Source organism: Petromyzon marinus, chromosome 8 (genome assembly GCF_048934315.1).
Source record: "Petromyzon marinus isolate PM22_M1 ecotype Great Lakes invasive population chromosome 8, UKy_Petmar_22M1.pri1.0, whole genome shotgun sequence".
NCBI classification, from domain to species: domain Eukaryota; kingdom Metazoa; phylum Chordata; class Hyperoartia; order Petromyzontiformes; family Petromyzontidae; genus Petromyzon; species Petromyzon marinus.
This window is the reverse complement of record NC_133674.1, coordinates 18,586,657-18,658,467: the sequence shown is the minus strand read 5'-3', so window position 1 is coordinate 18,658,467 and position 71,811 is coordinate 18,586,657. Positions and strand designations below refer to the sequence as shown.

Here is a 71,811-nt window from a genome sequence, read left to right as displayed (position 1 = left end):
GCAGAACCCACAGAGGGCCCATCTAAAAATCCACGAAATCTATTTTATTTTATTTCGGTCTGAAGTGGAGGCTCTCGAAACTGGCAGCAGGCTCGACCCTGTGGGAGTGAACCCTGACGAGCAGAATGAACGTAAACAAGGCATCTGCAACAGATACATCGTCTCGGACCCCCCCCCCCCCCCACACAGAAACCCCCCCGCCGCCACCCCGCCACCCCCGGCTTCCATCTGTCCGTAAAACTCTGGACCACACTCAACCGTGCAAGGACATCACACGGGTGCTGTGCCTATCTCATGCACAATGGGGGAATTAAAGAGAATCCCCCCACCGATTGCAATTACAGCTCCACGCCACAAGCGATGGGCCTTATCGTAAACCACGGCCGCACAACATTGCTCAACGGAGGAATGGAGGAGCTCCACGCAGCATCCACAAATGTCAGCAATTGGCTCCATACGCTGGATCCAAGCGTCTAAATTGCCTTTTGAGTTTTTTTTCATTCAGCCACAAGTGAGAAAGAAACGTTTATCGTTGTGTGTGTGTGTGGTTACCAACGTGACCAGGGTTTACTCCTTTATGGAATATTTTCTGGGGCCCCCAACACTCAAATCCACGCCTCCGATTAGCGTGGTTGACTACGTATGGTGCGAAAGAAGTTGAACATTCATACAAGTCCACGCAAGTGGGGGGAGAAATATTTTCTGGAGCTCAGCACTGGACAGCTCCAGTTGAAATTAAGCAATGCGTATAATCAAATTTTTAAATCACACACGGTGCAACAATCCAAACGCATGTCTCTGTGCCTTGTTAAATATATTACTGACCACAATGGACCCTCGACTCATTATATCAGATGTACACAATGCTATTATGTAATGACAACAATTACACAAGCTTATATGTACATGTATAAAATGCCTCACCCAACAGGTTGTCTTACAATCTAAAATGATAAAATATGTAAAACTACAACTGTGAAGTAAAATGTTAAGCAACAGGGGAGGGCAGTGATGGCAATATATTTAAATGAGATAGTACTTTCAGTAATCACACTTCACTTTAATTCAGAGTACATAGCATTTAGATAAAGCGATTATTTAAAGGTGTGAGTGACCGTTGAGACTTTCAGTATGCTTGGCAATTGAACCCTGGGAAACTAAAGGAAACGTGAACAAAGCAGACAGCAAATCACAATCAGACAGGTCCTATCCACCACTGGATGAAGGCCTCCATCATGGTCATACGATGTCACAATTCTATCTTGCTCCTGCACATCGCTGGAGCGCCGCTGTGGCGAAATGTTAACTCCATCGCCTGGTATTCAGGTCGTGACTTCAATCCAGACGCTGACGCCTGCTGTATATTTGGAGTTTGCATGTCTCTTTCCCCGTGGTCTGGTGGATTTTTCTCCGGCTCCTCGGGTTTTTTCGTCCACATTTAGAAACATCTGGTCAGAGTAATTGGCTGCTAAAACACGATTCCACATGATAAGCCACTTTATTGAGCTATTATTTGTGGCCAGGTCACTTCTGATAAAGATTCATGAAGCTCAGTGGGCCTCATCTGGTAACAAAAAAAAATAAGAAAAGAGTCGTTCAGTTGAGATTACCTCAACGCTCCATCCCCATGGTGGTCGTTCCCCATTGTGGTTGACATTGCTATTTCTATCTTCCTCCATCGGCCACCATCCCATGTGGCAATGTGTCCTGCCCTTAAATTTTGATTTAAAGCTTTCGTGACTGCAGGGATTCATATTCTTGGTTCTTTCGGTAAAGTCACGAGGAAGGGAAACAATAAAATAGTATTGTTTTATATTTTTGTTATTTTATTGTTTCCCTTCTACGTGACTTTACCGAAAGAACCAAGAATATGTCCTGCCCTTGTCCACTAGATTAAAATTCAACACGATGTCTCTAATTTACAATCGTTCACCAATCCGTGCGTTTCTCTTTCTGCCTCTGAGTGTAATTCCCGGCATGCATCTCTCCGCACATGTTTGCTTAATGTTTCACGTTCTGAAGTATGGCCCGAGGCATTGTGATCACACACTCGTGAAATAATTTCATCCTTATAAGAGAATAAAGCCTTTCTCTTCTCCTTATGCTAATTAAGAATTGCAAACGTACTTACAAATACAATATAAGCAGCGAAGTAAAAAAAATAAAACCCTAAAATTAGACGCGATGTCGTATATAATATTCACAGACATATCCAAAGTTTCCGCACAACTTAGTATATCTATATTATTTTGGTCTTTCGGTAAAGTCATGTAGATAGGTTCAAAGAAAATAACAAAAAACTACGACGTTTCGATCGCAACACAGGCGTTCGTCATCTCTTCCTGAACTACAACGTATCGATCGTAGTTTTTTGATTTCTTTGAACCTATCTACGTGACTTTACCGAAAGACCCAACGAATATTAATTCCTGCAGTCACGAATGCTTTCAAGATTTGACTTAGTATATCGCCAAAGCAAACAATGATGGCACTCTACACGAGTTGTTCTATGTGGTAGTTTACTATGTAGTCCAATGTATACAATGGTATTGGTCGTCTTGGAACGTTATGTGATCAAAGTTCATGTGTGCTACTGCCTTATAGACTCACACCCGAGCTATAGCCTCACACAGAGTCCCATATACACACACAGAGACCCATCGACTCACACCGACCCAAAGACACACACAGAGACCCATCGATTCACACCAACACAAAGACTCACACAGATCCATAGACTCGCACAGATCCATAGACTTACGCAGACCCATAGACTCACAAAGATCCATAGACTCACACAGACCCAAAGACCCGCACAGAGACCCAAAGGCTCACACAGAGCCATAGACTCACACAGAGACCCAAAGACTCACACAGAGACCCAAAGGCTCACAGACCCAAAGACACACACAGAGACCCATCGACTCACACCGACCCAAAGACTCACACAGACCCATAGACTCACACAGACCCAAAGACTCGCACAGAGACCCAAATGCTCACAAAGAGCCATAGACTCACACAGACCCATAGACTTACGCAGACCCATAGACTCACACAGAGACACACAGACTTACACATCAATCGTTGAAAGTTAGGTTCATATGCAGTGATCTGTGTTATTATGCTCGTTTTTAAAGCTTGTGTTCTACACTCTAGTAGCTAGATTTGTTTTAAACTTGCGTGAGTCACAATATCAAGTAATACATTATTACTGACGGTGATTATGATGATTACAATCACGGGGCGGGGGCATCATATGGGCCACAATGCCCCTCTTCCACACTCGCGCGCACCGCCTCCTCTGTGCCGCGTGACCCCCATTGAACCCCGGCGTGTTGCGTGTGAAGGTACATGGCGATCCGGCACCCGCTCAAGCCACGCATGACGGCGCAGAGCACCCGCTTGGTGATGGCCGGCATCTGGGCTCTTGCCATGTGCCTCTCCCTACCGCTGTCCATCTACTCGCGCGTCGAGCAGAGGTTCGGCCGCTTCGTCTGCCTCGTGGACTGGCCCGGAAAGATGGGCGGAGACAGCCAGTTCATGTGAGTCGCCCGTCTCATCTCGCGCGAGCGCTACTGGCGGGCAGCCCGCACGTCCTGCGGTCGGGGTGATGTGACGATCGCGTGATCTCGTCAAGGAGCGGTCATCTTTGCAGCGGCGGCTTTTGGCTCGCCATCGAACAAAGCCGGCCATGTGCGTCTTGCGCTTTCAGATGCGCTTCTGCGGCCGTCTGGAACGCTCTTCTTTCCGATATTAGGAGGCCAATGGAGATATGCACTTTTAGATGTAGATTGGAAACTTATTTCTTTAGATTCTTCTTTTTGCGTTTAGTCTGTTGTCATTCACCCTGCACCTCCGATTAGCACGGTTGGCTACGTACAGTGCGAAATAAGTTCAACACACATACGTACGGATCTTTCACAGCTTTCACAAACCAGCTGACCAGCATAGGCATGGTGGCACACCTTGCATGCCCACCGAAGCAAGTGGGCACTCTGGCTCCACGTCCAAATGCAATACTGATAATGCACCACCATTGCATTTCATCTATGACAAAGTAGTTTTTTGGTGGGGGGGGGGGGGAGGCGGGGGGGACCCTCAAAATTCGAGTCCCCTGGGCCGTAGCCTTGAAAGCCTCTGCGCTAATCCGGCGACGCATACAAGTTGTCCTTGTATCCAGCTTCTACTGCGGTACATGGGTCCGTCGATTGGCAATCATGAAGTGGGAAGAACCGGGTGGTGAGCTCCCCTGTACTCAAGAGACGGGGAGGTGTCGCAATTGAAGGAAGGGCTTCGAAATGGGAATTAAACGCGCGGGCTTTGGGAGGGGGTCGTGAGGGTTTGCGGGCGGAGGGGATGGTGAAAGAGTTGCGCGAGGAGTGGTGTGAGAGAGAGTGAGTGAGGAGAGGCAGGGAGGAGGGGAGGGAGGCGTGGGGAAGGGTCACAGCACCTTATAAATCCCTAATGGGTGGGTGTCAGAGAATCAGACACGCCACTGTCAGCAGCGGTTTGCAATTCCCCGTCCGCAAACACAGCCACGCGGCCACCCCCCACAGCCACCCCCCATACACGGCCACCTCCCATACGCGGCTACCCCCCAGACGTGGTGTACTTTCCATTCATACTTCTGGGCTGACAGGGGATTTTTAAATCAAAGGAGTTTTCCCTATAAAAAGTTACCCGTTGTTTTCAAATGGTGCACAGGTAAATCAAATCGAACCAGCGACCTCTGGATTGCAAATGGAATGTGCTAACAGCTACACCACGACAGCATCCCTTGATCTCGCTATGGACATAAATATACGACCCCATCATCAGTTATGATTTGCAATGAAGCTGCCCGCTGCGTGCAATGCGGTGCTCATTGTATGTCGTGCATGCGGGTACCCTTCCAAAGAAAAACAAATTGCCCCACGAGTTCATGAAATTGTCCTCGTTACGTAAGAATAACATACATTCACACACACAGCGGTGCTTTTTGTCAAACGACCACTTTTAATGGCGTGTTCATCAAGTGCGGCGCACAAGCTTGGTTACGGGAGCAGAGAGCGGGTTGATAAATTTGTATTATAATCTACTCTGAATTACTATTCAGCCGTAACACAGGCCCCGCTCTCGGTGATTCCGCTGGCCTGGATGCCCCGCATAAAAAGGAAACACTCAACATGATTTAAGCATCAGTGAGCATTGACGCCATCCACATCTCTCATTTACAGCTCCTTGATCCAATTGTGGAAATGCCACATTCCTACAACAGGGACGGAGTTTCTCCAGAGGACAACCGCTGTTTGGATTCCCCTACAAAGTGGTACATATTTTATCAACCCCGCCGTGGGGATGATGGGCTGAATCAACCCCCAAACCGGCATTTGAACTTTGCAACATTCCCATTGCAAGCCGCTCACTCGCTCAACAGCGAAGCTACAAGAACGGATCATGAAAGGCACCGTGGGCGCTAAGATAGATTGAGGCTGTTTGATAATATGCTGTTCACAGAGGTGCAAATAGGTGCATAATGAAATGGGCGGTTGAATTTTAACAAGGAAACCTACGCTGCTATTGAGCCAACATTAACATTATTTTCCCACAATTTTAACCCATTGATTGCATACATTCGAATGTCGAAGCAGCTACCTCGTGTTCAAAACTGTTAATTAATCGTTCTGCATTTCATTCGCTGTGAACGATGTAACATCTCTCCTAAGGTGCTTTGCAGGTCTCTTTTTAGCAAAGCAGTCTGTGGCTGAATGTCACCCAACTGCGTGACCCAATCTAATTGAACTGTAACGGACTGACGCCAAGAACAGGCAAACACTCGAGGACCCACTTTAGTCGCAGGCGACTGCCTGGATTCGATTCCAGGATCTTAGCAATACCAGCCGGGGCCACAGACACACCGTGCATGTTGGGGGTGTCACATTAGCGGATGTTTCCCGGAGGTTATTGGTTAGATTGGAAGATCTGATTCACAAAGTTCAACTCTCTTCTTTCTGCAGGGATAAGATCAGTTCTACTGCACTCTAACTATATTAAATCTGCGCGAATACCGGATACTGACTCGGCACTGAACCGATATGTTCATACGCTGCCGTGTATTTAAACAACTCGTCACATTCCACACAAAATGTGTCCGTTAAAGGCCGTGTTATTAACAAACGTGTCGAGTTTTTTTGTTTCAGTATCATCAAATAATTTGTGCACAGGATGTAAAAGTTCAGTCATGAGCATATATTTTCGTAGTCTAATTGACACCATCATTCTGAAAAAAATAGTGATGTTTACTGGACATCTGTGTGAAAGAGCATCATAGCTCATCGGATTTCCACAAGATAAATAAAGATTCTGATTTTGATTTGTCCAAAATATCGTGGGTCTTTCTTAGTCATGATTTTCCAACGGAGTGACTCGATCGTGTGTGGAAATATAAACTCGAATATCGGGGTTCGTGACCCACACGGGGGCTTTGTGTGGGCTTTTCATTGGGACACCCACAGTGAAATGTATGTTGAACTCTTTCCCACCGTACGTAGCCAACCGTGCTAATCGGGGGCGCGGGGGAAGGACGCTTCAACGTCTATGCCCCTCCTTGCTATTTCCAACCCGCACTGACCAGCGTTGTGACGTGCAGTCACAAACAATTCCCACAACACGGCCTGGGGAGACCCTCATCCATCAGTGGATTGACAAAGAGGTGCCACGTGTACCAGAACCAATGGGAGTAGAGCGGTAGGGTATTGGGGGGCGGCGGGGGCGAGGCTGCTAATGCCGTGGGTGGGGGTTGACGTGGTTGGTGTCGTTGCCGTGATTGGATAAACTGACTAACGGTGGCCTGGACTGATCTTTTCATCCCGTCCTGTTGTTGAACTCGTCAAACTCGAATGTCTTCACTCCTGGACCTTGGGGGGTTTCAGTTGCATTTATTTGGTATAGCCCTGTGAGCCATTCGGCTCTTGAATCGGGTGCAACCACAACAAACAAAAACATGAACAAGAAACATCTTAAAGTGACTACGCGCAAACAGAAAAATCCAGGAAAAAAACAGCAAAGTCTTCCAGAAAAAGCACCGCATATCAATGCTGTGTGCAAAAATCCCAGTGGGATGCAATTCAAACAATAACAACCATAAGACAATTTAGATTAAAGTTTTCAGTCTAACTCTGTGCTACAAGAAACAAATATGGCTAAACCAAAACGTTTTCGAAATCACCAAAATAAAGCTATAAAAAGCAATGTAACAGTGATGGGGGGTGGCTGCTCCTGGCCCTTCAACTAAAACCTATTTAAACTAAGCTGATCGGAGGTGCGGGGGGAGGGGGAAACAAACTTAAACACAGCTCAGCGCCCGCTCAACTCTTTGAGCCATCCGGATGCCTTCTCGTTGAACCAAACACTGTTTAACGCCCGATGGCTCGCTCGCTCACCGTGTCCCGCAGATACCAGCTGGTGGTGATGACCCTGGTGTACGTATTCCCTCTGCTGGTGATGGCCGTCACCTACACGATAGTGGGAGTCACGCTCTGGGGGGGGACCATCCCCGGAGATAGCTCGGAGCACTTTCGGGAGCAGCTGCGATCCAAGCGCAAGGTCTGCGTTGCAAAGCCACTCACGAAATGCACGGCTCGCAAAGGCAAAAGGTCCTCCGTGTGGCCTTAACAGACCGATGGGGCAAGTGCTGTTAGCGAGCACCATTTTGCACACACGCCACCACAATTCCGTGTCAAATGATGGTTGGGCAAATTGACCTCTTTATCGCCTTGAATATGCTTGACTGATCGCCGTCGGATCGATTCACTCCTACAAAGGTGGCCTTTGATCAACAGATAATTAACGATGATGGTGACTGGCGATGACAATGATGATGGATTTCTTTAATGGATATTGGCAGTGAACGACACACATACAGTAAGAGCAACCATAATGATGTTTTGATGTTTATGACGCAATCGTGAATTGTTTCCATGGAATCCAGACCATATCTGCTCTCAATGTTTTACAGTAGATTAGCCAGGACCACCCTACTCATTACTCTGCGCTTCATTGAGCATGAAGGGCTACGGAGCAGCCGCTCATTTACTCAACGTCTCGTTTTCCCTGCCCCAATTCCTACGTCGTGCAGCATCAATCTAGCGGCGGAAAATAATGACCATTGAGGTGGCACAGACAGGTCCATTTTTCACCCGCATGGGGGAGGAGAGGTGATGGCGGAAAGAAAAAAAAATCACCCGATGACCGAGCACGTTGCGCTGATTTTGCTGACCCCCAGGTGGTGAAGATGATGATCGTGGTGGTGGTGACGTTCGCCGTGTGCTGGATGCCCTACCACGTCTACTTCCTGCTGGGCCGCACGCTCAATCGAATCTATCACAGGAAGTACATCCAGCAGGTGTACCTGGCCATCTTCTGGCTGGCCATGAGCTCCACGATGTACAACCCCATCATCTACTGTTGCCTCAACAGCAGGTGAGGAGTGATCCCCGGTCACTGCGTGTGGGGGTGCAAGCGGAAAATCGGTTTAAAAAAAACTGCCGATTAAAATGAGTTGAGGCCGATTTAGCTTTTTTTATGTTGAGTAAGGTTTTGCTGTAAATGCACTAAAATGTATTGGGGAATATGCACAGAACAAGCATTCGCTGGCCAAAAATAAGGACAGCCCTCACTACGGAATATATTTCAAGTGCATATGCATTCTAAAGTGGTATATAAACAGATTTCAGATTCGTTGATGTCTTTTCAGGTGACCTGCATAATAGGGGTGAAATAATATATCAATTCAAATGTGCCTAACACGATATATGCATCAAATCATGTCTAATTGTCATGGGTTCATGTGACCTCTGCAGCCACTAGAGGCGCTATACCATTCACAACACTAAAAAGAGAATCAATTCTTGAACGTCAATGCTGAGCCTGAATTATGAAAATGTATCAAATTTCCCAGAGGAAAAACTTGATCCACCCCCAATCTGTGGCATTCTAATTTACTCTAACCCCAGGTCAGGGTGAGAGAGGGTCAGGTTAGCGAGAGTGGTCAATGCCATACGCTCACTTCACTTGTGAATATTCCGCCCTCCTATTCATGAATGATTCAATGAACGCACGAGCGGCAAACGCTCGCTCACGCTGAGAGCCTTGTCCCCCCCCCACCCCCCCCCCCCCGCCCGTGCGCTTCTGTGGCCAGGTTTCGCACAGGCTTCAAACGCGCCTTCCGCTGGTGCCCGCTCGTGCGTGTGTCCAGCGACGAGGCCCTCGAGCTTTACTCCACCAAGTCGCGACGCACGCGGCACAGCGTCATGATGTACTCGCTGACGCGCATCGACACGAGCGTGCTCACCTCGCTCGACTCCCAGCAGTTGCAGCAGCAGCAGCAACAGCAGCAACAGCAGCCGAAGCAGCAGCAGCAGCAGGAGCAGCAGCAGCAGCAGCAGACGCACGAGGCTCAGCGCGAAGAGCGGCCGTCGGGGACACGCCCGACCCTCCCAGGACCTGGGACTAACGGCCACCCCAACTTGTTCGCGTGATCGATCAGGCCGATCTTCGTTCCGTCGGTTCGTGCTGGCGCTCGTAGTTTTACATCAGCGGAATCACCAACGGCCGACCAGGCAGACGTATTTACATAGAGACAGACGTACTTACATACAGACAGACAGAACGCACGCACGCGTACCCACACGCACAACAACAAAAAAAGACCAGTGCCAAGCCTGTTCTCACTTGATTGGCGTGAACAAACCCAGCTACAAGTGTGGCTAAAATAAAGTGTTCCCGACACAGGGCCGGTTAGAAAGTTGACAAGGCAGAGGATGATCACTCGCGGCGATGAATGAGGGTGGCAATGCGTATTGAACGAGCACTGGCAGGAGTTGTGCGGTGTTCTAATGTCGTCGCCACGTGGTCCCGGTTTGGCTTAACCACTGAATGTGGAACGGAGCAGCGTTGGGAAAGCCTTCTGGCCCTGTGACCCCATTAATCATCGATGCTAACGCTGTAAAGTAGCACAGCAAAACGACGACGGAGTGAAGGCTCGTTGCTCCGATGTGTGTGTAATTTTTTGTCAGGTTTTGGGCAATTGCATTCAACGTTACAGACACATTGTGGCCATCGCCGCAATATCATGCGTTACACATAACGTCTCGTGTAACATAAGACACAATATGTTGAGTGTTGCCGCTGTACGAGGATGAATATAGTTCCATTTGACAGCTTTTAGATTCTTTTGTTTTTACAGAGCGTATAAAATTATAGATGGTTCGATGATAACGTTGCTTTTAGATACGAGTGTGGTGTAATCTTGGGTAATACAAAGACATGTTACGTGCCAAAAGCTTACAAGAATTGTGCATCTGTGAAATTATTACAAGTAAAATGGCTGTTCTTTAACAAACGTTGCAGTTGTTGCTCAAGTCTGCTTTCCCTGAATGACTTAATCACAAACGTGTTCTTTCTAACCAAGGTTAAAGCCCATTTTGACCAAGTCCCTCCGACCAAATGTACCAAATACCATCTGCACCATCACAGGACGCCCATTTAAATAGAGCCTCGCAGCTCATTGAGCCCTTTCTGCTAAAAATAGAAATACAAACTCTATGAATGACTTGGGATGTACCCAATCTCATGAAACCTAGGAAGACAAGCAGGCCTGAGCCTGAATAGTGCTAGGATATGCGACCGCCGCGCATAACAGTTGTCATAGGGTGCTGCTGCTGCAGGGCAACGTTGTTGGCAGAGGGACGTGCAACAAATTCCATCGTTGCACGTATGTATGTTGAACTTCTTAAGCACCGTACATACAGTGAAGGAAAAAGTATTTGATCCCCTGCTGATTTTGTACGTTTGCCCACTGACAAAGAAATGATCAGTCCATAATTTTAATGGTAGGTTTATTTGAACAGTGAGAGACAGAATAACAACAAAAAAATCCAGAAAAACGCATGTCAAAAATGTTATGAATTGATTTGCATTTTAATTAGGGAAATAAGTATTTGACCCCCTCTCAATCCAAACTCTCCACCATGGCCAAGACCAAAGAGCTCTCCAAGGATGTCAGGGACAAGATTGTAGACCTACACAAGGCCGGAATGGGCTACAAGACCATTGCCAAGCAGCTTGGTGAGAAGGTGACAACAGTTGGTGCGATTATTCGCAAATGGAAGAAACACAAAAGAACTGTCAATCTCCCTCGGCCTGGGGCTCCATGCAAGATCTCACCTCGTGGAGTTGCAATGATCATGAGAACGGTGAGGAATCAGCCCAGAACTACGCAGGAGGATCTTGTCAATGATCTCAAGGCATCAGGGATCATAGTCACCAAGAAAACAATTTGTAACACACTACGTCGTGAAGGACTGAAATCCTGCAGCGCCCGCAAGGTCCCCCTGCTCAAGAAAGCACATATACATGCCCGTCTGAAGTTTGCCAATGAACATCTGAATGATTCAGAGGACAACTGGGTGAAAGTGTTGTGGTCAGATGAGACCAAAATGGAGCTCTTTGGCATCAACTCAACTCGCCATGTTTGGAGGAGGAGGAATGCTGCCTATGACCCCAAGAACACCATCCCCACCGTCAAACATGGAGGTGAAAACATTATGCTTTGGGGGTGTTTTTCTGCTAAGGGGACAGGACAACTTCACCGCATCAAAGGGACAATGGACGGGGCCATGTACCGTCAAATCTTGGGTGAGAACCTCCTTCCCTCAGCCAGGGCATTGAAAATGGGTCGTGTATGGGTATTCCAGCATGACAATGACCCAAAACACACGGCCAAGGCAACAAAGGAGTGGCTCAAGAAGAAGCACATTAAGGTCCTGGAGTGGCCTAGCCAGTCTCCAGACCTTAATCCCATAGAAAATTTGTGGAGGGAGCTGAAGGTTCGAGTTGCCAAACGTCAGCCTCTAAACCTTAATGACTTGGAGAAGATCTGCAAAGAGGAGTGGGACAAAATCCCTCCTGAGATGTGTGCAAACCTGGTGGCCAACTACAAGAAACGTCTGACCTCTGTGATTGCCAACAAGGGTGTTGCCACCAAGTACTAAGCCATGTTTTGCAGAGGGGTCAAATACTTATTTCCCTCATTAAAATGCAAATAAATTTATAACATTTTTGACATGCGTTTTTCTGGATTTTGCTGTTGTTATTCTGTCTCTCTGTTCAAATGAACCTACCATTAAAATTATAGACTGATAATTTCTTTGTCGGTGGGCAAACGTACAAAATCAGCAGGGGATCAAATATTTTTTTCCCTCACTGTAGCCAACCGTGCTAATCGGGGGTGTGGGGGAAGGACGCTTCAACGTCTATGCCCCTCCTCGCTATTGCCAACCCGCACTGGCCAGCGTTGTGACGTGCAGTCAAACAATTCCCACAACACGGCCTGGGGAGACCCTCATCCTTCAGTAGATTGACAAAGAGGTGCCACGTGTACCAGAACCAATGGGAGTAGAGCGGTGGGGTATTGGGGGGCGGGGGGGGGGGCGAGGCTGCTAATGCCGTGGGTGGGGGTTGACGTGCTTTGTGTCGTTGCCGTGATTGGATGGGCTGACTGACGGTGGACTGGACTGATCTTTTCATTCCGTCCTGTTGTTGAACTCGTCAAACTCAAATGGCTTCACTCCTGGATCTTGGGGGTGGCTGATCCTGGACCTTCAACTAAAAACTAAACTAAGCTATTTTTATTTTACTAGGTAAGGCCTACTGAGCTATACAGTTTTTTTTTCAGAAGCGACCTGGCCACAAATGATAGCTCAACGTAATAGCTTATCGTTTGGAATTTTATAGTAGCCAAATACTCTAAACGCATGTTTCTAAATGTGGAGGGAAAACCGGAGCACCCGGATAAAAACTCGACGCCACCACGGGGAGAGAAACACGCAAACTCCAAACATGCAGCGGGCGTCGGGATCCAACCCACGACCTCCTGTACAGGGGCGGAGCCAGGATTTTGACTTTGGGGGGGCTGACTTCAGTATTCTGAGATATCCAGTTTATGTTTTCCAATGGACGCCACAAATGTATAAAACATTTTATTGGATTTGAACGTGGAGTTTATTAATAGTTCGATAAGTTCGAAAGGCTGCCGCTCAAGCAGCCTGCAGGGCAGCACAAGGTGGCAGCCTGCAGCATTTTGCAGCTGCCGCATATCCGGTTATCCCGATTACCGACTTTCCCAAAATTTCAAGGGGGGCTAAGCCCCCCCCCAAGCCCCCCCTGTGGCTCCGCCCCTGCTCCTGCATACCAGGCGAGGTAGTTAACATCTCGCCACATTGGGTCTGCGCGTGCGGGCTTCTGGTGCAGAGGCGTGGCTCGGCAGTTTGGCGCCCGGGGCAAAGTTCCAACCTCGCCGCCCCAACCCCACCACCCACTCCCTGCCTGCTCCTGCGGCATCGGCACCCACACCATCAATATCTTGACGCACTGACTCCCCCCACCACCCACACTCTGCTCGCTTCCTTAACAAAGAATTCGACAAGTAGTTTCGTTGTCCTCCTACCCCCCCCCCCCCCCCCCAAAGTTCGCCGCTTTTTGTCCCTTTCCGTTACCGCCTTGAACATCCTTGACTGATGGCCGGATCAATTCACGGGTCCAAGTTGGCCTTTATTCAACAGATTATGCATGATGATGGTGACTGGTGATGATGGATGTTTAATGACTATTGGCAGCGAACGACACTCAACTGAGAGCAAACATGATGATTTTTTTATGATGCTCATCACATCAATCGTGAATTGTTTACATGGAATCCAAGCCATATCTACTTTAAATTAGCCAGAACCTTTCTGCTCCAAGTGTTCTGTAATTTATCAACCGTCACATTTGAATGTGACAGCATCTCAACGCACCGTACAACACAGTTAAATGTGGCAGGGCTTAAGCCCCAAATTAATGCAAATCCTTAAATCCATTCCGTGCTGCACTATGAACCCGGCAAGCTGAGTTTGAGTGCTGGGCGCGGCTAACATCGCCAATGAGTGGTATCTGAACCAATCTTTACACCGGAACTCCTTCCCACTGACCAGCATGGTGAAGTATGGTTAAACATCCTTCATGATCGACACACGTGACGTAAGCCATTCAGCTCGCAATGGCATGGCAAAGGGTCGTATATTATAATTAATTACTAAAACCAGGGTTAAAACAAGAAAATCAGAAGCAAAATCCTAACTGCAACACAGAGCTTGCTAGCCATGACGACCTGGGCTTATAACGCAGTGCACTCAAGGCCGCCCGAAAGGTGGGGTTGGCAAAATCAACAATTTGCCATGGTCCTCACACAGAACAGGACTCCACAACGGGCCTTTGAACCTCTGCGTGGCAAGAAGACCCTAACCACTGCACGACAGCTCCCCTCAAGATAGTTCAAGACAGTCCCAAGTACAAATAAACTCTTGACATCCTGCAAAACTCTCCTGTATTAAAGACCTCAATGTGCCTGTGAAGCCAATGGTGAAAGAAAGTAAGGGCCCGTTCTGCACAACTTCAACAGGGTTTAGAGGGTCTCGTAAACGCTTCATAATTAAGACAGAATTAAGCTGGGGCACATGGGGCGTTAAGCAGTGTGTCCCAAAAGCTGCTCAAAAATCACAAAACGCCGTTCAGACTTAAATAGCCTTGCGCTCCACGGGTGAACCATTGGGCCAATGCCTAATTCGTATGAACCTACGTTGTCAATAGATAGCAACAAAAATTTACCGAGTGTGTTTACATTTTTCACAGCCAAGCATCTGTAATGCAACAAAGAGATGGTGCCATGGCGTAATGGTTAGCACACTGGACGTGCAATCAATGGGTGCACCATGGTTCAACAGCAGGTCACGTGATGGGTTAACGTGTGGATATTCGTACCTTTTTCAACGTGGAAAATTGGCCAAAAATACTCTCCAGAGGGTCTCTCCCGAGCTCTCTCGAGTGGCCTCTTCTGTAGTGGCTTGAAGAGATAATTGCAGGGCTGCGTCTTTACCTTTCTCAATGTAACCCATGATGCATACTGTAGTTTATACCAGTACAAAATAATAATAAACTCACATAATTAAAACATAATTATATTGAAAAGGTTAATCATGTGAGCAATGGCCCATTTTGAGATGCGCAATGTACCATTACATCGCCATTCCTTCCTGACAGAATCATCTCCTGGTTCCATAAATTAAACTGGTTGCATAAATTATTTTCTATATCTGGTCCATGGGCCAAATTCAACTCACAAGCTCATTTAATCAAGACTCGCTGACTCAAATCTACTAATGAAAACAGCCCTCTAAAGTTTTTCTGTTTAGTTAATAAATTAACTGGCAGAATGTAAGATTTCTAGTCGTGGCACATGGGGGTTGAAGTCTGTAGAGTGACCGTAATGAATATTCAGCACAGCCACCTGAGCTCCGCAATATCTGATTTTACCTCTATATCCTTCATCCCACTCTTACGAATGCATCTCGCGCATATCGCTTTTCTAACCTGATATTTCTGATGGGCACAATTAAAAATTATACCACGCAAAAATGCAGCTGCATCTTAAGCCACGGTTCAAATAGTAGGACACGCATGTCAAGGGATAACACCAAACAGCGAGAGATATCGAGTGACAAAATAAATGAGGGGTCAATCGGAGGCAGGATTCAAAAGACTTGAGCCTGGACTTGAGCAGGGGTAGAGAATAAGAATCGCAGATTGATAAGGGGGCATTCGAGACGATGTGGACAATGATCGAGAGGCAGCCAAGGAGTAAAAATTACTATTCAGTGCATGTAGAAATTAGTTCACACCGTACATAGCCAACCGCGCTAATCGGAGGTGCGGGGAAGGATAACAAAACTAAAGACCCAAGGCAGTTCTCAAGACATAGATAACCCCTACCTATAATCCACATACGTATGCATTACTGCAGGTGGCATGGCTGCTATTTTCCAATATTGGGATGCAAACGTTATCAGCCTCAGGGTATATTCTAGGCTTAAGTCCCCTGACCAGTTTGATCCAGCATGTTCCTTTTCATTCAGCACGTGGACCCTCTGTTCTTCAAGTTATCCAACGGTACATTCTTTTTTAACCTCTTGACCCTTTCCCCATCCTTCCGAGCTTCCATCAGCAAGCCTTCTCCTCTGACAATATACCCCATTTATATCTCGTCATGAAAAATAGTGGCAAGTGCACCCTCATATACCCAAGATAGAAAATGCGTTTATTGACTTAGATTTGGCCATACCTGTTGGGATACAAATGGAGTCCCATTTCAGTCATTCCTTTTTGCAGCCACCGTCATACACACTAGGCATGCACTCAGATCATTCATTTACGTTCTGCCCATAGACCGGTCAGAGACACAATTATCTCCTCCATGTGCCTGTCTTGTGCTGCTCACATCTGTCCACGAGCCCTTCCTGTCTTTTTCATCGCCGCTCGTTTTCTTCCTCACGGTCTTTTCCCAAATAATCCTCCATCGATCAGCTCCTTCAGCTCATTCCCTCACACGACATGCCCAATTCAGATGTTCCTCTTTTCATCGATTCAAAATCTTACACTATGGATCATTCATTGAATCGTGCGTGCAAATACGATTTAAGAAAATACACCAACAATTATCTTTACTACTCTTCAATGTAGATGCCCATAAATAAATCCACAGATCTTCATATTATCCGCATTAATAGCGAATATCAGGATTTGTAACTATAACTGGTGGCAATGTCACATCGTCAAGATTATCAACATTAACTGAGTAAATCAGTGGCCCATACTTTGTGCACTGCACTCTGAACCAGTAAAGCCAAGTTCATTCTAACAGCTAACATCGCTCAGCTCCTATAAGCACGGTAGGCTACGTACGGTGCAAAAGAAGTTCAACGAACAATACAATCGGTGATGAGTGATATCTGTACACAAGCCCTTCCCCCAACCTTTCGCCAAACTTGCGCTCACCAGAAAAAAGTTAGGTAAAATAACCCATCCGTTACCGACACAGCGTGGGGAAGGAGTTTATCCAGCGGTCGCTCAGTAAAACTGCTGGAAATTATGACTACACTATACACACAAACACAATAAATATCACGAGCGACAATCTATCCGCTGCTGGCTAAAGGCTTCAAGCTATCAGTAAGTAGCCCTCAATGGAGCTGAATTTAGCAGTTTCCCCCTGAGAAGCAAAAATAAAAAAACAGAACATGTTTTGAAAACCCCATTGCGATGCATTTTTTTTATTATTAATAATCAACACAGAGCATTGCAATTCAATCGAAAATACCCTTATACATTTACATATCTACCAGAAAGCGTTTTTGAGGTCATGGATTAAATTTCGATTTAAAGTTTATTTTTGCTCTGCAGCAATTACAAGTTAAGGCTATGTGACTTGTAATTTCAAATCAATTTAGTGCATTCCCACAAAAAAAATGAATGGCATTTGAAACATGAAATGCTTGCCTTCGTTTTGCCACAGGTTATTTTTGCACAGCCTGTTCCAGAAAACGGGATGATAAAATATAATTGTATTCTGTTAATTTCACATATTCGGAATTGCACATATCAGTGATGATTTTGTTTCCGCCAAGAATATTTTTTTTCCAAAAATAGCTGGTTTCTGTCTAAAAGGCAATCATGTTACTGAAGGCAGGATTAAGTCCTATACGTATATATGTGCACTTGGAAATGCAACAATAAATGAATTCTGTATACGTATAAAGAATTATCTTTAATATTCCTCTTTCACCATCCTGTCCACACCTTGTACGCAACACATACAGTATATTTAATTGGCAGATAAAATAATCAGTGGCAGCACCTTTTAAACACCAAATATCTGACATTCAACCCAAAAAATGTTTATTACACCAAAATAAACCCAGATGAATAACCAAACTCTTCCCAGGGTGGACCACTCGTGCCCAGCTGCAGTGGATCTTGGGACGTCTCATTCAGAGCTCTTCTTGTTGTTGATGATGAGCGGTCCGACGTTGTCTCCCGTCGTCTCATTGTGCTTGGCGTGCGCGCCGTCACAGTACGGGAACTGGGATGTCGGTAGGCAAGCACAAGCGCGCGCACACACGCACACATCACTTCTATCCATTACAGTGAGCATCAATGAGCTTACGTTGCAATATAACTTCACGCTTTATCTTCATCGAATTACTTAATTGTGGAAAAAAAAAAAACAGAGAGCGATGTCGCCGCACCACTGGCAAACTCATGCTCATTTGCAGGTTAGAACCCGATACAAATTTAGAACGTCAAAAGTTGCCTCTCGGGGTCCCCCCCTTGGCTCTACTGCAGCAGCGCAGTGTAATGGTTTTGAGATGAATTGTGGTGTAAAGTGGCGTGTGTTTCTCTGAGGCACGAAAATGCTGCCTGAATGCTAAATCCATCTTCCTTGTCAATGAACCCCTAGATGAAGGCCTCCAAACACCACGTGGGTCATGGAAGTTGTCTCAACGTGCTTCCCCATATGAGTCAGTACAAGTTGGTGGAGGGAGGGGCCCCACAACAGATGCAGTTATCACCTGCCACTGATGCTCGCTCTGGCTGTCAAATGAACTTTGGTCACTGGTTTCATAATCTAAGTGGTTACCACTTAGCTGAGTTGAAACAGCATCTGTCTCCATTATAAGTAACTTAATTTGTCTATCTGTTATTCAGTATTTCAGTTACTGAACTTATAAGAGTATTTTTTTCTTGCAGAGCAAGGGCTTAACATGACCATAAAGAACCAATGAGCTATTGTATAAACTACAAACTACGTAAATCTATGACCTTTTATCGAGAGCAAAACAATCTGATAGTGAACATGCACCATGGCAAATCTAACGGCATTTTTAAATTTTCAAGTTCCTAGATGTTTTGTGTTGAGAGTTTGACATTTTTTGTAAAATGGCAAAAAAAATGAGTACCTTCACAATTGATGGTCTAAGCATATTGAGGCTTCAAGTCACTCATGCAATGTTGCTTTATTAAGAATTTTAGTTTCAACAAAGATTAACCGTCTATAAAACGGTTTATTACTGGTTTGTATTTGCTATAAGAATAGCCAATTTCCATCTCGCCAACACCACAACTCCCACGTTTTTAAAATGTACACTTAAATACTTCAATATGCTCCATCATGGCTGAGACACTGAGGGACGCATATGTAATGTTTAAAAAAAACTCGGCAAAGCAAAAACAGAAGCCATGGTTTTGCAATATACAACAGCAGAGTTTGGCATCTCTCCCACTTAGTCAAGGCCAAATCTGACAAATGCTACCGACAGGACCTATCACGTGTTTCAAATTTTCCTATTACAAGCAGAATAATTAGGCCGACACCACTATTTTCCGAAAATTCCATTATATACCTGGAAACGAAAAATCATGATAAGGTGCATCTATAGTGTGAGTCACCCATGCAAAATATACACAGAAAGTATTTGTATAGGTTGTTTGAGACAAAGCCAATAGTGTCCAAGGGCTTTAACGCTTGAATGTTCAGACAGGCATTACAATGGTTATTGGGGCAACAGAAGTCAAAATCAACCGCAGGCGTATGTGTTGGCAGACGTCGAATATTCTTTAGTTGGCTGTGAACTCTGCGGTTTTATCCACACACTTCATAAATCAATGTTATGATGTATTACTGTATTCCATAGGGAAGGTGGGAAAGCAGTAGCAGGGTGGTCAGCGCACTGTGCTATGAACTGGAAAACCTGATTTTGCTTTCCGGCCATGGCTAAACTCAGTGATGAGTCAGATCTGAACTGATATTGACCCACTTCACCAGTTCCCGCAATTTACCAGAGTGAAGTATGGTAAAAAAAGAAACCTCAACGATCGACATGTCACAGGGAGGTCTTCACCTGGCAATGTATTGACAAAGAGATGCCAATTAGTATTCATGTATAAAGCAGGTCGGGGTAAAGCTATGAAACATGTGCTTTGCTCATGCTACGACTTGCACAAGAGCCTCCGCCACTACAGGGAGAACTAGGGAGTTCTCACACTTTATCCTGTTTGATCGGTGGAGGTGGAGGGGAGATTTAAAAAAAAAAGACGTGTTTGCTGTTTCAACGACGGCATCAGGAGATCAAATATAACCCGCCACGCTCGGAGTTAAAATCCAGCGTGCTAACCATGATACCACGGCATGTCCTCTTGTGACCCCTACGTGTCCTCTGTTAACAGTTACTCATTCCTCGGCCCTTGCACGCCCCTGCCATCTCCAAGTAACTCAAATTTTGTTCCCGCTTTTGACACTATGTAAAGCGCCTTGAACTAAGGCGCTCTGTAAATAAAAGATAAGATATAGGCCACAAACACTACAGGCCACAGACAATGCTTATACACTTATACACGAACGAGGTGTAAAAGTATGTGGCCCGCGCAGAAAACAATAACTGTGGGCACACACACCCGTGTCATGTACGCATGTCGAGTGCGGAATACATGTCGAGCAATTTGCCTTTTTGGAGCGCCAGCAGCGGCAGAAGGCAGCCTTCTCGCCGAGGTCTTCCACATCAATGGCGTGAACCACCTTGGGGTTGTCCTTGTCCAGTCCCGGGTTCGCCTGGCACTCCTTGCCAGAGCAGCAGCCACCTGACTTTGCGTGGCAACACTTGTAGCACTTATAGCCCAGGTAGCCGATGAGCGCCACGCCACCCGTCACTCCAAGAACCTTGGCCCAGTTCCAATCTGAAATCGTTTTGATTTGCAAAGGACGTACGAGTGAGACCAGTTGTGGATTCCCGCCCCCACGCCCCCCACATCATTATTAGCGATTGGGATTGTCCACGAAGGCGCGTGAGCTGAACACATTTCCTCGTGTGCAGTGCCAAAAACACTACACATTGACAAGATGAATCACGATATAAGCGACTAAAGAGCAGTGATATATCAGTTCATGTGCAGGAGATGGTGTGACACAGCGGGATCAATTGACGCAAACAGCGTGGAAAGAACGTCATCCAAATGTGATGTAGATAACTAATGACCGATAATGATGCGCTGGATGACAAAATTAAGATAATGCTAGGGTATGACAATGTGTTCTGGAGCTAAATGCAAGTGTCGAGGTCCGCTAGCCACGAGATTGCTTCAGGAGAGTTTGTGTAGTTGTGCTATTACTCCTCCGTAGAAGGAGCGCAGACTATAGTGGTTTATTACTCCATGGTACACAGTCGTTACATGGTTAGAATCGCACAATAGCTAGTTGTTAATGTCCTATTCATTAAGGAGATGTGCCTGTAGATGTTCTGATGCGGTTGATGGTTCCACCACCGGTGTCTTCGAGAAATGTCAAAGCCAGGATGACAGGCATTTGGGTATCGAATTAGGTGGTTTATTATGGGCGTCACAATTGTTCCACTCTCTTCGCCAGCACACTTGCGGGTCTGGGTGAGTCTAGGATGATGACAACGCAAACCCAGAATGGTTTCATAATTATGCCGATGAACGAATCTAATCAACAATGACTGCGGCAAAGGATGGTAATGATGGTGGTTGATGATAATGATTGATACATTTGATTTTTAAATCATTATCGTGTGTTTATTACAAGCAGGCTGTGCAGGCATCGACAATCAACTATTCGTCCCAAGCAACGTATGCTAACTGCGATCAATCGGGCGCGAACCGATGTCCATCCATGAGCGCGCACACAAAATCCGGCAACGCTTCCAGACAAGACCGTGGTCGCAATCCAGGCCTAGAGCGAGGCGCGGTCAACGGGACCGCGCACAAGCTGTTTTTTTACTTTGACTAAAATAACTTCCAGTTAAAAACACCCGCGCACACACACACATGGGCAAGCGATAAAGCTTCGCTGACACCTGGGGGGGGGGGGTAGGCGCGCACGTAAAGAAAGCAGGTAAAGGATGAGGCGAGCGATACCTTTCAACACATCCATGTCGGCGCACGGGTCGAACACGTGTGTACTTGGGTCAAGGGCGAGAGGCGGTTCCGGGCCACGTGACCAGGCGGTTTACTCGGTTGCCGTGGCGACGCGATTACCGTGGCGACGCGGTTGCCGTAGCGACGCGGTTGTCATAGAGATCCGGTTACCAGAGCAACCGCGCGACTTTATTCGCTGTCGTTCAGCGTGATCCAGAATCAGAATGATCAGAATTCGCATTTGTACTGAAGGAATCCGATGAGCTGTAACCTACAAACAATACAAAAAAACACGATAGGAGTGCGAAGCATAGCAAAAAGTAAACAAATAACTTCAACAAAAAATGAATATACAACTAAAAATAAACTTTTTTTTTTAATTTTACACAGATAAGGCCCACTGAGCTGTGTAGATTATTTTTTTTAGAAGCGACCAAATGAAGGCTCAACAAAGTGGCGTCATCACGTGGACATTTATTGCAGCCAAATAATCTAAACGCGTGATGTTGATTCTAAATGTGGAGGGGAAAAAAAACGTGAGGACCCGGAGAATATCAACGCGACCACGGGCAGAGAGAGACACGAAAACTCCAAATATACAGCGGGGTTGGGATCGAACCCACGAACGTCCTGCATACCAGGCGAGGTAGTTAACATCTCGACTCAGTGAAGAAAAACATAATTGGTGATGCTGCTGCTGCTGCTGCATTGGCAGAGGTGCACAAGCACAAATAATAACAACAACAATAACCTAACGTTCATCATTAGTACTGTGTTCTTAAAAGTAAAAAAAATAGATACATAACAGGCGACGTTTCGGACAATGATCCTTCTTTATAGCTCATGAATGGCCATTTGTATGTACTATGTTTAACTTCTTTCGCGCCATACATAGCCATCCGTGCCAAAGCGGAGCTATGAAGGACCATCGCTCGAAACGTCGCACTATTATAATTTGTCAAAAAATATATATACTTTTCCTTTTAAGGCCACGGTGTAATTGACGAGCGTGTTGCGTTTTTATTTATTATACATTTCACCTCAAAGTATTGTAATGCACACACGGTCACTGTGTGATTGCACTTTGACCACACCGAATGGGTCTCAACATTTGTAAACTCTCCTGTGTCGCCACCGTGTAACCCCAGAGGAGACCTTCGGCACAGAGAACGACTCAAGGCCCGACTCGCACATACTGCAGGCAGGAGGCACCATCACAGCGATGCGAAAACTCCCGATGCAAATCGTTTATAGTTCATAGTTTCATTTATTTTGGTATAGCCCTGTGAGCCATTCGGCTCTTGAATCGGGTGCAACCGCAACAAACAAAAACACGAACAAGAAAAACATCTTAAAGTGACTGTGCATGACTGTGCAAACGGAAAAATCCAGGAATAAAAAAAACATCAAAATATTCCTGAAATAGCACCGTACACCAACGCTGTGTGCAAAAATCCCAGTGGGATGCAAGTCAAATAACAACAACAGCAACAACCACAAGACAACTAAGATTAAGGCCATCAGTCTAACTCCGTACTACAATAAACAAAAACATGGCCAAAACAAAAAAACGTTTTCGAAATCACCAAAATAAAAGCCATAAATGCAATGTAACAGTGATCATAGGGACTGTGACCGAATTTTTAACAATAAACTGCGTAAACAAATTATAACACAAAAATATAGAGCCATATTTTAGACCACTGAATAGCAGTGGCAGCTAGGGGTGTACAACTCCTACAACAAATCGGCTTGCTCAACCAAATAAAAGACAAAGGTCCTCCCGTATAGCCTCAACAGGATGTTGGGGCAAGTGCTGTTAGCGAGTACAGTACCTATGAAGGCCGAACCGGAGGACCCGGAAACAAAAACAACTTGCTCGACCACATTAACACATTCCTGCGAAGGGAGGGAGCTGGTAGGAACGTTGGGTTGCTCGGTCGATGGCCAGGGTCAACGAAGGCGTGGTGCATTCCACAAATATGCCTCCAGATTGTTGTCACCTAATCCTAACCCAAACAACGGCTCTGACAACCAGTACGTGTGTTTATTATTGCAAACGGGGAATTCCCTATCTGTTAAAAAAAACAATTATTTAAAGCTTTCGTGACTGCAGCGATTCATATTCTTGGTTCTTTCGGCTTAGCAATCATTGGAAGGATTTGATAAACCATTTCGGGTCTTAATTGATTGTTCACGCTTACGGTGGCTTTCAGACCGCATCCATTATTTTTCGTCTCCCCCCTCCTCTTTTCCGAACATAGATGGACTCGTCCATCTGAATGACTGTCAAATCTCTCTCCGTGGTGCCAACGTTAAAAAAAACCCCGCCACTTTTTTAAAAATTTTCTTGTTGTGGTTTTCACACCTGATGATGATTGCTTGTGTTGCGGTAGAAACGTCGTGAGAATTTTCTTGTTTTATATTTTTATTATTTTATTGTTTCCCTTCTACGTGACTTTACCGAAAGAACCAAGAATGATGTTAAAATGATGTTTCTTCCTCTGACATTCACACCTGATTGGCTCACAAGTGACGACATCGCATTTATCTCCTCGATTTAAGACCGAAACAGGAGGATTTCTCCACAACTGCCCTCTATTGCCCACCACGTACCTCCACAGCCTTTACCACTCGTTACGCACGGCGGCCACACACCCAAGCACTGTCCAGGTTTCTGAGATCTGCTAATGAGATATGGCACATTCTAGGTGACTGTTTAATAGGCCAGGACAGGTAAATTAACTGCATTGTATCTCTGTTGCAGCCTCCAGCAAGGTGAGGGAAGGGTAGGGGGTGCTCGGGCCCCTCCTCCCTGACACTGTGGGGGCTGCTATCTCCAACTGTGTGCTGCTCTCATATCCATGCCATGGGCTCCGACAGCCAAGCCAAACGGTGTGGCCAGAGTAACTTGATGCACATGCAACGGGCACAGCACCCATGGCGGGTAAACAAACCGGTTTGTTTCCATTTACGGAAGTGAAACGCAAACTTGAGGTTTGATGTGTCAATGCCTTCGCGTTTGTGTACCTGACACAGTGACCCCCTAAAGTGTGAAGCACGGTGATTTCCAATTCTCTTCTTGCATATAGAAATGTTCAGAAGCTAAATGCCAATGTCAGGGTCTGCTAGCCACGAGGGCTTCAGAAGAGATTGGGTGTAGTTTTGATTTAGAAACGTGCGTTTAGAGTATTTGGCTGCTATACATTTCCACTTGATAAGCCACTTCGTTGAAATATAATGTGGCCAAAATGCGCTTCTGAAAAAGTGTGCCTTGCCTGGTAAAATAAAATTAAGTTTCGTTCTAGTTTATTCCTCAAATGAAGGAGCGCAGACTATAATGGTTTACTATATTGTCCATGGTTTAGGTTGCATGGTCACAATCTGTGGCTTGTCTTTTTGTTTTTATGAAGATGTGTGCAATGGCCTGTTGATGTTCTATAGTTGATGGTACCCCAGAGTCTTCGAGGAATGTGAAAGCCAGAAAATGCAATGTCTTGATCACGAATGGTGTTTATTTTCGATATCCGCAGCATTCTTCCGGATCTGGATGAGATTCTAGGATGGTGACAGCACGGTCCGAGAAGGGTGGGTCAGGACTTGAGTCAACGGCGATGTTCATTGCTGAGGTCTTGGTTGATGGGTAGGTTGTTGTTGGCAAGGATACATAAACTCCCTTGCTTTTTGCATGTCTCTGCTGATATTTGGAAGCCAGGGGGTTGGTGTCGTTTTCAGCGTTACGGTTGTGATGTGCATTGCGTTATGTAATCGTATGTCTAGCAGCTTTGTGTATGAGCTCCTGTAACAGGCTTAGAGGGCAGTATTTTGCCACAGAATAGGTCAGTGATCGAGCGTCAGTTCGCAGCTCATCACCTGAAACGTATCAGGTCGTTCCTGCAAGTTTCTGCCGCAGGGCGATTCTTGATTTGGTCTTTTCATGGATCTGTTGCATGTGGGGCCTAAAGTCAGGCTTCTATCCATAACTCATAGATATCTTGGAGTGGAGTCATAGGGCACTGGGCTACCACAGGACACATCAAAGGTGGCATTTGCTGCATGATTGTTCAGGTGGAAGGCACTTGTGGTGGTTTAGGAGGGATTTGGTTTGAGTCTCCAGAAAGGGAAATCTACCTCCAATAACATTAGATTAGCTGTTCTCAGGTGTGTGCCCTTTGCTAGCGGCGATGGTCACCTACGTATATGAACGTGCGAAATGATGTTCATGGTGGCTCGCTTATATATGTTAGTGACGGCGTTAGTACCGAGCCTTGAAAGAGGAAATTTTTCACAATTCTCTTTTGGTTGTGTTTAGCATCGACGTGTACCTTGAGAGTATGGTAGCAGAGCATCGCATAGATTAGGTGTGGCGCCAGGATAAATGCCCACAAAGTTACACCACCTCGTCCAGGCGGTGCTCTCATGCGCAAATTATGTCGGCGATAATATTTTTCCAGTACGCCGAGCGCCGCTATTTTCACTCAGGCGCACACATTTTAGCAGCGTTAAAGGAAAACCGGAAAGTGGCCTAAGGTAGCAGAGAGGCTGTTGATGCTGAAAACCATCTTCCATGAGGGAGGTGAAGGCAACGATCTGCTCGCAGCATTGATGACCGGTTCGACATCCAGCTTGTTTGGGAGCCAGTTGGGGAGGGTTTGATAATGGAGGCAAGTCTGGCAAGCTTGCGGATGGATGATAAGAGGGATATTGGCCCTCTAGATGGACAGCGAAAACCTGTGGCTTTCCCGCTTGCAGAATAACGATGACTTTGGCTTGCTTCCATGCTTTCATGATTTTGCCTGTCCATTGCAAAATTGTGCAATTCCAATGAAGTAACATGGTCCAGCAGGAGCTGGGTACAGGAAAAGTGACAATAGGTTATGAGTACTTGGCAGATTCCTCTAAAACACTCATTCTTCTAATGCAAGTTTACATATGAATAAATTATACGGCTGATACAGTAACATGTTTATTGGGATAGTAAACAGTGGTATAATGATGCATTGATATCGATTCTTAAACTCTTACACATACATGGAAATTCATGTGTAGGAATCAATGTTTCTCAATTCATATATATACATTATTGCTTTGTGTAATAGTTTCACGTGATCCCTTTAGCCACTAAAAATAATCGATTTTGGAATAAAATCTTGGTGATCAATCTCGACAATTCATTGAACTGAATTTCAACAAGCACTTTCATCATCAGTAACAAAAACACATTTGGTTCCATCTGCCTATGGTCCTTTTGAACTCATGTTTTCCAGCAGCATGTATATAAACATCCTCATCAGCTTGCATGTCTGATGGGCAAGCAGCTTCAACGAACACTTTGAGTCCCAATCACTGCAGTCCAGCATTACTTACAACAAATATTGGGAGCTTTGCACCCATGATGCACAGATCAACCTTGAACCCAGAAATACGCTAAGGACCACTGCATTCTGTTCACCTGCTCAAATACTTATGTGATTCGTGGTTTTTTTCTACATTTCTCACATTTTGATTAAACTAAAAAAAATACTCAAGTGTTTCCCCCCCCCCCCCCCAGCTCAATGGAGCATGGGGCCCTCTCTACGTTCTCCATTCCAATGGCGGGGGCCGAACTTTCCATAGGACAACTTCCCTATAGAGGGGTGAAGGGCCGAGTTTAACCCTGAAATGTGATATTAACCTAGCAACCTTCCGAAAATAAGGCACCCACTCTAAATATTCCATTCATTGGCAGCCGCACCATAATTATTATTGAACCATCACCATCATCCATATTCTAGCGATGTGTCTTGCCCAAGGCCAACTCTTGTCTAAACAGTTTGAATTTATCACATCCCTGTGATGGTGTGCAGAGGTCTTGTCCAGCAGGTGATAGGAATTGGCTGATAATGGTAGTAAAAGAGCTCTGTATTTTTTTCTTAAAACAGAATAACACGAATATTTCACAAAACCCACAAGTAAAAAAAGGCTTTTGGATTCGTCGCCTGAGGAGTGTTTTTATACTGAGGCTTACGACGAAAATTGCATCTCTTCTCAATTACTCTTCATGAAACTTATCAACAATTGTAGATATTTATATAGAGTAACGTAATTAATATTTGACTTTTTTATAACATGGCCTCCATCCTTTCCGAATGGCACTTATCCCAACATGGAACTAAGAGGCAGTATTCCACCATTGTAAACAGATTAACCGTCATAACGTACAGTAGTGTAATTTTTTTTAATGTTTCCAACATAACCCATCAAATCGCCGAAAATACTCAAGTATGAGGGTGCCAGGATTTGACCATAGAGTGGATGGGGCAGCACCATCCGCTCAACTGTATAATGACTTCTGATGTCCTTGGGTTCATGCATGGTCAGGCATTTCCATATTGGTGTTTCAAAAATAACACCATATAAATCCGCTGCTGTTCTTTTGTGAGTCTAGATCAGGGTTTTTTAAACGGCAGTCCTCGTAACCCACCACGCTATGTTTTGCCACGTTTACCAATATACTCCTTCCATTCAACTAATTACTCACTCCACGCGGCATGCGCTCGATGCTTGTAAAACTCGTGTCCTATGAGTACTCGAGTTTTGGACACCCTGGATGAGCAAATTATGTTAATTTCAAATTTGTTTGGCAAGCCTTGGTATATATTCTGCCCATAACTTCACCAACTAATACCACACATATCTATGGGCCCATTCTTTGCCAGTATCAAAAATGGTGTTTGAACATTTTAACACCTAAGTTTTGATTTAAAGCTTTCGTGACTGCAGGGATTCATATTCTTGGTTCTTTCGGTAAAATGACTTTACCGAAAGAACCAAGAATATGAATATCTTAACACCTGTTTTATTGGCAGAAAGGGAAACCCCTATTTATATCACACAGCAGTCGAGAATGTTATTCAATTATATAATACAATTATTTTTTTTCAAGCTACTGCAATATACCTTCACAATTACAATGCAGGTCTTGAAAATTGTGAAAATCTTATGTATGCAAAACACAGTTCCTGATAATAATAATAACAAATAATTACCTTAGTAATTCGTGTACACATCTATATAAATATCTATAAAAGCATATGCACATAAAGTGTCGTCGTGTTTTAGATCAAGAGGAAAATTTGTGTTCTTGATATTATGTTTCAGAGTGTTGTGGATAATGTGTTTAGTTGTATTCCAGACTGTCTTATTGCATCATCATGTTCTATATCGTCTGATTTTGTTCCAGATCGTGTGTGTGTGTGTTTGTCACCAGATACTGGGTCTTCTGTCGAGCGTAGTAAAATGAGTAAAGTATTACTAATGTAACTGGAATATTCGTGTTCAATAAAAACGAAGTATTTCTGAGTTTACCCACTCTGGCATGGCGACTTCAGTCACCCAAGTGTGTACTGCAAAGGCTGGTACCACAGATGGGCAGTGTGACACCAGAGTCGACACCACAAGAACGTCATCTTGCTCATCATTCATGAAGGAGATTCTCAACCTCTTCAGAGCCTGCAACGTCATTAGTATGATTAGAGTATCATCAGTCAAACATTGGGAAGTGTATCTATTTGGGCAAGTCTGCCACAACACTTTGTTTTTAAAGCTAACATTTTATAAATCTTCACTTAAAGCTTTCGTGACTGCGGGAATTCACATTCTAGCATCTTTCGGTAAAGTCACGTAGTTAGGTTCTACATGACTTTACCAAAAGACCCAAGAATACTAACATTTTATACGTTTTCATTTCTACACGAATAGCACATGTACTTCCTCGTGCTATACTGTTAAAGCTGCATAGTGAATAACTGAAATGTGTGAAAAGCTGTGAAAACGCATTAGCTTTCCTGTACATGTCTTCCTCCATTTTATTTGTGCTCATGGCTTAATTCAGTTATGCTCCATAGAGTGTGTATAATAAAGCATGCCTTGACGTATAACTTACATTAATCTCAGCCAATTTGTACAGGGAAATTATCAAAGTTCACCACTTTCTGTCATCGATATTAATGCATAGTCATTTTTCAATACAATGCTGCATGAAAGCCTCCCCACACAATGTTGGTCATGGCAGTTATTTGACCGTACTTCACCACACTGGTCAATGTGGGTTAATGAGAAGAAGGCCCGGGGGGGGGGGGTGGTTTGGCTATTACTTGCCGCTAATGTTAGCTGTGGCAGAGAGTCGAACTCACGTGACCAGGTTCACAGGGCAGTATGTGAACGACTGCTTCTCCTCCCAAAACCTTGTAACATCACCATAATTAATCCTAATCAATTCTCCTCAACTGTACAAATATATGTCAATAAGTTCTACCCCTTCTAATAGCTACAACATATTTCTTACCTATGGCTGTCATAGTAAGTCGTATCCTGTATGTATTGTACTGCCCACTAAGTTGTGCAATATCCAGCTCGCTGGGTGACTCAGGAGGCTGATACACTGCCAGTCAGCACTGCAGGGATCCTGGGTTTAAATCTGGGTTTTAGCCGCCTATGATAAAACCAGTTTATAAAGTGTAGAAACTCGGTGGTTTCAGCTCGTGTCAACAATGACTGCAGAAAAAAATATCACCAGTGGTTTCCACCAAAGTTGACTAAATTCCAGCTCTGAGGATTACGTGTTCCTTTTGGCATGCAACTAATATTGTCTATCGGTAAGGCATTTGAGAACAAGTACCACCTTGTGTGGATAAGAGGCAATGGAAGGGACTTCAAAAGTAGTTCTGTAATACTCTTTGGTTCTTTCGGTAAAGTTCACGTAGTTAGAAATAAAATAAAATAAAAAAATCACGACGTTTCGATTGCAACACAAGCAATCTTCATCAGGTGGTAAAACCACAGCAAGTGGGAGAGAGAGCTGCCGTGGCAAGAGGTTATATAGGTAAGAAGGGGGGAGGAGCAAGGGGGGAGAGAGGACGTGAGACTGGGGGGGGGGGAATTGGCGGGGCTGGAAGTAGTTCTGTAATGCCACCTTAAAAAGTACGCTAACATGAAGTGATGTTCCACGGGCTTTCTGTCAAAGTTACAAATACAAATGCCTTCGTCATTATCAATGGCCTCACCGAAATATGTGCATCTTTAGTTTCGGAGACCACTTGTATAAGGATACCTGGTACATCATACTCGCCACCATTACCACCATAAGGCCAACTAATATCCAGTTGAAATCGGCACAAAACTCCTGCACTCGACACTGGCAGAGGGGGAGAGGAGCCAGTAACAATCAGCTTTAACAGCCGTAGTTTACATTCGACTGAGCATGAGACGACATCGTGCAGCACCTCTGCAAAATGTTTTCCAGAGTAATTGACGGAATGACAGTCATATGAACTCGACATGTTCGCTGTAAATACATTTGCGTCATTAATTCTTTGCTTAAGTAACTGACAGCATTTACACTCTAAGCGTTGTAAGATTGTGAAGTTGCAATGCTTAATACACTTGTCAAGATTATGTTGAGTGGACCGGAGTTTAATAACTTTTATGTAAACGTTCTTTATACTGGAGGTACAGAAACGCAGAACAATTATACAATAACATTTCCAAGTACAATTGGACACGTAGGAAACTGATATAGTGATAAGTCACAATGTGAAAATTGTTTTTGTATTGTATAGTGAAAGATGATATGGTGCCACATCCTGTCATTAAGTCACCCAATTTCTTTGCACATCACTACGCTCTACAGCAAACTTACCCTGTCGGTCTTGGCTTCATATTCCCTTTTTGTAAATGAGTAGTACGGCTTGCGTGGGGATGAGTGGCGGTCTCCGTCGCCGTTGCTGGAGCACGTGTGGCGATTCGCGCTGCGTTGGAAGGGGCGGCTGTTTTCGGCGTTGTCGCTGTCGCTGCATCTTGAGTCGAACTTATACCACTCAAGATCGTATCTGCCACGTTTTTCCGGATCCGTGAGCACCTCGTGAGACGCGTTGAGTTCTAGAAAACCATTGCAGGCATGGACAATGTCATTCTGACAGGGCCCTTATCTTCCATTGTGTCTGCAGCATGGAAATGGGCGTGACTTGCAAAGGGTTTAAAGGCACAAAACAGAAAATATGCAAAAAGCTGCTGTGCTGCTTGAGCAAACTATCGCACTCGTAATTAGTTCACAGTTACGTACAGAGGTTTGTCTAACAGATGTGCTCATGCTCAACTTTTGTCTTCCACACCAGTAAGGGATCGTGCTCACGTAATTGTGTAACCGAGTGGCAATGATGTATGATGCCACGTCTTGCTGATTAGACTAAATGAAGTTGAAATCGGTCCGCAGTTTCCATTCTCAAACACATACGGATGTAAACGTCAATATCGAATTCCTCTTGACTAGAGGATTAAACTCGATTTGCTTGAATCAAATTAAGTACACTCTTTTTGTTGCTTAGTTTATTAATGAAAGCACACCTGAGCATGAATCACCATGAATTATTTCCAGGTGTAAGGACAAAAGTGTTTGGATAAAGGCTCAATATAATCAGTGGCTGCGTGGTGTGGGTGGCTGATACCAAGTAAGAGACAGAGCAAGTGGGTAGTGCTAGAGATGCTGGGTTTGAATCATAGCAGATGCCTATGATTACATCAATTTCTTAAGTGTAGGAAGTTGACAGTCGCAGCCAGACCACGAATGATGGCTTAAAAATAACCGTATTATTACATTTGGATTTCCATTTGGAATGTCAGTTCAGGGTTATAGACACTTTGTGTCATTGCCATAACGTGAACCCTCTTTGCAGGCCATAAAGAGAAGTGTGCCCCTAACATGGATACAAAGGCTTTTGAAGTGGCACCAACATTATTTCCGTGGTATCATGTTCCAAGGGCAAATCTGCGACGCTAGGTGTTGCACAGTTGTATGCATATGTTGAAATTATTTCACACCGTGCGTCGCAAACCGTGAAAATCGGAGGTGCAGGGTAAGGACAGTTGGCTGAGAGTTCTGTATTGTAATGTCTAGAGTTCTGTGACAATTTGCCAAGAGCACACGTGAAACGTACAGTTGAGGAGTAATAAACAAATAAGATAATCAATGCGTTGTGATAAATGGATTTAGATTTTTGTGAAAGACAAAGCGAAGCTTATTCATATTCTTAGTTTTTTCGGTAAAGTCACGTTGAAGAGAAACAACAAAATAACAAAATATATATAAAACAATAAAAAATTCTCACGACGTTTCGACCATAACTCAAACGGTCATCATCAGGTGTGAGTTATGGTCGAAACGTCGTGAGAATTTTTTATTGTTTTATATATATTTTGTTATTTTGTTGTTTCTCTTCAACGTGACTTTACCGAAAAAACTAAGAATATGAATTACTGCAGTCACGAAAGCTTTAAATCAAAAGCGAAGCTTGTTTACTTTTGACAAATAATGTTAATCAATGCGTTGTGATAAATGGATTTAGATTTTTGTGAAAGACAAAGCGAAGCTTGTTTACTTTTGAAAGCATCCGCAGCTCCTGGCATATGGTTCTTGTCTGGATGAACTTTCAAAGACTGCAACTTGAATGCCCGTCTGATCTCCTCTGTCGACGCTGCAGACTGGACCTCCAACACTTCATAGTAATTACACGCATTGCATATCCTGTCCATTAGCAGACAACACCGCACAGCAATTTGCAAGTTCAAGCTAAAAGTGCAATTGTTTAGCCACATTAGAACTCAAGGGACTCGGAGAGTTCCATTTCCCAGGGTGACCTGGATCACTAAAATAAAATACTATATTGAAGGAAATATAAATTGGAGATTAAATAACCATACGTGTGTGGAGAGAACACATTCATAATGAACTGACAAGGATTTGGTCTTGATATATAATTAACGTACAGCGTTATGGGATGCAACCAGCTTGAATGACGCTATATAAAATAAAATCATTTTTACAAGTCTGCCTCTCGTTGTAAAATGTGTCTATCTGCATATGGGCCTTCCAGATCCCAACGTTATAAAATAATGTTTTCATCATATAACTCTGTATCTTGCCAATTAACACAATCATGGAGAATCCTCACATGCCATAATGAATGGAGCAGGACCTGTTTTAGCAGTGGCAAAATGAAAAACTGTAACATTTTGGACTGTGAACCACATTTTTTCCGCAACATTTGTTTAAGCATGCAAAGTCTGGGCTGATTTTGACCGTCGGACCTTTTAAACAACTGCTACTGGGGTTGCCAAATGTTTTTGCAAAGACTACTTGACGAAAAACCCGATGCAAACACCAGCGTGTGCTGTGGTGAAAGAACAAGAGTAAAGTAAAACCTTGGATTGCGAGCATAATTCGTTCCGGAAACGTGTTTTAATCCAAAGCACTCGTATATCAGTTGTGATCACGTGACGCTCGGCAGACAAAGCGTATACGTACTACTCGTATTGCAAGACCCTCGCTCGTTTATCAAATTAATATTTATTTAAAAAATTTGCCCGTCTTGCAAAACACTCGCAGACCAAGTTACTCACAATCCAAGGTTTGACTGTAAAACAAAAACGTAAATGTGTGGCCCTCACCTCTCCACGTCCTTCAACATCACTGCGGCTTCTTCATGCTCGTTAACGCGGGCCAGCAGCTCTGCGCGAGAGGTCAACACACGAGGCGTGGAGTTCTCTGGTCTCCGCTCAAATATAAATCGGCCCACTGTACAACGTGCGCTGCCACCAGCAGTCAACTCCATCATCATCATCATCTTTTTCATCATCACTTAATATTGATACCACGCCTTCCACGCAGTACATCACAAAGGCGCCCTGTGGCAGGGGGCACCCGAAGGGAGTTGTCCCTGTGCAGTGCAAAATGAATGCAACACCGGTCCTGCAAGTGGACTTGAGTCTGCCAGGAGGGGGACCATGTTGTTGTCACGTTCTCATTGAGGTAATATGCGTGGCATTGATCAAACTGGGAAGACTTAAACCGCGATGTTTCAAATGACACCATGGAATTGCTAACGTCTACTGTTTAGCAGTATTAACCAGGACGGCCGCTGCCCTTGAATCACAAACGTTCGCAACAAAGTTGCAAATGCGCTGTCACCGCCAGTATCATTACACTTATTTTAGCCTGCATGCCTTTTCTGGTTCATACCTTTTTTTCGTGAGCAAGTGTTAAGAGTTGGTTTATCCTTTCCCTGCATGGATGAAAAACATTAAAGGTGATGGCTAAGATGATGATGAAGATGATGCCAGTGATCGCAATGAAGGTAATAATAATGGACGAGTTAGAATTTTGGCTTAAAACTTTCGTGACTGCAGGAATTCATATTCTATGGTTCTTTCGGTAAAGTCACGTAGATAGAAAATGTAATAAAAATATATAAAAAAATAACAAAAAACTCACGACGTTTCGATCGCAACACAAGCAGTCGTCATGAGGCGGAGAGAAAAAAGGGGGACAAGCCTCTAACTGCAACTGCTTATAAAGGTCTAAATGGGCGCAAGAGCAGTGGAGCGGCGTTGTCCAAGTGTGTCAGCAGCATGTGCGGGGCAGCTAACGTTAATGTAGAAGACAAAGGGGGAGAGAGCAGGGAGAGAGGAGGCAGAGGTAGGGGGAGAGAGAGGGGGTAGAGATAGGGGGAGAGAGAGGGGTAGAGATGGAAATGGACGAGTTTGTAATCACAGAAATTATATCTGTGCATATTTCAGTTTTCACTCAGTCTTCACAGATTTTAATCAAACCTCTTTCCCCCAAATATAAAAGGACCTGTCAAATGTACCGAACGTCTATAAGCAAAATCCTACAGGTACGTAAGAGGATTTACTGGGAAATAGGAATAAATAGGCCTACTCTACACAAATATAAATAAATAAATGCATGTATCACGAACACTGCCTTCAAAACGGTAAAAATAAAAACGATTATAGCCATATTCTCAATCCACTAATGGATGAAGGCCTTCCCTTGCCACGTCAGTTAGGGGGATTTTTTTTACTATTCTTCACCACACTGGGCAGTGAGGGTTGGTGAAGGTGGGGTGGCATCACTGATTCTGATACAACTTAGTTGTGGCCGGGAATCAAACTCGGGCTCCCGTGGTCATGCTGCCTTAAAGAGCCTCCGCTAGTTCGCGATAGATTCTAACGACGGAGGGTGCGTGGTTGCAGTTACCATGATCCTCGTCGCAGGGGTAAAGTTGCTGGGCCTTGTCGAGGAATCTTCTCGCTTGCTTCGTGTCGCCTATACTCAGAGCCGCTCGGGCCTTCTCTCGATAGCTCATTGCTACGTCTCTATTGGCCTCCATAGACCCGAGCAGATCTGTTACCCACTACCGGAAGAGGAGAACAGCTCAACCCGGCTGAACTGGGCCTCTTCCAGTCACCTGCTTGCAAAAGAGCAAAGCCTATTACTCCATCACTGCCATCATCAACATCATCTTTGACAATTACAGTACTCCACTGCAACTGAATGACTCCCCACCTGCCATCTGCCGCGATATTGCAGCGCTATCCGAGATGGGGAAAAAAAAAACCAGAAGCAACACCGACCTTCCCATCCACCAACACCTGAACAACCAAACACAAAAGCGGTTAAAATCATTGCCGGCTATTCTGGGAAACAAGCGGCCAATATCCATGCAGCTGGTACCAACCCATGATCAGCATTTACGGAATGGCAACGTAAAAAATCGACACTTCATAAACAATTCTAGATTTGAAGCTTTCGTGACTGCAAGGATCCATACTCTTTGGTTCTATTCGGTAAAGTCACGTAGGTAAAAAATAAAACAACAAAAATCACGACGTTTCGGCCACAACACAAGCGGCCTTCATCAGGTGAAGGGACGAGACTGTCTCGAGGACAGCGCTGGAGTGAAACACAGCCAAGCTCAGAGGTGAAGGGACCAGAGACAGTCTGGTCCCTTCACCTGATAAAGGCCGCTTGTGTTGTGGCCGAAACGTCGTGATTTTTGTTGTTTTATTTTTTGACCTACGTGACTTTACCGAATAGAACCAAAGAGTATACTTCATAAACATCCTAACAGCATTGGCCCTTGGCTTCGACCTCCGTTCGAGAATCCACGCAGGAGAGACAGGCGATGCGGCCACCTCTTTCACAAGTGGCAGATAAGGGATGCCCCCAAGTGCGACTGTGGCCACGAGTCCCAGACGGTGGAACGTATCGCATTGACCTGCCCATGAAGGTCTGTTGCGGTAGGAGAGAGCAAAACTAGACATTCCATTGTAAGCTTTTCCCATAATACAAAAGAAGAGCATCCCCATTATCGTCGACAATTACAGTACGACAGTCATCATCTATTACAATGACAAAGCACTGAAGATGTGGATACAGATACCTAGTAACTGTATTCCTGCAATGCCGCACCTTAACTTTTAAATATAATAAATTGTGGTGAACTTGTATTCGTTCAGTCATCTATTACATTACAAGTGGAATTTAAGCACCACAAAAATCCTTCCGATAGCGAGCCACATTAATATCTAGCAGTACTGCGGAAAATATCCAAGGTGTGTTACAGAAAAGTAAAGAACCTCTTTCCGTTGACCCCAAGTGCTACGTTTACTGGGTATATTTTCATTATCATCACAAAACTCAGGACACTTTAAGAAGCTCAACTCACCACAACAGTTGAAAGGATGGCGATTGTGAATGGCAGTGATCCGGTTGACACTCACAGAGTGAATGATACATTCGTTGCAAGTCGTCTGGCACACCGACAAGGCATCATTACTGACTACGAGTTGTAAGCGATTGGACGGAACCTTAAGTGCCCTCCCTCAAAGCGGCGTTCTTCATTGCAACTGCCGCGGGTCATCCACCCGGCGCGGTCATTCGTGCGGTAAACAAAAAACTTAAGAGGCAACAACAAAAAACCCCATCTAGATGGTGCTGTCAAACTCCAGCACGTGGCGGCCCTCACACCGATGTTGTCATATCGGCGAAAATTGAGTGAAGAGCACACTGGGTTCAAGCCTCTCCAACTAAACAGGCGACCCGGAGCGTAACAATGATACACGTGTGCCGTCAAATAGCACGCGCTAATCCTGCCATTTGGGATGTGATAAGTGTCTCAATGAAATCAGAATATTCATTTATACTCTTTGGTTCTTTCGGTAAAGCCACGTAGGTATAAATAAAAATAAAATAAACTTAATCAAATCACAACGTTTCGGATTTGATTAACTTTATTTTTATTTCTACCTACGTGACTTCACCGAAAGAACCAAAAAGTATGGATCATTGCAGTCACGAAAACTTCAAATCTATAATTAATATTCATTTATACTGGAAGAATCCGATGAGCTGTAAGGCTCTTGTTTCACAGGTCAGACGGTTACAACAAATACAACAACAAAACCACGATAGGAGCGCGATGTGCAGGAAAGGTAACCACGTCACTTCAAAACTACGTACTGTATACAAATGAAACTAAACGACTTTTTGTTTAACTTCCCATGTAAGGCCCACCGAGTCGAGCTATTACCTTATTGTTCACAAGCGGACCCGGCCACGAACGAACCATTTGCTCATCAGGTGGCTTCTCATGTTGATATATTTTTTTAAATAATTTACGAGTCGACGGACAGCTGTTCCATCGAACGATGCACTACGTGTACTGTGTTGATCACATCTCGTTGACGTTGCGGCGAACCGGAATAGCGGCGTCTAGTGCCTGGCGGAATGAACGCAGAACGAAAGCGACGATACTTACACACACAAACACACGCACCGTGTTAGCTGTTATTATTATGATGACAATCAGCCCTTTGTCAATCCACTGCTGGATGAAGTTCCTCCTCCTCCTGCTGCTGCTGCTGCACGCCGTGTCAGCTCTGCCGTTGTTTATCCATACTTCAAGCATTGCGGGTGTTTCGTGAACGGAGGGCCCAGACAAGACGCGATTACCGTGCGTTATACCCGCGCGTTATAGCCGCGCGTTATACCAGTGTGTTATACCCGTGTGTTATACCCGTGTGTTATAGCAGTGCGTTATAGCCGTGTGTTATAGATGTGTGTTATAGCCGCGCGTTATAGCCGTGCGTTATACCCGTGTGTTATACTCGTGCGTTTAGCCGCGCGTTATAGCCGTGTGTTATAGCCATGTGTTATAGATGTGTGTTATAGCCGCGCGTTATACCAGTGTGTTATACCCGTGTGTTATAGTCGTGTGTTATAGCTGTGTTATAGCCGTGTGTTATAGCCGCGCGTTATAGCTGTGTGTTATAGCCGTGTGTTATAGATGTGTGTTATAGCCGCGTGTTATAGCCGCGCGTGGGTGAGCGGGGATCGAAACGGGATGGTGCCCGGTTCGGGTCGCGGTGCGCTCCCCACCACGGCCGCCGTTGGACGCATCCGTAGCTCCGTGTCGCACGCACGAGTAGCGGCACCCCCACCCCCTGTTTACAACTACTTCACGAACGAAACGAGCGACTTCGACGGCGGATTCGGCACGACAGCTCAACGGAGCGCGCGTCGGGGAAGCGGGGGGGGGAGGCCCAGCCTCACATCCTCCGTGTCCCGACGCGGAAGTTGAAGGCGCCACGTCGGTGCCACTCGCAACCCGCCCCCCGTGTAGCCTGCAACAGACTGTAGGGGCAAGTGCTGTTAGCGAGTAGCAGCAGCACCTGTGAAGGCCGGCACGGTAACACGAGGGTGGTGGGGTGGCCAGCAACCACGCCCGATCGCCTTTGTCTCCCCCAGTGGCGATGTTTTTACACACCGCACCAGGTATTCATTTGAGGCTGAGTCGACCCAAGAGAGGCCCCGGACCAGTTCAGATAATCGTCACTGGTGTTGGTGGCCGTGAGATAAACACACGCGATTGGGGTGGAGGGGAGCACCTGCAGACATGTGGGCGCAAGAGATACATGTGCAAATATGCTGTGTTTGGGTTTAATACAGAGGTGGAGAACCTTTTTTTCTGCCAAGGGCCATTTGGATATGTATAACATCATTCGCGGACCATACAAACATTTAATTAACTCATCCCTAATGCGATGGCTGGAACTGCTTCTCTTTTGCGAGGCGTGTGATGTTAGCTGGTATTGACGATGTTGTCGCTACTCGCAACTGCTTTTGCAGGTTTGCTCCTGGATTTATTGACTTCCGAGTCCCATCTGCGGTTCGCCACCCCTGGTTTTAATAGATCACTACAGAGGGGAAGTGTTGAGAGGTGACCGGGGACGGGTATTCCAGAAACGTACAGCAGCAACGAGAAAATACTTTTTTTTTAACCAAAGTTTTAGCCAATGGAATGTTTAGTTGGAACAAGGAGGCACTTCTGAGGCTACGGGACGGAGTTAGAGGAACCAAGTGGTCCTCTGGAACAGTGGTTCTCAACCGGGGGTACGTGGCAATGTCCCAGGAGCTACTGAGGTCATTTATAAATGCGTGAAAATTATATCACCCATGAGAGTCATTGGTGAATAATTATGTATGAATCTGCCAAGATAAAATAACACGAAGGCCTTTGCGACCAATATCCATAATAGAGGTTTTTTTTTGTGTTAGATCGCGGAAATATATAAATGTGTCGTTAAAACCCGCCACCACCCGACACAGCCAAGTAGTAAGGGTTGTCACGTAAATAGAACAACATGCCACGTGGCGCAAGAGCGCAGAAGCGTGGTCACCACGTCTACGCCTCTATATAAAGAACGCAACAGTGAGACTCCTCCACAAATCTGGCTGTCGCCTGATGAAGCTAGTTGTAATTACTGGTGAAACGTCGTACTCAGATTGTAAATGTTGTGGCTTGGCTCTCCAACACACCGGTGTGCTGTACTAGTGACGAATTGGCCACGTTCTGTTTACGTGACAACCCTTACTAGTTGGCTGTGTCGGGTGGTGGCGGGTTTAACGACACATTTATATATTTACGCGATCTAACCCAAAACAACCCTCTATTATGAACTACGATTAAGTTTGAATCGATATGGTAACATAGAACGATATAAACTACTTTTATAAACTCACTGATCATACACAATGCGGTTTCCAAGAGTAACCATTGAGCACGTGGAGTGCGTCCGTTGAATTTTAGTTGTATTTGCTTGCAGTCACTAGCTAGTTAGGATCCCTTACAAAATGGACAATTTATTAAAATATTGATGTTCATTATTCATACATTTATTTCTCTGAACCATGTTGGGTCAGGCAATTGGGGGGGGGGGGGGGGGGTATTCGGTTGTAACTAAATTCAACAAGGGGATTACAGTAGCCAAATAAGTTTGAGAACCACTGCTGTAGATAATCTGCCTGGCAAAGGGCTGTGAACTCTTAATGAAGTACTTGTATGCATCAGGCCGCAACCATCATCTCCGAAATGTAACAAAAATATATATTCTTGAATCGAATCAACATCCGAAATCTTGCCAGTAAAATCGTCGCGAAAGTGCCTTGAATCGTTATTAAACAAGGTATTTGCGTGAGATGATGGCAGGTGGCCGAAAACAATGACGGAGTAGCAGCACAGGAATGGAACGCGCGCAAATGTAGCGATAAAATCAATTCACGTGCAGGCGCCGGATGGGTTGTTGTATCACAGTGTGTCTGTACGTTGCACTTCTTTCGCACCGTACGTAGCTAAACGTGCTAATCGGAGGCGGCTTTGGGAGGATCGTCTCCCATCGGTGGCTTGAGCTCGGAGTGAGAGCGATGATTTTTTTTCTTCTGCTAAACAGTCCGCTAGAGGGCACCATCGCTCAACACCACGGCCTGCAAACGTCTCTTCGAATTCTGGGCTGATGCGGCAGAGGGTGCAGGTAACCCCCCCATTCGAGGTCTGTTTGGTCATTACCCACATGCGCTGGATGAGAAACCTTTAAATGCAGTACAGTATATTGTATATATCTGCTACGGTGGTCAAAGCCGAACAATCCAAGGGGTAGCTGATCACAGCCACGTTCCTGTCTCTGTAGCAACAACAATCACACACTTAAATTTCGATTTAAAGCTTTTGTGACTGCAAGGATTCATCTTCTTTGGTTCTTTCGGGAAAGTCACGCAGAATGAGAATAAAATAATAAAATAACAAAATAAAATAACACAATAAAATTCTCACGACGTTTCGGCCACAACATGAAGGCCACTTGTGTTGTGGCCAAAACGTCGTGAGAATTTTATTGTGTTATTTTATTTTATTAATTTATTATTTTATTCTCATTCTGCGCAACTTTACCGAAAGAACCAAAGAAGAATCACACACTTGACTGACATCCAATTAGTACGGTTTGTCACGTAAACGAAGCATGCCAAATTCGTTACGAGTACAGCACACCGGTGTGTTGGAGAGTCAACGACGTTTCGCCGGCAATTACAACTAGCATCATCAGGCGAAGCCAGAGTTGTGGAGAAATCTTCCTGTTTCGGTCTTAAATAGAGGGGGTGAATGTGATGTCGTCACTTATGAGTCAATCAGGTGCGAAGTCCAGATGAGATTGGTGGTGGGGGGGGGGGTAAATGTATACATATTAATTACCATGCCAATCAAGAATTGCAACGACTGCATTTATGCAAGGTCGGCAAAGACGTTTGCACAACGGCTATGGGCAGTGCACGTAATAAACAGAGCTCCTAAGACACCTTTGTCGAATTCACCGATCATCTCAGACGGCTGTATTGTCAATCCACTGCTGGATGAGTGCCCTCCCCACAACAGCTGTTGCAATTCTTGATTGGCATTGTCATTTATATCTATACATTAACCCCCCCCAACCACCAATCTCATCTGGCCTCGCACCTGATTGACTCACAAGTGACGACATCACATTCACCCCCTCTATTTAAGACCGAAGCAGAACACATCGACGTAAGGAATGATGGATCGAGACTCGTGGCGGAATGGCAGCCGAAAGAGAGACCGTAACACGAGAGGGAGGACCGCCTTCCTCCAGCAGTGGATAAAGCTTGGCTCGTGACGATGGTGATCAAATAAAGCTGCCCCAAAGGCGCTTTGCAATCTCAACATATGACATGGACTTCAAGCTTTTGGTTTATTGAAAACGATATAATAGAAGGGAAATGGGTACTGTCGTTACAGTGGTTTGTAAACGGCACTATAACGTTAGTTGCTTAAGTCTTATTGGTGGACAAAATAAATCTAAATCAGTACTCTTACTCCCACCTTGCACCAAACACAAATTGACCAGCGTGGTGAAGTACGACCAACCAACAACGGCCGTGTTTGACACGGAATGGGAATCCAGCGGTAGATTGACCAAGGTCTGCAAATTATTGTTCACCATTGGATTTATAACAACTCATAAAATGACATTTAAGCGCTTTCGAAGTTGTTGAAAAACAATGATGAGCGCTTCAGTTCCACTTCGGGTTGGAGAGTGAGTTGCATATTTGACGTCAACACAAAATAAAGAACTTGCTGTTCGAACGTTCTCGATATTCCAGTTGAACGTCTAGAAAATGATCATCTATTATTAATTACATTTTTTGAAAAAATCTGTGGAACCAACATTACGAACGGGAACACAGGCACAAGCCAATTCCCCCGCCCCCCCCCACACACAAAAGAGTATAACCCCTACCAATAATTATATTTACTGTACTGTCAGATAAATAAAAGTGTGAATCCAATTGCGTACGAAATCACTGTACGGCAAGTCAGTGTGATATGTTTCATTGGTGTTGGCAAGTCTTGCACTTCGTATAGTCAAGAAATATAAACCAGAGTGATAAACGATTATTTACACACTGCTGGAAAAAGCCATTCGCCAGATTGTGTCGGTCATGTTAGTTATAACTTCACAACGCTGGTTGTTGCGGCATGTTGTAGAGGAGGCAAATACCTGGACACCATCGGCACTGCCGTTGGCCGTGACCGGGAATCAAGCTCGGGTCGCCGTGTCCATAACAACCACTGCCCCACGACTGATACAAAGATTTATTCACACAATTTAAATCGGCATTACCGGTCCATTTCTGTTGTTGCTCGTTATATTAACTTGCGCACACTATTTCGTTTCACGGGATTTGATTTGTCTTGTAGAATGTTGGCGTTTTCCATTGTCTCCCGAAAATAAATTAGTGCCGTGGACGCCTCTAATCCAGTGCTTTAAAGGGAATGTTCACAAACCCCACGGGGCTACAAGGTGCTCAGGAGAGGCCAGGCAACAGTGCAAGTGGGTTCGTGTACCTGTGTGTGTGGACCTCTGACCGTTAGCTCCTCGTATGATTGGTGGGTTATCTCCGGGCACAATTACTTTGGTTTCGCTCCTACGTGAAGCAAAACGCCTGTCGCATTGGACATGGACAAATGCACCATTGCAGGACACTCCTGAAAGATAATCAAGAGACTCCGTAAGAATATCCTTAATAATTACATCGCCTTATTGTTATTTGTGTGGAATGGTGGCGCAAGAGTTACCGCCCTTCGCTACGAGCCCAGTCACCCGTGTGTGATTCCGGACCATGGTTAACACCAGTGGCGAGTGATATCTGAACTGTTTCTGAGTTCATGGCCTCCGCCAGCCCGCACTGACTAACGTGGTGAAGTATGGTTAACCTGCCCCCATGCCTGACACTGTGAGAATTTTGATTTAAAGCTTTCGTGACTGCAGGAATTCATATTCTGGGTTCTTTCGGTAAAGTCATGTTGAAGGGAAATAATAAAATTAGAAAAATCAAACATAATAAAATAAAATTCTCACGACGTTTCGGCCACAACGCAAGCAGCCGTCCTCAGGTGAAGAACAGAGCTGCCGGACTGTTCCGACAGATCTTGCGTTGTGGCCGAAACGTCGTAAGAATTTTTATTTTATTGTTTTATTTTTATTTTATTTTTTCCCTTCTACATGACTTTACCTAAAGAACCAAGAATGACACTGGGAGGTTGAATGACAAATTGAAGTATAAAAAAATAACTATTGTAAATGAGAACCATTCTCTCACAGGGCTTCCACAATGGTTCAATATACAGTACATTAAAGCACTTGCGTCTACACATCTCTGTCTTAAATAAAACACTTAACCTCAACGGGCTCTCTAAAAAAAGCTATTTTTATATTAGCAGGCAAGGCCCACTGAGCTACACAGCTCTTTTTCAGAAGCGGCCTGGCTATCACAAATGATTGCTCAGCCAAGTGGCTTATCACGTGGAAATGTAGAGCAGCCAAACACCATGAACGCGTGTTGATTCTAAATGTGGAGTGAAAAACCGCGGGACCCGGAGAAAAATCCACGCGACCATGGGGAGAACATGCAAACTCCAACCCGTTCACGCGTCAATTATTCACAACCAATTGACCTGTCGAACCCCGTGAACTCTGGCGCAACACTCGACCGTCGGCATTGCAGGCAGCCGGCAACACTACGAAAAATGTTGAGCGGAACTGCCCATGCCAAGGCGCTCGAAGTATAATTTGTATGTGTGCGCGTATGTGTGTGTGTTATATATTGGGGAGCGGTAGTGTAGCGGTTAGCGCGCTACACTACGAACCCGGCGACCCGAGTTCGGTTCACGCTCAGGTCAATCAACAGATATTGGTAGTATGTTGCTATCGACCGCCTAGTGGGAAGGATGTTGAAGCTGCATCTGCATTGAGAGAGCTGTTTGGAGGCCTCCCTAAAGGTGAAATAGTTTTAGTGGGTGATCTAAATTGGAATTGGCTAAACCCGCCGGCCGTGGCCACAAATTTTGCAGATGAATTTAATCTGTTTCAATTAATAAATGTCCCCACAAGACCCAACCTAAAAAATCCGGGACAGTCATCTCTGCTTGACAACCTATTGACAAATGCCCCTCACAATTTCACACTGACTGGTGTTCTGGGTAATAACCTAAGTGATCACTCCTTCATTTTTGGGGTGAGATCATCAGCCAGACCCAAAGCCCCCCCTAAATTGGTTTAGAAGCACTCTATGAGACACTTCAGCACTCAGGCATTTACTAATGATGTGCTTCACTTGGATATTGACAAGGTCTGTGATATCCCCAACCTGACTACGGTTTGGGAGACCTTCAGGTACACATATCTCCAAATTCTTAACAAACATGCTCCGTTGGTTAGATTTTAAACTAAAGGCAACCGCCCACCATGGTTTGATGCTTTGATTACAAAGCTCATGAAAACTAGGGACAAGGTTTGGGCGTGTGCTCAGAAAAGTAATTTGGTCAATGACTGGCTAGAATACAGGATTTTAAGGAATAGATGCGCCAAAAAAATACGGCATGCAAAAAATGCCTACTTTTCCTCCACTCTCCTGGAATCACATGGAAATGCCAGGATTTTCTGGAAAACAATCAAATGTATCGAAAAGGCATCCAAAACAGAAAATCTGCCCATTGAGCTTAACCGAAATGGGGAATATTATTCAGATCCCAAAAAAATAGTTGACAATTTTAACCTTCATTTTTCTGAAGCTGGTAATCTTTCTGATAATGTATTGGGAGTCACCCCTGCTCATGCAAATTCCTACACCCCTGTCCAAACATTAAACGAATTTAGTTTCCAGCCAATCCACGAAAGTAATGTTCTGAAACAACTGTCCTACCTCAAAGGGTTCTCCTATACCGGAGCAAATAGTATTCCCGTCTTTGCTCTACTAAGTGTTGGTCACCTAATATACAAACCTATAGCCCATATTTTCAACCTGTCCATCAAAGAAGCATCAGTTCCTCTAGAATGGAAACATTCATATGTCCGTCCACTTCACAAAGGGGGCCCTAAAGATGATCCAAATAACTACCGACTTATCTCAATTTTGTCCCCGTTGATGAATATTTATTAAAAATTATTGACCTACCAAATTAGCAGTTTCCTGTCCACCAACAATATTCTACATCTAAAACAATCTGGGTTCCGAAAAAAATACAGCACCACATCTGCTACATTAGACTCTCTGAATCACATTTACAGTAGCCTTGATAATAAGCAGTACTCTGCCTGTCTTTTTATAGACTTGTCCAAAGCTTTTGATACAGTAGACCACAACACCCTGCTTAGTAAACTAAGTTGCCTCGGTTTTTCCGAAAACGCAGTAAAATGGTTACAAAATTACCTCTATTCTCGCACCCAAACTGTATTCACAGATGGTTAGAGGTCAAACAGTGTTAAGATAACAAAAGGGGTTCCACAGGGTCCCATTCTCGGCCCCTCTTGTTCTCTCTTTATGTCAATGACTTGGGCACTGACCTGGATCATTCCAGGGTAAATCTTTTTGCAGATGACACGATACTAATAACTGCTGACCGCTCTCCGGATGACGTGCTTGCTAAGCTACAGGGTGATTTCAACAAACTACAACATCAGCTAGTTGTTCTTAAACTAGTCCTGAATACCTCCAAAACCAAGGTGCTATGCTTCTCACCAGGACTAAAGCAGGAAGTTATTTTTCCCCAATTACATCCCTTATATAATTATCAAATAGAGCAAGTCAAGATTTATAAGTATCTTGGGGTCATCCTGGATTCAAAACTGAATTTTGAAGATCACATTGATTGTATTGATAAAAAGACAAAAATAAAAATTGGTTTTCTGTATCGACACAAGCACTTCTTCCCCCCAATGTTCCGTTTGGAATTGATAAAAGCTACCATACTGCCTCTACTTGACTACTGTGACATCGTGTATAAATCAGCCCCAAGTACTGTACTGAAGAAACTTGATTACATCTATCACTCGGCCTTAAGATTTACATTGAACTGCCCATATAGGACTCACCACTGTGATCTCTACATTGGGTCAAACTTAATAACTCTTAATGTTCGACGGCTTGTTCACCAGATCTTATTTATTCAAGATGTACTTACAAAAAAATCCGCAGACTACCTGCTGGATCTCCTCTCTATTTCAAAGGACAAATTTGACCTCAGGTCTTCGCTCATTTACCAGCTTCACATTCACTATTGCAGTACAAAAACTGGAGGAAGGGCCTTTGCTATTGATGCCCCCAGGGTCTGGAATGCTATTGCCAATAAACTGCAACTTGAATCGCTACCAATGAGATCTTCTCTCAAAACTGCTCTAGAGGGGTTGTACACCCCTAGCTGCCACTGCTATTCATTGGCGTAAAATAAAATAAAATGTTTCGCTCCGGATGACGCTGCAAAGTATTATCTGTATTTTTATTTAGCGTGCTGATCTTAAAGGTGCATTGAAAAAATTGATACTCCGACTGATGCTTCTGTTGTTGTGGAGTAACTCATGCAGCCAGCTATGGCTCTAGGATTTGGTGTTACGTGTTATTTATGTAGTTTATTGTAAAAATTCGGTCTGTACCTATGATCACGGTTACGTTGCAATTATGGCTTTATTTTTTGGTGATTTCGAAAAAAAATTGGTTTGGACATGTTTGTTTTGTTGTAGTACGGAGTTAGACTGATGGCCTTAATCTAAGTTTTCTTGTGGTTGTTGTTGTTTGACTTGCATCCCACTGGGATTTTTTCACACAGCGTTGGTGTATGGTGCTATTTCAGGAATATTTTTGCTGTTTTTTTCATGGATTTTCTGTTTGCACAGTCACATAGTCACTTTAAGATGTTTTCTTGTTCGTGTTTGTTTTTTTTGTTTGTTGCGGTTGCACCCGATTCAAGAGCCGAATGGCTCACAGTGCTATACCAAAATAAATAAATAAATTGAAATACAATTAACACCATTGAGGATTTTCGAAGCCGGTCCTGGGCCACCCCTAAGTCAACTCAGCCTCAAATGAGTACCTGGCGCGGTGTGTAAACATCGCTCCTGGGGAGGCAAAGGCGCCTGGGCGTAGTTGCTCGCCACCCACCCCCTCGTGTGCCACAGCGCCGGCCTTCATAGGTGCTCGCTAACAGCACTTGTCCCGACAGCCTCTTAAGGCCACACGAGGCCTCTTTGCCTTTGTCACAATCGGGAGGCGTGGCAAACGGGGGCGTTTTCCCGTTGCGGCGGCTCTCATTGGCCGATTCCTGCCACGGCAACAAGTGAGTCACCGTCAGCTGCCCCACGTGGAGCGAGAGGGAGGACAGGTCTCAGAGTTCAGTTTCAGTTTATTTTCAGTTTTTATTTATTTATTTGGTATAGCCCTGTGAGCCATTCGGCTCTTGAATCGGGTGCAACCACAACAAACAAAAACACGAACAAGAAAAACATCTTAAAGTGACTTATGTGACTGTACAAACAGAAAATCCATGGAAAAAACAGCAAAACATTCCTGAAGAAAAACACCGTACACTAACGGTATGCAAAAAATCCCAGTGGAATGCAAGTCAAACAACAACAACCACAGAAAAACTTAGATTAAGGCCATCAGTCTAACTCCGTACTACAACAAAACAAACATGTCCAAACCAAAAAACTTTTCGAAATCACCAAAAAATAAAGCCATAATTGCAACGTAACAGTGATCACAGGGACTGTGACCGAATTTTTACAATAAACTACATAAATAACATGTAACACCAAATCCTAGAGCCATAGCTGGCTGCATGAGTTACTCCACAGCAACAGAAGCATCCGTCGGAGTATCAAATTCTTCAATGCACCTTTAAGATCAGCACGCTAAATCAAAATACAGTTAAAATACAGAGGGCGCTTGGCACGGTACAGAACGGGCATGGGTTGTCGAGCGACTTGGCAAGCACTGCTCCCTCCTCCGTATTGGCCCCGACGTGCACTGGAGGGAGTTTGCTTGGTTGGCGTGAACCCCGGTGCACGAACTTAAATGCCACCACCCCCCCTCCCACCTCCTCAACCACCCCACCATCATCGGAAGGTGCGCGAGGCATCGGACCCACCCCCAAGCAGCTCAGGGGGGGGGCCTTAGATTTAAATAAAATGCTCTCAAGATAAGTTAAACATTACGAGACGATTAACACAAGGCAACGTATCTCTCTAATCTGTATTAGTGTCTGCATCTCTCATTTTTCAATCAGTTTAACCACATCCCGACTCGAGTTTTCTTCCCTTATCTCATCTCAAGCAATATATATTATCTGCATCTCGTGATAGTGGAAAGAGAGTGCCACCAGACGTAACTTCTGCTAAGGGTTCCCCAAAGGACTAGCAGCACCACCGCCCGCCTGTCCAATTCACCCTCCCCCTGGACCCCGTCTAGGCCCATCTGACCCCGCGAGGTCCTGCTGTGCAGTTGCACAGCCTGCGCAATGTATAACTGTGCCCACTGCCAGCCAGCCGACACAAACAACTCGGGATATGCTAACTCCGTGCGCGTTCAGCTTGACTTCGGTGTCGGGTTTTGTGCACGGACGTAACCACCACTAAGCAGAGCCATCACAGAAATAACTTGGCCATTCCTATGTGAGTATAACGCCTACAGGGTAGGTTAACGGAGGTCACAATGCATGGTAGTCATCATCATCATTAGCCGCATCACCGCCAGGCATGACCAATCCACCGCTGGATGAAGGCCTCCCCAAGTCGTCACCATCTCTCACGATCCTGCGACGGAACAATTCACCCAGCGCCTGCACGCGAGCTGATGCCGTCGGTTCATTTCCCCGGTGGACCACGTGGTACTGATGATGTGATTAATGACCGTCTGTGAGCCTGTTTGTCGGTCATCACTTGAGTAATTTTAGCATTAGGTAGCAGTCAAGTAGCTCTCTGTCTGACTGGATGTTGATGCTGAGATAATTATGTACCTTTGAAGTAAGTAAAAAAACACGTGACAACAAATATTAAACCAAGCTAAAGTTTGGGGATTTATCAATGTATAGTCTCTTTTCATTCCTCTAATTATTATTCAATTGAGAGCTGGCAATAGCGTTGCAAAGCGATAATCCTGAGTGACATGTGGGGACAAATTGAGTCTTTTGGAGGGCTTAAACTGTGATATTTCTCGGATTTTTTCTCCTTATATTTACAGATTTGGCATCGCTATGAAAATTAGTGATGTGCTCCAAATGTGTCGCAGTCGACTCAATATTCACACGTCATGTGAATAGCATTTGCATTGAGAATTGTGGTTATGGTGAAGTTATAACGGGGCACATCAGTTTTCTCAAGTGGTCTATTGGCTGTAATATAGCACAGTTGCATCTTTATGACTGAACAGGAGGCCTCCCGTTTGTCAGATTGTACAAGTTGCATTCCTGGCCAGTGTCAACTCAGCACCATCATCACTCATTAATAGACTTTGGCAAACGTCATCGTGTTTGCACTCTGTTTCCGAAATTAGTAATTTGTGCGCAAAAATGGACCGACACACATCGGCTACTCTTGTTTGAAGAACATCCACGGGGACCTTTAACGTCCACTCACTCTGAAGCCGCGGGATTTGAACCTTTGCAACTGGCTGAAATCGTGCGAAAAACCCTACGCCATGTCACTGCCCCGAAGATGATGATGATGATTCCACAAGTGGTGATAACATTGACAATGCTTATAACAGTGATAATTATTGATGGATGAATAGATGAAGCATGGATTTCTAGCGATTGAGTCGGCTGTAGCTTGGCTTTGTCTAAGGTCCCATTATTCTCAACATCTCGTCACACACTCAGGGTAAATTAAGCAGCGTGGAGAGTTTCACAGGCGTGCGAGACTATTCCGTGACACCACAGTGCGCTTGCTATGCAAGCGCTATGCTCAGTATAACCACAGCGTAGCAGGCAACTGTCACGAGGTCTCATTTAGGAAATCGCATGACCGGCAATTTTTAGTCCAAGCACCGAATGTGTACGTTTCGCACACACGATAGAAGTAATAAGCATAATGAATGTCTCTACCAGTCTACCTATTAACCCTTTCCCATTCTGATGACGTATACATACTTCATTGGAACGCAATCGGAAGAAAAAATAAAATAAGTTTGATTGGTACCAAGGCTCCCACAGTGTCATGCGGGAGGGCGTGTGGTACAGCTTGGCGCCAGCTATTATCGAGTGCGGTTGTGTCGCTACAGTTCTCTGCGGTGAGTAAAATGTATTTAAAAACAATGGCACTACTTCGTCTCTCTGAATAAAATCAACGCTGACCGCTTTCGCGTTCCGAGATCCAGTGGTGAACGTGACCCTCCCTGTAACTTGCAGACGTCTCGGAACGGGAAAGGGTGAATGTACCCACTTGAGCAGTGGTGCAGTGCTGAGTGCAATGAGCTTTGAACCTGGTTACCTGAGTTTGTTCCCCAGCAATTAAAGTATCATCGAGTGAGTCTATGTTACATTTCAGGATGGTCTAATGTATCGCTTAGATGCTAAAATGTGTGAGAATGAAATGTTGTATCGTCCACATTTATTCCTGAATTGGTAATTCGATGAACTGGACGGAAAAAATCCACACAATGGTAAGTTGTGAGAATTTGAGATTGAAAAGCCTGCCCTTTATTAATATTCTCTCATTTTTAATATTCTCTTCATTATCATCAACAGCCATGGTCAATCCACCGCTGGACGAAAGCCTCACCAATCCTCCGCCATCTCTAACGATCCTTCGCCGTAATCCTTTTTATCCAGGAAAATAGAGACGACACTCGACCACTTTTACAACGCAGTGTGCTCCAACAGACTTTTTGTTTCCGTGTTAATTTTATTTGAGTTCATGTAAAGGCTCACGCTGTGGGTCTAGGCGCATCGCTGGCATCTTAGAGCAAGGACTATACGTCACGCTTTAAAAAAACGAGAAATACATTCAGAACAAAAAGACAATTGTCAAGGCAGCACGAAGCTCAATCTTCTCTGCTCGGAGCGAAGGCAAAAAAACCCCCGTATCGCCTTTAACAGACTGTTGGGGCGAGCGCTGTTGGTGAGAACTTATTAAGGCTGGCACCGCACACGAGGGGGTGGTGGCACCACGCCCGGCTGCCTTTGTCTCCCGAGTGGCGATGTTTACACACCGCACCAGGTACTAATTTGAGGCTGAGTCGACCTAGGGGAGGCCCAGGAGCGGCTCAGAAAATCGTCACTGGCGTTGGCCGTTAGCGGGAATCAAACTCAGGTCGCCGGGTTCGTAGCGCAGCGTGTTAACCGCTGCACCACTGCTGCCCACAATGCACCTGCACATACACGCACGCACATTACACTAGCGTGTCTTTCTAAAACTATATTCGCACCGATTAGGGGCAACTTAAACATATGACGAGCAGATCTCTCGATGCTTTGGGAAGTTTGGCAGTTGCAACGTTTGTTTGCAGGCACAAAATTGATTTACTACTTCTCAGGACCCTGGAAGGAGGTGAAGGTGGCGGTTCGGGGAGGAGGCCTTCATCCAGCAGTGAATTGACCATGGCTGGTGGTGATGGTAACGAATTCGTTTTTTTTCTTCTTAAGGAGTCCGCATGAGCATTCAGTCGTCCTTAAACAGCCGGAAGCATTTCAGATTTACAGTATTGGCCGAAATTAGTTTTAAAGCATTACTCCCAATCCACGTTGTATGCGTGTGCGCACAATGATTTAAAAAAAGCGTCCAAAAAGAAAATACGAAATACCGTACAGAAGAAAAAAAACATTCTTTATTTTTTTTCACATAAACCCATTGCAGTCACATAGTTACGAATCTTTGATATGCCAAGAGAACTGTGGCGCTCCCATCAACCGCTTCCGAACAGCGGCTGGTCGCCGTGCGCGCCCTCTGTCCGCTCGTGGGGACATTAAAGATGACCCTCCCCCCGCCGCCCCCACACTGCAGCGACAGCGGCCACCCGAACCACACAACGGATCGGCTTATAGGAGGCTTATAGGAGGTGCGCACCGTCTGCTGCACTCACAGTGGCCGATAAAATGATCCACAGGCGGGATTCGCAAAAAGTAGGCCAAGTGTAGGTGGCATCACGGGTCAAATTCGCCAAATTAAAAAAAAAATATCCGCAAATTACCCAATTGGGATAATGCATACCAATCATCGTCATCATCACATCCTCCTGCGAAAACTTGGCAAGACCCTCCTGAAAATGAGTCACGAGACTCGGCAAAGGCTTTTCGGGGTAAACAAGCGCGATGATAACCCTAATGATGATCTTTGTGTTATGAACTGAGTCACGTGTGCAAATGCATGTCCACGCCGCTAAGTGCTCTGGGTAATAGCTGCCGCACATACGTGCGCGCGCGCGTGAGCACGCATGCGTTTAGAGGACACACAGAGTACATGTACAACAGGTGTCCCGACTGAATAAAGTGCAAGGCAGCAAAGTCAGTGACCCCCCACTCCCTTTCCCCCCCCCTCCCACAACTTCTCGCTTCCTCCAAACAGGTGGCCCGTGTTAAAACGATACCACATGCCGACCTACATTTGCATCCAAATTGTGAAGAGGCTTGTGGGAGCTGTGAACGCAGATGTATATCGAGACCGCAAAATGTGGCCCACATTTAGCCTATTAGCTACCCCCCAAGTGCGAGTGCATCTGCGTGTTTATTTTTGGGATGTTTGAGCCCACTGGAGACCCAATTGTTTAAACATTTTCTTTCAAGATTAATGCTTTCACTTGGGTTAATATTTAGCCACGACCGGCCTAAGTGTTGCGTAAAAACCGTGACAGAAAATTTGGACGGATCTCCCCCCCCCACTCCCCCCTCTAATCTCCCACCGCGTGTGCCTCAAACCACCAAAACGTTCCCCGCCACCACCACCACCCCCTCCCCAAAACCATTCACCTCTTCCGCATCCAAAGCGCCTTCCAGGACGACCAGGTTTGCCCAATTTCACCGTCGAACTATTCCTGTTACCGTCAAAAGGAACGATGGGGGGCAGCGGCGGGAGGAGTTTGTGCTACGAACCCGTCGACCTAGAATTATATTCTCGGCCACGGATTACCGCGGAACCAGCCCTGGACCAGTCACCAAATTCCTTCAGGCCCCCCCCCCCCCGCAAGGAAGCGGTGTGGTCAGGTACAGCGAGAGGACCGCCGTGACCACACAGGGCGTGGGGAAGTCTTCACCCAGCAGTGGATTGACAAAGGGGGCATGGATTCATTAGACCTCCTTTGCCAGTACCAAAATGTAATAATAGGGGTTTTCCCCTTTTTTTCTGGCAACAAAACTGCAACCTTTTTTACAAGGATTCATGTCTGCAGACATGAATCCAGTTTCAAGGACAATGCATATATTATCATAGCATTTTTTTGTTTGCATTTTGACTGCAGGTATTGTGGTTAATGCAGACATGAATCCTTATAAAAAGGTTTCAGTTTTGTTGCCAGAAAAAAAGGGGAAAACCCCTATTATTATATGGGGCATGGATTGTAATTGAATTACTGAATGGCAGAGACGATGTTCAAATGTGTGTTTGGGCCAACACTAGTGACGATTATCTGAACCGGTCCCGGGACTCTGCTCGGTCGACTCAGCCTCAAATGATTACCTGGTACGATGTTTAAACATCGCCACTGGGGAGACAAAGGCGGTCGGGCGTGGTGCTGGCCACCCATCCCCTCGTGTGCCGTGCCGGCCTTCATAGGTGCTCGCTAACAGCACTTGCCCCAACAGTCTGTTAAGGCTATGCAGGGGATCTCTTTATCTCTCTTTGTTAAACTTTTATTTTATTTTACGAGGTAAAGTACATTATTAGAATGCCATGGAATGAGGCGGTGGTGTGACTCTAACCTAAATACTGTACGTATCACAGTTTAAAAAGCCACCAGTGTTATTATTTTAGCGTTTTCTTTTCCTACTGTACGTGTGCCTGTCCGTTACCGCCAGTGATTTTCCAAGATTGAATTTCATCATCCTGCCACAGGAAGGGGGTGGCCTGAAGTTGCACTGCAGAAGCCATTGAGGCAGGGGCCAAAAAGTCACCAACGCAAATCGGAGAGCTCTGGTTTTATTTAAAATATAAAACTAATTCTGGAATCGGTCAGTTGGCGCTGAAAATAGTGTGGGCGGGGGGGGGGTAACGTCTAAAAGCGCCACCACTTTGCACTTTGTTATCAATCTGAGCGCCTGACATTCATGCCTTTACATTTTGATTTTGATGTATAAATAAGAGTTCAAATTATTCACGGTTGCTTTGTCAATCCACTGCTGGGTGAAGTGCGTGTCGTCTGTGGGGGTTGTTTGACCATATTTTACCTCCCTGGCCAGTGAGGGTTGCTGAATGTGTGGGGTCGGGGGGGGGTGTGGAGGGGGAGCCCGGGACCGGTTCAGATGTCGACTGGCCTCAGGTCACCGGATCCAGATAACCATTGCGCCACCGCTCCACACACCGCCTGTATAATACCGCAACGAAAGAACTCGCACGCTCGTCAACAACACTGCCTTGTGCACCACTGCCAGCGCAGCGTCACAAAACGATTCGCGTAACATTACAATGGCATCGAGGGTGCCTGAATTTGAATGCCAAATTAACAACAATATAAAACGATCCCCTCTCAAAACAACCCACTGGTGTCACCATACAAAGTGCACCGAACCTGCCAACATCTTTCCTCCAGAGTCCCAAATCTCTCCACATCGGAGCCAATTACAGGAGTCCTCAGCCAATCACAGGAGTCCTCAATGCATCTTCCTCCTCCACATCCTCCTCCTCCAGGGCACAGTGTTCCTCGGGGTGACGGTAGAGCTTTCGCTTGACGACCTTGAAGCCGCCGCTCAGCCGCACCGTCCGCTCCGCCGAGCTGCGCGCCGCCACCAAGCGCCACAGGCACGAGCCGGGGGGCAGCAGCGGCAGGCGGAGGAGAGCGTCGCTCCAGCGCCACGCTCGCTCCCGGCGCAGGAGGACGGTCACCTCGAAGGTCGGCGCCCGGCCCGGGTCGAGCTCCAGACGCGCCAGGCACGGCGCCGGCGGAACGTCGCGCGACGAGGAGGAGGACGACGAGGAGGAGGAGGAGGAGGACTGCGGAGGGGCGCTCTCCAGCGGCGGCAGCAGCAGCACGTGAACCACGGCGCCGGCCAAGCCGCACGGCTCGCGCTCCGCGGCGCGCACCACCAGCCGGGCCACCCGCTGCAGGAGGCGCTCGGGCGCCAGGATGGTGTCGCAGCGCAGCGTCCCGGACTTGGCGGCCGCCAGGCCCGCCTCGAGCCGCGACACCAGGTGGGAGCACGCGGCCGAGAGGGACGCCCCGTGAGCGGGGCCCGGCCCCAGCCACGAGGGGTCGGAGCCAGGGGATCTGGACTCGAACCCATCGGCCCACGGGTCGCCGGCGGCTTCGAATGAGTCGAAGTCTGCAGGAACAGGGTGTCGTCATCGTCACCGTCGTCGTTATCGTGTGTATGTTGAACTTCTTTCGCACCGTACGTAGCCGACCGTGCTAATCGGAAGGACAACAAGCTAAACACAACAAGCTGTTCTTAAGAAATGAGTTTTCTATCTAGATTTAAAAGTGCATGGCTCCACGTGTAGAGTGAGAAGCGAGAGGAAAGGAATGGCACAAGGTTCAGGAATTGCAATTGGCTTTCAATGTCATCGTTTTTGTCATTTGTTTCATGTCATTTTTATAAGGCTTTGTAAATCCACTGCTGGATGAAGGCCTCCCCACGCCATTACAGTGTTTGAGCTTGCGTTCAATTGGTAGACAAGTCAAGCCAGCGGTGTGTCGTCGGTATTTGCATGATAGTGCTCGAGTTCAGTGGGAGGCATGCACAGGTGAACCAGGAATGCTGAAATAGCAACGATAGAAGTCAAATAATTCAGGGAGAGATTTCACTTTATAACACTAATTGGAAACGCATTCTACATACGTTTAACAATTCCCAGATCTCAATTCCAGAGATTAATTGTCACAGGGGGTTGTTATACCTGGGGAAATGTATAAGTTTGATTAATAGTGAAATTGGCTCCTGCTTAAAAACTAATGCTTAATTAAGAGCAGTGATTGATAATTGGGTAGCAACGTTTGCACGCAACTACACCGATATATCGACCGTTAGGCCGCAGCCTATTAATACATAAATACTCGTAAAAATGGCATTTAATTAAAAATATTTCATTAGCATGCAAATAATCACACCGTCCGCTCGTATGCACAAACAATTTGCATAAGCAATGCAGAAGCGTCGTTGCGATTTTACCGCAACGGGGATATAAACAACAGCCTTCATTTGCATGTGCCCGTGCTAAGCGTGTCATGAGACCTGTATCCAATCTCCCGGTTTCTCTGATTCCCGAGTTCTTAAATTGGATACCCACACAGGGACACCTAAGGTAGGCGAAGTCTCACGTGCACTTCGCAAAATATGCAGTGGGTCTCGAACGCTGGGTTTTGAGTGTCTATCCATAGTCTCTTGTAAGTGGCACATATATTAACTCTTAGCTATATTCTTGTTTTATATTTTTATTGTTTCCCTTCTACGTGACTTTACCGAAAGAACCAAGAATATGAATCCCTGCAGTCACGAAAGCTTTAAATCAAAATGTAACTCTTAGTTAATTAGAATGTGTTCCGATCTCGTCAGATCTTGGAAGCCAAGCAGGGCGAAGCTTGTTTAGTGCTTGGATCGATGACTGCTTGGGAAAAAAAGGTGTTTTTTTAAGCATGAGATGTGGGATTGCTATGAGATCAAAGTACAGAAATTGATTTTTTTTCTTTCTGTGTGGAGCTTTGAGTGTCACCGGGCATTCGTGGAATTAGCCAAACAATTCATCCAATGCAGGAATCCTACTGAAAAACAGACTCCCGCTTGCAAACAAAGGGCTTTGCTATTGGTATTTATTGGGCAGTTGAAGTGCAGGTAACGTTCGACCAGTAATTAAGCTTGTTTTGTTATTACAGCCCATGCAGGCATATAATACTTTTGTTCAGCATCAGCCATGATCCAACCACTGCTGAAGGCAGGCCATTATGCCTTTATAATATTGCAATTTATTATTGTTCAATATGAGAAACCTAAGATATTGTAACTTATTTCAACAAGATGAATCTCGACTCGGCCCGTGTATATGGCTCTATACGAGTGTGTCGTCCTCTGGAAAGGAGCGTTAGGTTTCACGGATAATATTACCTTAGAAACATGAGTTTAGAGTATTTGTCTGCGATACATTTCCACTTCGTAGAGCTATCAAATTGTGGCCAAGTCGCTCCTGGAAAAGAGATATATAGCCCAGCGGGCCTTACCTGGTAGAATAAAATAAAAAAAGTTTTGGTTTGACCTTCGTGCAACCTACGACACTCATAAGTCCATGGGCCCCAGACCAAATAGTTTACATCTTGGGACCACCTGAGATTTATTGAAGTTGAATAGTACCAACATCTTTGAATCGCAAATAAAGTTGAACCATTCAATGACGTTATTTAATAAGTATGTTATCATTTCATCATCGTCATACTTCACTACACTGGTCAATGTGGGACCATTCTTTGTCGAGCCTCTCACCCGAGGTACCTGGCCAGTATGGGTGCCCCCATACCGCAGCATAGCTACTCAGGTCTACACACCACTCAAGCCTCTCCCGGCGAAGAGGTGTTATCTAAAACCACCAATATGAGCGTTTAGTTTTGGTGCCATTAATTTGTTTATTTATATTTTATTCTGCTTGGTTGCAGGGTTTCAATTTGCTTGGTAGTGGCTGTATATGGGATTTGGTCTCCAAATATATAATTAATGTACAGCGTTACGTGATGCCATGAGCAAGAATGACGCTATATAAAATGAAAGAGTATTATTATTACTCTTTGGTTCTTTCGGTAAAGTCACGTAGGTATAAATAAAATAAATCACGACGTTTCGGGCGCAACACAAGCGTCCGTTATCAGGTGGGAAAGCATGATTGAAAGTATTATTATATACATAATATGTTATCGATAAACACGCATTGACCACCATCTGCGGTACCGAATTCACAATAGCGTCGGCGGTGGCATCTCAGCGCCTTGCCCCCCTGCGGTGTGCGGGTGCATGTCAGCCGCGGTACTTTTCCATTGCCTCCAATGCACGGGTCACTCTGGCTTGTTGGGGAAGCCTGCGGCTGCAGTACACAAAGTTCCCAGCAAAGGTCGCACGTGTGTTTTTTAACACCCTGTTTAGCCAGAAAAACAATCTCACGGAGTCTCAAGACGTGTTTTTCAAGGAGGGTCCTGCCAAGTTTTTGTTTGCAGTTCGGGGCGATGGTTTCTAAGTCTATCCCTGTTGAGTAATGTGCGGAGTGACTTTGACGCCGAAACACAGTGGCGGCCCGCTCTTGCGAATGGCATCAAAGCGGGGATCTTTAATGTCCAGTGTGAAGCAGGCGGCAGTATTAATTAGGGGTGCCGCTGGACTGGCACTCTTGAAAAAAATCGGCGAACGCGCCACGGCTATGCCAAGTCACCGCCCCGTTGTCAGCAGGCGGATGAAAGTCCAAACCCAACGACTGCCCCCCCCCACCGCCACCCACACAAAATTTCAAAAGCACTGCAGGGGTAGATTTGAAGCTTTCGTGACTGCAAGGATCCATACTCTTTGGTTCTATTCGGTAAAGTCACGTAGGTAAAAATAAAATAACAAAAAATCACGACGTTTCGGCCACAACACAAGTGGCCTTCATCAGGTGAAGGGACTGTCCAGAGGACAGCGTTGTACAGAGGACTGTCCAGAGGACAGCCCTCTGTACAGTCCCTTCACCTGATGAAGGCCACTTGTGTTGTGGCCGAAACATCGTGATTTTTTGTTATTTTATTTTTACCTACGTGACTTTACCGAATAGAACCAAAGAGTATAGTGCAGGGGTAATCCACAATGCCAATTTGTTAAACAAGCTCTCGGACTAATCGCATGGCATATAACGAGGATGCAATGTTTGTTAAATTATATTTTGTAAAAGCAGCTGTAAAACCGATGAGTACCAGGAGGAGGACGTCTATTGTCTGTGTATTCGGTGTGAAATGTTTCCTGGAATTTAATTAACCAGGTAAAGCCTCACTCATGCATCAAGATGTGTAATTGAATAGCGTCCAGTCTAATACATTGTTGACTACCTTTGCGTGAATAATTATGAAACCGGATCGAGGCCACCCACGCATACACAAACGGACGTTGAAACACTTTTACGAAGTGAAGTATAACAAAGACACAACGTCTCTGCAACATTCATATAGCCATATAGTGGCGTGTACTCTCCACGCCTGCAAAGAGTAACCGCGTCTACGCGACCCACTAAGCGGATGTGAAGCCAAAAACGCTGTACAAAAAAAAGAGAAGCATTCATGCGGAGCTTGCGATAAATCGCATGCGGCTTGGAATCGAAGAAGAGTGTGAGAACCCGTCGTGTGTGTGTATATATCATTGCCGTGAATGCGTGAAAGTCTTGCAAACTTCAAGATCGGTAGTTCAACTCACGGCGCGAATCCTGACCCGCCTTGTGCCTGCCGGGCGCGATGTCCATGTGGGATGTGGCTGCCTCTGCCTCTGCTGCTGCGTCGGGGATGATCGATTCGCGGGGAACCAGCGACTCAACCTGGGACCGAAACGCAACTTTGGGAGCTACGGGCACACGCGTGGAGCGCTCCTTCCTGCAGCTTCCCGCTCCCTTGCCGTTGAATGTGGCCACCAGCGTGCTTCCGAAGATCATCTTTGCCGTGTTTCTTCCGATGTTACTTTCACAGCGTAGAGACGAACACGCACACGCACAAACGCGTACCCGCTCGTGCACGTCGGACAACGAGTGGTGTAACACAGCGTGGGGGAGGGAGGGAGGGAGGGCGTCAAACTGCTCGGAAGTTTTTATTTTTTGCCGAGCCCGCTAAGAAGTCACCCAACCGCGCCGCGTCGTTCCGTTCGCTCGCAAAAGTTAGCGACGCACAAACAGCGTCCCCGCGCTTACAACGCCAGGCCCCTGCCTCTCTACCCACGACACACACACAGACACCAGCCCGCTCACGCTCCCTCCCGATCCTCCGGTTCACCGCCTTCTGGCTTGCAGCTCACGGGGAGCTCTTAAATACTGGAAGGATGCGCGCAGCAAATCACGTGTGCGCGCACCACCCCCAATGTAGCCCCCCCCCCTCCCACCCAATGTACCCCCGCACCCAATGTACCCCCCCCCACCCAATGTACCCCCCTACCCAATGTACCCCCCCCCACCCAATGTACCCCCCTACCCAATGTACCCCCCACCCAATGTACCCCCCCTCACCCAATGTACCCCACTACCCAATGTACCCCCCACCCAATGTACCCCCCACCCAATGTACCCCCCCAACCCAATGTACCCCCCCCACCCAATGTACCCCCTCCACCCAATGTACCCCCCCCCACCCAATGTACCCCCCCCCCACCCAATGCCCTCCTCCCCTCCCCCGTATCTCCCTCCCGCCACGGTGTTCTTTACGCCCGATAGGAAAACCGCTGCTTGACCAAGCCCCATTAACCAACACGCTCAAACTACATGCTCACTAACATGCTCCGCGCTCACTACATGCCCCCATACCACGATAGCATTTCGCTATGATTATGATGATAATAATGGATTGATGATGATTATAAATAATACACCGGTGATGGCCTCCCAACGCTGTGTCGGTCATGGGAGTTGTTTGACCATACTTCAGCACGCCGGCCACTGTGAGTTGGTCGGGGGGGTAGAGCCTAAGACAAGTTGATATCACGTGTCACTTGTGTTAGCCTTGGCTGAGAATCAAACTCAGTTCGTCGGATGTATAATGCAGGACGTGAACTATCCACTGTGCCACCGCCTCCACACCCTTATACTAATTCACAATAAATCTATTACTGGATGAAGGCCGTGGGGGTTGTTTGCCCATACTTCACCACGCTGGTCAGTGCCAGTTTGTGAATGTGGTTGGGGACAGGAGCGGTTTAGACATCGCTCGCCATCGTTGGTATCCGTGGTGAGGAATACAACCTAGGTGGCCGGGTTTGTGAGGTAGCGTGGAAATCACCACGCCACCGCTCCAGCCTCACGATATCACACGGCAGTAGCGCCGATTTATTTAAAGATGTTGGTCGTTCCGCTTATAACTTGAGAGTCAAAAGTAGAACAATCATTCCCAATACAGCGAAAACAGCACACACACACACAAACATATTGCCCCTTCCATAAAACGCGTTGGATTGCTGAGAGGGCACGACCTGGTAAGCAGATATGAGCATTTAGTTTAAATGCTTGTGATGGCTCGCAAGAGACGCTTATCGATGGTTGGCTGAATAACAATACTTTTCAAAATCGTTACCGTCTCGCGACTCTTGATCTATTTAAGAGAAAAATGTTTGTAATTTCGCTTTCCACTCGAGAACTAAAAGTAGCACGAGGATGGATCTGCAGATACCGAAGATTAGCTGGGACACTCAGTCCTCCATTAATTATATTAATACAACAACAAAAATGTTGTCGATTACTCAGGCACCCTTTAAATAGTTGGCCGACTCCCGAATTCGGGAAACCCCATACAGGCCCCCATCTCGCACGATGCCGATGACGTCATCAAGCCCCACCCATCACCTCCTGTCCAGCAGCACATGTGGCAGTTTTTATTTTATTTTATAATTCACCGTATATAAAACGTATAATTGTGCAAACGATTATATTGGAGTGAGGGAGGAGATGTGAAGATGGTCAGCAATGTTGGCGAATGAGAATTATATAATGGCTTCGTTAAGGTGATATATATAGCATACTGAATGAAATTGTTTCAGTAATTTGAAATATCTTTATCAAGCAAAAACAATTAACAATATATTCTATACACTGGGAATATATATAGATTTGTCCGGACAACTGGCCTTAACAGAGAAATGTAAATGAGACATCACAGCGATACACTCCACTGATCGTGACTCGGTTATCCTGCTTGACCACCTGAATGTGAAATTGTAGCTGTTGCTCTGCATCTACATCAGCCATACAAATGAAGAAGTCATCTGGTTCGGAATGAATGAGAAAGCTGAGGTGGGCCAATGGCTCGGAGGTCAGCATACTGACCTATCACCATTGAGACCCTGGGTTCGAGTCCTGGTTTCTGCTGCCTACGATTAAGTCGGCTTCTCAAGTGTAGAGAGTTTATGGTCTCAGCCCAATCATCAAGGACGACGTCAACAACAATTACGTCACTAACTTTGTTTTAGAATGCATTGGACTAAATTCCAGCTCTAAGACTCGGCATGAATCTCGTGCGATAAACTCAGATCTTATAGAAAAATGTGAAAGAGCATACCCACCTATTGAGTAGAGGTTAAACATGCCACACAAAGCATGTTTTCAGTTCTGAGACCACCTGAGCGTTGCAAGGCAGGGGTTGCCATATTCGGCGAGAGTCCAACATTGATGCTTTGTCCCACGATACCGGATAGCACGATGAGAATAGAGACCAGTACAAAACAAAGTGACCAAACATGTTTTGTGTTCTCTCTCTCAAAATGTGATACGTGGCTACTACGCCAAGTTACACAGCACAGAAAGTTTAAGGGTTCTCATTCGAATCAATTCAGCAATAAAGGCACATCGTTTCTGTGCATGTGTAAAACCGACGCATGGAGACGCTCTCCATGCGGAGTGAACTTCATCCAGTTTCAAAAGTTGTACTTTTAAGTCCAGCTGGATTGGAAACCAGATGGGAATAATGCGTGATTGGTTTACCGGCTATCGGTGCTGGCTGGCAATTTCTCGCAGGGCACAGGTCCCACTCTCCATAGACAATACAATGCGAGGATTAAAGCCGTTTAATTGTGGAAGGAATCCGCGGGCTAACAGATGATGCTATTTTCAGACCGACAGTTGAATGTGGATTTGGGACAGAGAATGTGCGAAAGTTGCCAAAAATAATCGCGGTTAACAACTTCTCCCCAATTTCGGCTTCATCCAAATTACTACAGACACTTTGATTATGTAACACGAAATGAGACTCTTCGACTTATGTGGCCAAGACGTGCTTTGAGGCCGTCGTAACTACCAATAAATACTGTGCATTTTAAACTCATGGCGTAGGGTTTCGGGGCTCTGCTTAATAGCCCTCCAAATGTGATGTTTTTTCGGATCGTACCGCGTGATGTCCGAAGTTTTGATTGCCCATGCTGGGAGTTGCTTCAGGAATTGGGGAAAAACGTCGGACATCGTGCCGAGCAACACACAGTACAACCCGATACAGATTGTTTTGTAGGAACAAAGAAATAATAAATAACGACAATTTACATCCATTGTTAATCCCCTGCAGGATTAAGGACTCCCCACCGCCACCTTGCCCGTTGGGAGTATTGACCAGATGCAGTGCTCTGGTCAGTTGCGGATTACGAATGATGGGACCCAGAACTGGTTGAGACATCACCAGGGCTTGCCAGGTGTTGCAGGCACGAGGCTACGAGGTGTGGCCGGGACATGGCAGTGCTGAGTGTCCCGCCCCCATCCAGCCACTCGTACACGTGGTGGGCTTTCTCCAAGATCTCCGGTCTCCTTCAACACTGAAGCAAGCCACTCATTCGTGGTGTTTGCCAAACAATCCATTGCAAACCCCCCTGAAGAAGCCTTGAAACCAAGGGAGGTTTTTTTTCGCGGCGAACTATTTGGCCTTATAGTGGCGAGGCCTTCATAGATAATATTCCAGTGATTTAGAAGCACCCTCTTTCTTCTCAACAGGTGATTGGAAATTGTGGAAGCGATGGCTTCCGTATCGTAGAGAGGAGGATGGTGGTGGCCACGTGTCCGGGAAGTGTTAAAATATTTAATACGCGGATTGAGATGGGTGGGGGACACGAAGAGACTCTGAAATACAATATATCTCCCTGTCATTGAGTAGAATGTCTATTCATGGATCACACTGTATATTGAGTTCATCATGAGAATTGCATTCAAATTAATTTCACAAAATATTGTTACATGTGGCCAATGGTTGCGCTAGGCAAACGAAGCAAAGGCACAGGTCCCCAAGTAACTCAACGGGTCTCACATTCAGGAAAAGGATCGGGGTGCATCAAGAATGTACTCAAATCCATAATATAAGTTTTTGGATGAGATCGCATCAATATAACATTTACGCGATCTAACAAAAAAATATTTATAATATTGGTCGCAAAAGCCTTCATCTTAATATGTACTCAAATGCAGAGCTTAACAAACATATTGAAATCATCCGATTGCATTTAATTCATCGCCGTGATTGTCCCATCTCACTTCATCGCCATCTCTCGTCGGCGTCTCTCCTCTAACTCGGAAGGTTTCGCATTGAAAGTTGGAGGCGTGGGAGCATGGGGGGGGGGGGGTCCCTACAATAGCGTTCTACGTAGGGTATCCGATGTGTGAGCACCATCACTGCGAAATCAGTTCAGGACACTGTACAGTGTCGCGAGCGATGTTAGCGCCTTCGAAAACCGTTCTCGCCGACGCGATTTGCACCCGCTTGTGCTTGGGCTGCATTCGAGCACTTGTGACATTTAGGTTGGGATCTGGCAGCGGCACGTGTTTACGAACGAGCGTGTTTACCGGTCTCGAGCGTGTGCGGTCGCGATACCGGAGCCTGAGCGAGCCTCCTCCCGCTTTGCCCCCTGTGTCCGTGCGCTGTCAACACAGCACAACAGCTGGTCTCAACGTGCCCGTGCTGCTACGTCCAACGCGTTGCTCTGCGTACGCGAGCACAATTGTGGCCTTTAATTCATAAAAAAGAGGTGGGGGGGGGGGGCGAAACAGATTTAAATTACGGTGCATGCGGCAGTGCACGTACTCCCTCCCAAGAGAAACAGCCGTCATTCGCCACTGAGTGCTGGTGATGTTAGCCCAACGTGCGTTTTGCCATGCTAGGTGCACTTTGAGGCCACGTGAAGTGGCGAATACTTCTTTCTTTTTCTGGCAGGGAGGTCACGGGACTGACCCAGGCGCTATGGGCTGACTTGCCGCGGGGTTCTTCATGGCAAGGCCCGTGGGCACCTGGCGGACTCCTAACGTGCTGCCGCCGACAGTACACAACGTGTGACAACACCTCCGCTCGTCATCGTGCTGCTCTCAAACCCCAATGGTTTAAAATGTGTGGCGGCCCTCACGCTGATGATGTCTTATTGGCGAAAGTGGCTCCCCTCTTAAAATGAGTGAAGAACACTGACTTACTGCGATGACCGGCAAATGTCCCACTTGTACTCCAAATTTTGTCAGCTTGCTGCGTTTTAGCGGCCCGGGCGCCCCGCTCGCTGTTGTGAGCATTTCTCCCTGCGTTCTTACTGGAGGGCGACTGCCACCAACCGCCCAGTAGCGTCTTTCAGGAGCCTCCTCCACAGAGGCCTATCTTTTCTAGATTTGAAGCTTTCGTGACTGCAAGGATCCATACTCTTTGGTTCTATTCGGTAAAGTCACGTAGGTAAAAAATAAAACAACAAAAATCACGACGTTTCGGCCATAACACAAGTAGCCCTCCTCAGGCGAAGGAACAGAACTGTCGGGACGACAGAGCTTCAATGAACGCCGCTACGAATCTTGGCGGCGTTCATTGAAGCTCTGTCGTCCCGACAGTTCTGTTCCTTCGCCTGAGGAGGGCTACTTGTGTTGTGGCCGAAACGTCGTGATTTTTGTTATTTTATTTTTTACCTACGTGACTTTACCGAATAGAACCAAAGAGTAAAGAGGCCTATCTTGGCAACGATTGTATCAACCTTTGGCAAGTCCAATACTCTCATCACCACATCAGCCCATCTCCTTGCTAGCTGGTACCGCACCCGATAAACCCCCTGTATCTGGCCAAACAGAAGTTTCTTGGGCATGCATACACACACTGTGTAGGGTCCTCAAAGGGCATGCACATTGCACACAGTGTAAGTATCTGTAGTCGAGTAGGAAGGTGCGTAGCGAAAAGTGTGTGTGATTGCATGGTAACAAAGGCAGTACGGGTCATGTTGGTTCAGCCTGTAGCGAAGGCAAAGGCAGTACAGGTTATGTTAGGGCAGTTAAGCTGGGGGAGCCAAGGACGGCCGTGATTGGCTGGTGTTGTTGTCAGAGCTGGAGTGGCGTCTTGAAGTCTGGCGAGGTCACAGGCGCAGAGGGCACGCCAAGCGTTGTTGTTGGGAGGCGGGTTGATTATTTGGGGTGTGATGAGAGCGGGGATACACTGGGGAGTCGGGAATTAGAGTGGGGAGTTGGAGTTGGGAGCTGGACGAGGCAAGACGTGGCGTTTGGAGGAGAGTTTGGAGACAGAGTTGGGCACGAAGTTTGGAAACAGAGTGTGGAGCGAAGCTGAAGAAGAGAAGCAGCTAGCAGTGGAGAGAGCATAATGATAGCGGAGCTGAAGAAGAGAAGCAGTTAGCAGTGGAGAGAGCATAACGATAGTGGAGCTGAAGAAGAGAAGCAGTTAGCAGTGGAGAGAGCGTAGCAACGGTGATAGCGGAGACGAAGAAGTTAGCAGTGGAGAGAGCATAGTGACGGTGATAGCGGAGAGCAGAGACGAAGTAGTTAGCAGTGGAGAGAGCATAGCGACGGTGATAGCGGAGATCAGAGACGAAGCATTAGCAGTGGAGAGAGCATAACGACGGTGATAGCGGAGATCAGAGACGAAGCATTAGCAGTGGAGAGAGCATAGTGACGGTGATAGCGGAGAGCAGAGACGAAGCATTAGCAGTGGAGAGAGCATAGCGACGGTGATAGCGGAGAGCAGAGACGAAGCATTAGCAGTGGAGAGAGCATAGCGACGGTCATAGCGGAGACGAAGAAGTTAGCGGCGGAGTAAGGGCAGTAATAGTGGGGAGTGGAGAGACAAAGGTGGCGAGCGAGTCGAGTGAAGCACGGCGAGCGAGCCACGGCGACATGGATACTGTGGAATATTGAGGACATGCGGAGAGTTGATGTCCGAGTGAAATCGAACACTACATATATATAAATATTAAGCAAGGCTTAATTTCTCATTTGATATTTTCCTGACCACTGCAAGGCTGTCTTGGAGTCGGTATTATCGGCATACAGCACTCCCACTTAAGTACATGGAATGTCTTCTCATAATAGTCATATATATGAACAGTATACAGTGTATGTAAACCTGCAAAGGAGGAATGTCGCACCCTAAACAGACTGTTCACTCCAACAGGACATGGCCACGTAGATGATGATGATGATAAAGGCGGACCGTGATGTTCAAAAGGTTTGCTCAACAATTGATATATGTCGGAGATTGACAATAAAGAACGGTCCATCTTCAATCATTCACTGGCATTTCAGATATTCACCAAGTGTCTTCGTGTGTGTCTGTGGATGTCTGTGTGAGTTTCTTGGTGTCTATGCGAGCCTATGGGTCTCTACTGTAGGTGTATGAACCTCCTCGTGAGTTTATATCTCAAACCATGGACCACATTAACGCCACTGCCCCATCTATCATTCGCGAGCAGTATTTCAGATAATCAAAGGGCGAATGCTGAAGCTGTTCACTGACTGACTCATCCACCTTTAGATGGAGAGATATCTTCTTTGGTTCTTTCGGTAAAGTCACGTAGAATGAGAATAAAATAATAAAATAACACAATAACATTCTCACGACGTTTCGGCCACAACGCATGTGACCGTCTTCAGGTGAAAGGTACAGAACTGTCGGGACGACAGAGCTTCAATGAACGATGTTAAGATTCGTAGCGACTTTTAAGCTGGTTGGGAGAAGCGAGGCACCTTGACAAAGGGGTTTACATATCAATAGCTGAGGGATTAGCTTGTGACTGGTCACGGAAATGGCTATGTTAAAGTCAAAACCTACACATCCACAGAGGCAACTAGTAACGTAGCATTGCAATAGCTAAGGGATTAGCTTGTGACTGGTCACATAAATAGATGTTAAAGTAAAGGCCTACACATCCACAGAGTTTCAATGAACGCTGTTAAGATTCGTAGCGACTTTTAAGCTGGTTGGGAGAAGTGAGGCACCTTGACAAAGGGGTTTACATATCAAATATCCATTTCCGTGACCAGTCACAAGCTAATCCCTCAGCTATTTGCACAAGCTAATCCCTTAGCTATTTCAATGCTAAATTACTAGTTGCCTCTGTGGATGTGTAGGTTTTGACTTTAACATAGCCATTTCCCTGACCAGTCACAAGCTAATCCCTTAGCTATTTCAATGCTAAATTACTAGTTGCCTCTGTGGATGTGCAGGTTTTGACTTTAACATAGCCATTTCCGTGACCAGTCACAAGCTAATCCCTCAGCTATTGATATGTAAACTCCTTTGTCAAGGTGCCTCACTTCTCCCAACCAGCTTAAAAGTCGCTACGAATCTTAACATCGTTCATTGAAGCTCTGTCGTCCCGACAGTTCTGTACCTTTCACCTGAAGACGGCCACATGCGTTGTGGCCGAAACGTCGTGAGAATTTTATTGTTATTTTATTATTTTATTCTCATTCTACGTGACTTTACCGAAAGAACCAAAGAAGATGAAACCTTGCAGTCACGAAAGCTTCAAATCGAAAAATGGAGAGATATGTGTTGCTAATCAACCTCCTGCCATACGTATGAAGACTATGTCTGTCGGAGAGACACAACTGGAATATACATCAGAGCATGTATACATTGGGCAGTCAGAGAAGGCGAACTGGGATCACAATTATGCAATAAATAGGCAGATGACAGGAGATCGGGATGCTTTTTGAAAATGTACTTTGATTATAAAGAAACCTACCAATGTACCTCAGAAAGATAGTTTTCCATCATTGTATATTAGCTACGATGACATGTATCCGAAATTTAGGCATTGGTAAATGAAAGGGAAATATGAGCTCAAAATTATGTATAGAAGTGTGCGGAGCTGCATGATTGGAACTACATTGAGAGGCAGAATACGGAACATATGGCTGAACAAACAAACGCAAATGAGCCATCATATTGATTGTTAGCAAAATTAAGCGAGTTTTTGGCAGTACAAGTTGCTAGGATGATGGCCATTGGTTCAGAATAAAGGCAGAGGCAACAAAAGTAGAGATTTTGCTTCGTGGGATGCCCAGTGCGAAGAAAAATCTGATGAAATCCGCGTGTGTGCAGGAGCTCGATGGATTGCTGCATCACGTGACCTTGACGGATGGCGACGGCCTGGCTTTCATCTATCCAGCCATTGACCGAGCATGGCTTATAAAGGTTTTGACGATGACAACTGAATGCTGCTTAAACTGTGCCATGTATGAGCCTATGAGCATCATCGCTTCGTACAAGCTCAACTTGATTTAACCGGATACTTTGGCCGAGTGCATGCACAGTGAGGAGGAGGAATTCTACCGGGGTTTTTTTGGTTTTGGCTAAGTGGATCTTATTCCATTCCACTTGCAGATTTTCCCCGCCTCGATTTGGCATTGCAACGAAAATGTAGCTGGCCTACTGTGGTGAGACAGGGTGATATAACAGTGCCAAAGCGTGTTTGGCGTGGGCCCTGTTGTAATGAATGAATTGGGATGGGCCCCCCTGTACGATTTCGCCCCTTCTACATCGCTCGGCGCCTGGGCACCCCGCGGCACATTGGGTCATCGCGCAGTTGAACTTCACGCACACAGGATAGCCACATCAGACGTGATTTTGCGTGCTCGTTGTCCTTCCCCCGCACCTCCGATTAGCACGGTTGGCTTCGAACGGTGCGAAAAAAGTTCAACATACATATTTACATCACTGTCATAAATACTGATTGTTATACACCTGAAGTCGGCGACCCGAAATGCTTTATCTGCACGTGCCACACCACATCCAATATACCACTCACTGTGGCCGTGGCTAAAAGTTACGTGTCTACCCGAGTCTACCAGCGGCCCGGCAAATATTTTACGAGAAATTGAGCCTTGGATATGTCGACGCTATCTGTTCACGCGTTGGTACGAGCCGCGGCAAACTGATATAGAGTATACTGTGGGCGTGAGGATTTTGACAGCCGGGTTATGAATTGCCTCCCGTGACCACCAGAGCTCAATGTGCACCTTTGAGATCGCATTGCCTCTCGATATAACCGTTCTTGTGGATGCAGATCATGCAAATGGCTGCGATGGATCAATCCACTGCTGGATAACGGCCTCTCGAGGCTGTTGCCATCTCTCTCTCTGTCACGCAATGTAGCGAGTCCATCTAACACCCTGCACGCGAGCTGATTTCATCGCTCCACCTCCACAGTGGTCGTCTTCTTGGGACATTGGTCCCTCCTTGACCAGCGCATCACCGTCCATTCTTTAGCGACGTGTCCTGCCCAAGTCCACTTACTTTTCGTAACGGTCAATATTGTGTCTCTTACATGCGCATATTCTCTCATTCGTGTGTTCCTCTTGCCTGCCTCTAAATGTGGATTTTGTAACGAGACGGTTGTCCTCTGA

General features: G+C 45.7%; 4 protein-coding genes across 13 annotated transcripts in view; 1 reads left to right on the top strand and 3 right to left on the bottom strand.

The window, feature by feature from the left end:
- LOC116940333 (neuromedin-K receptor) overlaps positions 1–10,384 on the top strand; it is a 19,256-nt gene extending 8,872 nt beyond the window's left edge. Inside the window, exons 2-5 of the mRNA XM_032950019.2 lie at positions 3,351–3,545; positions 7,437–7,587; positions 8,267–8,463; positions 9,182–10,384. Coding sequence (XP_032805910.2) covers positions 3,351–3,545; positions 7,437–7,587; positions 8,267–8,463; positions 9,182–9,521 — 883 coding nt within the window. The 3' untranslated portion in view covers positions 9,522–10,384. The remainder of the gene's footprint in view (positions 1–3,350; positions 3,546–7,436; positions 7,588–8,266; positions 8,464–9,181) is intronic.
- A 6,786-nt stretch (positions 10,385–17,170) lies between these two features.
- On the bottom strand, positions 17,171–21,962 carry LOC116940332 (CDGSH iron-sulfur domain-containing protein 1-like). Its single transcript, XM_032950018.2, has 3 exons — positions 21,844–21,962; positions 20,417–20,646; positions 17,171–17,995 (listed from the first exon to the last, which is right to left on the bottom strand). The coding sequence occupies exons 1-3, from the start codon at positions 21,857–21,859 to the stop codon at positions 17,900–17,902; spliced, it is 342 nt and encodes a 113-aa protein (XP_032805909.2). The 5' UTR covers positions 21,860–21,962; the 3' UTR covers positions 17,171–17,899.
- A 33-nt stretch (positions 21,963–21,995) lies between these two features.
- LOC116940331 (dnaJ homolog subfamily B member 14-like) lies at positions 21,996–39,534 on the bottom strand. Of its 10 annotated transcripts, none has more exons than XR_012941280.1 (9): positions 38,499–39,468; positions 35,918–36,128; positions 34,327–34,387; positions 33,258–33,403; positions 31,523–31,761; positions 30,888–31,018; positions 29,195–29,334; positions 23,679–26,692; positions 21,996–22,114 (listed from the first exon to the last, which is right to left on the bottom strand). XR_012941280.1 is itself a non-coding variant. In XM_032950015.2 (8 exons), exons 3-8 carry the CDS (start codon positions 36,048–36,050, stop codon positions 29,328–29,330), a joined length of 717 nt encoding a protein of 238 aa, XP_032805906.2. In that variant the 5' UTR covers positions 36,051–36,128; positions 38,253–38,441; positions 39,101–39,468; the 3' UTR covers positions 26,797–29,327. The 10 variants fall into 10 exon arrangements, 6 of the variants coding, with proteins under 6 accessions (XP_032805906.2, XP_032805908.2, XP_032805902.2 ...); XR_012941281.1 differs by having other exon boundaries at positions 22,028–22,114; positions 24,460–26,692; XR_004402531.2 differs by lacking the exon at positions 23,679–26,692 and having other exon boundaries at positions 22,025–22,114.
- Positions 39,535–53,150: 13,616 nt separating this feature from the next.
- On the bottom strand, positions 53,151–61,498 carry LOC116940330 (uncharacterized). The gene is made up of 2 exons (XM_032950010.2): positions 60,903–61,498; positions 53,151–56,813 (listed from the first exon to the last, which is right to left on the bottom strand). Exons 1-2 carry the CDS (start codon positions 61,132–61,134, stop codon positions 56,125–56,127), a joined length of 921 nt encoding a protein of 306 aa, XP_032805901.1. The 5' UTR covers positions 61,135–61,498; the 3' UTR covers positions 53,151–56,124.
- Positions 61,499–71,811: the final 10,313 nt, after the last annotated feature.

What these genes read in the sequence shown, in the direction of transcription:
- LOC116940330 (XM_032950010.2), bottom strand. Translation starts at nt 61,134, where the DNA reads ATGATCTTCGGAAGCACGCTGGTGGCCACATTCAACGGCAAGGGAGCG. An exon ending in GGCGGGTCAGGATTCGCGCC is followed by an intron (nt 56,814 to 60,902) that starts GTGAGTTGAACT and finishes CTGTTCCTGCAG; the next exon opens with ACTTCGACTCATTCGAAGCC.
- LOC116940332 (XM_032950018.2), bottom strand. An exon ending in GCTGCTGGCGCTCCAAAAAG is followed by an intron (nt 17,996 to 20,416) that starts GCAAATTGCTCG and finishes CCGACATCCCAG; the next exon opens with TTCCCGTACTGTGACGGCGC.
- LOC116940331 (XM_032950011.2), bottom strand. Translation starts at nt 36,050, where the DNA reads ATGGAGGCCAATAGAGACGTAGCAATGAGCTATCGAGAGAAGGCCCGA. An exon ending in AGCTGCGGATGCTTTCAAAA is followed by an intron (nt 31,762 to 33,257) that starts GTAAACAAGCTT and finishes ATGGTTTTCTAG; the next exon opens with AACTCAACGCGTCTCACGAG. An exon ending in ATGAAGCCAAGACCGACAGG is followed by an intron (nt 31,019 to 31,522) that starts GTAAGTTTGCTG and finishes CCCCTCTGCCAG; the next exon opens with TGTCGAGTGCAGGAGTTTTG.